General features: G+C 33.3%; 4 protein-coding genes across 4 annotated transcripts; 1 reads left to right on the top strand and 3 right to left on the bottom strand.

Annotated features, from left to right (window-relative positions):
- Positions 1-21,261: 21,261 nt before the first annotated feature.
- Positions 21,262-22,960, bottom strand: LOC108566235 (cytosolic non-specific dipeptidase-like). Its single transcript, XM_017926031.1, has 5 exons — positions 22,577-22,960; positions 22,176-22,527; positions 21,922-22,120; positions 21,528-21,858; positions 21,262-21,474 (listed from the first exon to the last, which is right to left on the bottom strand). The coding sequence occupies exons 1-5, from the start codon at positions 22,958-22,960 to the stop codon at positions 21,262-21,264; spliced, it is 1,479 nt and encodes a 492-aa protein (XP_017781520.1).
- Positions 22,961-26,106: 3,146 nt separating this feature from the next.
- Positions 26,107-27,458, bottom strand: LOC108566238 (peroxiredoxin-2-like). Its single transcript, XM_017926035.1, has 7 exons — positions 27,409-27,458; positions 27,275-27,334; positions 27,115-27,208; positions 26,905-27,046; positions 26,618-26,753; positions 26,321-26,555; positions 26,107-26,267 (listed from the first exon to the last, which is right to left on the bottom strand). The coding sequence occupies exons 2-7, from the start codon at positions 27,305-27,307 to the stop codon at positions 26,179-26,181; spliced, it is 729 nt and encodes a 242-aa protein (XP_017781524.1). The 5' UTR covers positions 27,308-27,334; positions 27,409-27,458; the 3' UTR covers positions 26,107-26,178.
- A 669-nt stretch (positions 27,459-28,127) lies between these two features.
- On the top strand, positions 28,128-41,583 carry LOC108566237 (vacuolar protein sorting-associated protein 13B). The gene is made up of 34 exons (XM_017926034.1): positions 28,128-28,290; positions 28,355-28,469; positions 28,522-28,699; positions 28,759-28,843; positions 28,898-29,290; positions 29,340-29,479; positions 29,531-29,697; positions 29,749-30,218; positions 30,275-30,590; positions 30,645-30,984; positions 31,041-31,753; positions 31,806-31,935; positions 31,988-32,152; positions 32,213-32,472; positions 32,527-32,957; positions 33,017-33,191; positions 33,245-33,870; positions 33,923-34,250; positions 34,301-34,468; positions 34,527-35,885; positions 35,937-37,017; positions 37,072-37,333; positions 37,391-37,598; positions 37,658-37,822; positions 37,880-38,041; positions 38,100-38,299; positions 38,358-38,535; positions 38,593-38,884; positions 38,937-39,085; positions 39,140-39,241; positions 39,291-39,629; positions 39,684-39,921; positions 39,977-40,701; positions 40,756-41,583. Exons 2-34 carry the CDS (start codon positions 28,383-28,385, stop codon positions 41,560-41,562), a joined length of 11,439 nt encoding a protein of 3,812 aa, XP_017781523.1. The 5' UTR covers positions 28,128-28,290; positions 28,355-28,382; the 3' UTR covers positions 41,563-41,583.
- Positions 41,584-41,656: 73 nt separating this feature from the next.
- On the bottom strand, positions 41,657-51,745 carry LOC108566239 (huntingtin). Its single transcript, XM_017926036.1, has 27 exons — positions 51,544-51,745; positions 51,300-51,483; positions 50,970-51,248; positions 50,770-50,914; positions 50,527-50,708; positions 50,275-50,461; positions 49,825-50,216; positions 49,352-49,762; positions 49,135-49,290; positions 48,919-49,079; positions 48,589-48,853; positions 48,251-48,533; positions 47,798-48,195; positions 47,454-47,732; positions 47,178-47,402; positions 46,963-47,123; positions 46,384-46,912; positions 45,982-46,327; positions 45,622-45,932; positions 45,393-45,569; positions 45,083-45,336; positions 44,658-45,024; positions 43,100-44,602; positions 42,828-43,042; positions 42,597-42,774; positions 42,393-42,537; positions 41,657-42,341 (listed from the first exon to the last, which is right to left on the bottom strand). Exons 1-27 carry the CDS (start codon positions 51,624-51,626, stop codon positions 41,725-41,727), a joined length of 8,433 nt encoding a protein of 2,810 aa, XP_017781525.1. The 5' UTR covers positions 51,627-51,745; the 3' UTR covers positions 41,657-41,724.
- Between the last annotated feature and the right edge of the window lie 20,344 nt (positions 51,746-72,089).

The following is a 72,089-nucleotide window of genomic DNA, read 5'->3' as shown; positions in this document are numbered from 1 at the left end:
CCCTGCAGCCCCCGGCGTTTTGCGGGGGCGGCAATCGTCCGTCTTTCTCTGGTCCACACTGAACCGTTCGTAATCCTTCTCCATCCTCGGTATACGTGTCTGCACCATCATCATCATCGTCCTCTCCGCATCCAGTGAACTAATGAGTGTGTTAAAATCACATCAATCAATGGTCACATAGCAACGGTTACTTTGAGCCGCAATCTCCTGCGGCAATGGCCTCACAAATACATACACACAAACTTGTACATACAGACACACACACATCATCATCCCTTATTAAGCAATCCCCAAAAATCATTCCAATCACAGAACCCGACCATCATTCATACACATTCCCTAATTCTCTAATATGTACAGAAAATGTAAAGCCGAAGCTTCAATATACACATGGACACGTTAATATTTAAAGGTATAATATGAAATTGTTGATTCTACAAATAATTATTGCCTAAATTTTTTGAAAACTATTATGAAATAGTCGAATAACATGTACGGATACTATAATCATAAGCATTTGCATTTATTTTCTATATAAGTTTTTTTTGTTGTTTGAAGGGTTGTGATAATATAAAGAAATCACATTGTGAGTGTGGAACCGCCCCACGGTCGAGATGTGTGATTAAGGGATGTTTACGGTTGTGATTTGCGTCCCGCTGCAATAATTCGCACGTCGAGGAATCAATTGAAGTGGGGCGAGATGTAATTAACACCTTCGGGGCCCTTTCAGAACGGAAGGTGCGAATGTGCGTAAACGGGGCAGGTTTTAGCCTAAATATATTGAACACTACACATCGCATGAAAGAGGACCGTCGAAATAATAGAAGATTTAGCAATGAGTGTGTTGGAGAGAGTAAGAATGAGACCATTGTGTCGGGGTGTTTTTAAGGGCGTGCGCGCCCTTTGTGGGCTTTGGCAGTAAATAAACTTTAATCCGATAAGTACAGGGAAAGTGTATACACTAAGGGGTTCCCCTTTCTCTCTCTCTTTCACTCACTCTTCTCCGAGCTGCCGCCCCCCGTCTACTTTTTTTCTCCAATTCGCAGGGAATTCAAAGATTTCAAATGGGATAATTGGTCGGCTCCAATTACCGGCCTTTTCTCACTCCACTTAAATTCACTACATTAGCCCCAAACCTCAAAACCAACAAAAAAAGAAGATATATCATCATATTTTTATTATTCATATTCAAACACAAAATTACCTATACAATTCTACGAGAAAATTTCAAAAGAATTATATTATAACGACAATAAGTTTAATATTTATCATCATTTTGTATAATTCTAATCCATCATTTTTTAACGTTACGTAATTTGATTAATAAATTTGTTTCATGTATATTAAAATTGTGAAAAGTACTACAATAAAATAATCTATTATCACATATTTCACTTAAAATCTCATTTAATTTTTACTTTTTTATCTATTAGAATTAGTATAAGATTAGTAAAACGTAATCCATCATATTTTAACGTTACGTAATTTTATTAATAAATTTGTTTCATGTATATTAAAATTGTGAAAAAGTACTACAATAAAATAATCTAGTTTGAAATATCTTCTATAACGGAAACAAAAACTATTATATAATATTCGAAATAATTTTAACTATTAATGTAATTCAGTATCGGTACTAAATGTCCGTTAATATATCGATAATTATGTTACGTCATGTATGTAATACTGTATAAAATCAAGTCGAATGTGCGTTGTACCGTAATCAATTGTCACGTAACAGATGTCGAGCAACGTGTTGCACAATGTACACGTATGTAATGCAAACTTTTTTTTCTCTCTCTCTTTCCTTTCTTCTTATTGAAGCAGCAACAGCAACAACACCTGCAGCTGGAAAGGTCTTTAAATTACAGCTTCGTAATTTATTTTCGCCTCGAGGATTCACACTTAATTAGCTATAAAAATCGAACGATTTATTGAACCAATCTCTTATAACACGTGCACTACAAAAATCATGTGCATAATTTTTTAAGTAAATTATTTATTTCGGTTATTAAGTTATTAAATCATTTTTTTTAATGTACTCACAATATTTATTCAAGATTTCAAAGATTACTTATTAATATTTATAAAGTTAAAATTTTGTGTAATTTTTCATTCAGTTTTTTTTTTAAATAATTTATTTTATTATCATTTTAATCAAATTGATATTCATTTTTAATAGAATTTGTGAAATTGTAAAAAAATGTATTTAATTTAATCCTATATAATATTTACATAAATTATGCATTAATGGCTATAATTCGCGTTCAAAGTTGAAAAAATAATACAGATTTTAATAATTTATAATAGATCCAAAATATGCATATGAAAGCTGAATGTTTGGGGAATGTAGCAAGTATCCATGCATTGCTGTGTTTTCATCCGTTTGGTTGGAATACGCGTTTAAAGTTGAAGTTAACAATCGAAAAAGCAGTGTTTTCACATTTAAGTGATTTTATCAGGAACTATAATAGATTGAATGGATCCGAAAGATGCATATGAAAGCTGAATGTTTGGGGAATGTAACAAGTATCCATGCATTGCTGTGGTTTCATCAGTTTGGCTGTAATACGCGTTTAAAATTGAAGGTAACACTCAAAAAAGCAGTGTTTTCACATTTTAGTAATTTTATCAGGAACTATAATAGATTGAATGGATCCGAAAGATGCATATGAAAGCTGAATGTTTGGGGAATGTAGCAAGTATTCATACATTGCTGTGTTTTCATCCGTTTTGTTGTAACTCGCGTTCAAAGTTGAGAAAATGAAAAAATAACGTTCGAAAAAGCAGTGTTTTCACATATTAGTTAATATCTCATAAGATGCTTATGAAAGCTGGATATTTGAAGTAATAAGTATTGTACTTGTCAAGTTTTTCAAGAAGTGTAGCATAGTAAAGTGTGGTTTTAATCAACATGCGTTGCTTTATACTTAATGTTATATTAATAGTAGACAGAAATTACCATTTAAGTATTCAATTAAACGGCTCGTAAAAATAAATTGAAAGCCGAAGGAAGAACGATCGGAAGTCGAAAAGGGACGGTCTGCAAGTTCCGGTTCGTTGTCTACCTTCATTACAAGTATATTATACGTAATTTTCGTTTAATTAAATGACCGATTTCTGTTTGCTCAGAGAATCATGCAATAATGCGTACTTGCTCACCCCAATCAAACCAGATAAACATCTTATACGAGCGCGCGCGCGTGTATACCCACAGAAGAATGAAACTAATAATTTTCGGGGGGCGGTTTTATGGTCGAGATGTTATCTCTCTGCTGCAGCACGCGCAACCCCCTTAACCGAAAAACTCTTTCATGTCTAACTATTAGCTCTTACCAAACTAATAATAATATTATTACCGTAATTGGTTTTTTTTTTGTGTGTGCTTTGGGGTTGTTCGGTTTCCTCCTCTTTCGAATTCAATTTTAATATCGCGATCTCTTCGATTAGTTTCACTTTAAAAAGCAGATGCGCTCAACTTGGATGGATTTGATCAACCGCTAAACACATCTCTGCTCGGTATTGACCGGAACTAAATGGATTTAAATATATTATGTTACACCGTGAATGATGATGATAATAATAATAATCATCATACACGCAACTGCGGTTTTGCTATGATGTTGCATTATTATTGGGATTAGACGGAAGGCGAAAAACAATTTGTAATACCCTACATCCATCCATCCATCTCTCATCATGTATACTGCATGCAAATAGAGTGTATTCTCTCCCTTCCACCCTTCACGTGATGTTAATTAATATTACACAATAGGCCGCATTCGTTCGAACTGATAAATTGTAAATTATACGTTAAACTTCATCTATTTCTATGATGCGCTCTCCTATCCTGCGCCGCCTACCGACTCCATATAACATTAGCTATTTACATCGGCACAGCATCGTATTTATTTAAGGCCAAATGGATGTTACATCGAATCTGCTACAGTCGACGTTTTAGAAATTAATCATTAAAATCCCATTGTTATATGGTACAAACCATAATGGTAACTGGACACGTTCATCCACGTAATATAAACACTATATAATTGGTAATTAGTGGTTGAGAATATCATCAAAATAATTTATTTGATCACATTTTTTACTCTTGAAATTAGGAACATTTCTACACAACTTAAATAGATATCAATATTAAAGTACTTCTATAAGTACTTTACAAAATACGTTTAAACTTCGAAAAAGGTACACTTATTTAAGAGTATGTCAATGATTCTTAATAGTAAAGCTATGAAAAGAAGTAAAGTACTTAGAATCAGGTACTTTATCTAAATGTTCAATAACAAAATTGGACATTTTTCACTCGTGAAATTAGGAACTTTTATACACAACTTAAATAGATTTCAATGTTAAAGTATTTCTGCAAGTACTCAATAAAATACGTTTGTTATTTCTTTAAGTAAACTTAAAACCTCGAAATAACGTATTTAAGCGTATGCCAATTATTGTTAACAGTATAGCTATGAGTAGAAACCAACTAAATTGAAGAGTTTATAGATTATTTAAATGATTTAAACTTAACTTTATAATTTAGAATCAGGTACTTTATGAAGTTTTGAACACTATATAAATGGTAATTAGTGGTTGTGAAACCAAATATTATCTAAATTTTCAATAACAAAATTTGATATTTTTTGCTCTTGAAATTAGAAACTTCTATACACAACTTAAATAGATTTCAATATTAAAGTATTTCTGCAAATACTCAATAAAATACGTTTGTTATTTCTTTAAGTAAATTTGAAACCTCGAAATAACGTATTTATGTGTATGTCAATGATTCTTAACAGTAAAGCTATGAGTAGAAACAAATCAAATGGAAGAGTTTATAGATTATTTAATTGATTTAAACTTAACTTTATAATTTAAAATCAGGTACTTTATGAAGTTTTGAACACTATATAAATGGTTATTATTGGTTGTGAAACAAAATATTATCTAAATTTTCAATAACAAAATTTGACATTTTTTGCTTTTGAAATTAGAAACATTTATACACAACTTAAATAGATTTCAATGTTAAAGTATTTCTGCAAGTACTCAATAAAATACGTTTGTTATTTCTTTAAGTAAATTTGAAACCTCGAAATAACGTATTTATGTGTATGCCAATGATTCTCAACAGTAAAGCAATGAGTAGAAACAAACCAAATTGAAGAGTTTATAGATTATTTAAATGATTTAAACTTAACTTTATAATTTAAAATCAGGTACTTTATGAAGTTTTAAACACTATATAAATGGTAATTAGTGGTTGAGAAACCAAATATTATCTAAATTTTCAATAACATAATTTGACATTTTTCACTCTTGAAATTAGGAACTTTTATACACAGCTTAAATAGATTTCAATGTTAAAGTATTTCTGCAAGTACTCAATAAAATACGTTTGTTATTTCTTTAAGTAAACTTGAAACTTCGAAATAACGTAGTTAAGTATATGCCAATGATTCTTAACAGTAAAGCTATGAGTAGAAACAACCCAAATTCAAGAGTTTATAGATTATTTAATTGATTTAAACTTAACTTTATAATTTAAAATCAGGTACTTTAAGAAGTTTTGAACACTTTGGTTGAGAAACCAAATATTATCTAAATTTTCAATAAGAAAATTCGACATTTTTCACTCTTGAAATTAGAAACTTTTATACACAACTTAAATAGATTTCAATGTTAAAGAATTTCTGCAAGTACTCAATAAAATACATTTGTTATTTCTTTAAGTATACTTGAAACCTCGAAATAACGTAGTTAAGTGTATGCCAATGATTCTTAACTGTAAAGCTATGAGTATAAACAAACCAAATTCAAGAGTTTATAGATTATTTAATTGATTTAAACTTAACTTTATAATTTAAAATCAGGTACTTTAAGAAGTTTTCAACACTATATAAATGGTAATTAGTGGTTGAGAAACCAAATATTATCTAAATTTTCAATAACAAAATTTGATATTTTTTGCTCTTGAAATTAGGAACTTTTATACACAACAAGTACTCAATAAAATACGTTTGTTATTTCTTTAATTAAACTTGAAACCACGAAATAACGTATTTAAGTGTATGTCAATGATTCTTAACAGTAAATCTATGAGTAGAAACAAATCAAATTTGATATTTTTTGCTCTTGAAATTAGAAACTTTTATACACAACTTAAATAGATTTCAATATTAAAGTATTTCTGCAAGTACTCAATAAAATACGTTTGTTATTTCTTTAAGTAAACTTGAAACCTCGAAATAACGTATTTAAGTGTATGTAAATGATTCTTAACAGTAAATCTATGAGTAGAAACAAACCAAATTGAAGAGTTTATAGATTATTTAAATGATTTAAACTTAACTTTATAATTTAAAATCAGGTACTTTATGAAGTTTTAATCACTATATAAATAGTAATTAGTAGTTGAGAAACCAAATATTATCAAAATGTTCAATTGAATTTAAATTAGGAACTTTTTTACACAACTTAAATAGATTTCAATATTAAAGTATTTCTGCAAGTACTCAATAAAATACGTTTGTTATTTCTTTTAGTAAACTTAAAACCTCGAAATAACGAACAAAAATTTTAACAGATTATTTAAATGATTTAAACTTAAATTTATAATTTAGACTCAGATACTTTACGAAGATGTGATAATAATAATAAAACGAATCTATTAACACGTACTCGACTTAATCAACATTTTCTCTCTTTCCTCTAGTTCTTCAACCGTAATTTGTAGGTTGAACCAATAATTGAATGTTCACCCCCTAAAAAAAAACAAAAAAAAAACTCTCCATAATCAAGAGTGTGCTCAGCCCGAGGCCGTTGTTTACATTATTTACCTTTCCGTATTCCGAACGCATTTATCTTTCGACTTTCGTGTTTCTTCTTTCCTTGTTCCTCATACACCAAAAAAAATAAGCCCATAATACCTACAGAAAAGGGAGGGTTACTTAAAATTAATGTGCTTAAATTCGGACCGGTCCTAATTATCTATATATCTGATACGTGTGGCCAAATGTTGGATGAAAACACACAGCACACTCTAATGAAATAAAAAAAGAGAGAGAAAGAGAAACACGTCAAACCATATGCTGGACAAGTCTACCTTTATGTTGTTTTATTTTTTGGTACGTGCTTCCACATTTTATTTTTATTTTTATATATATATATATTTCACTGAGAGGTGTAACTTTTACGGGGTGTACATTTATTATACAGCTGACCATTAATTCGATTATTAAAACGGCTAAAATTTAACAGAATCTATCGTTTAATAAATTAATTAATTGTAGAACTATAAAAACAAACGTATAGTGAAACATATTCAAAAATACTCATAATATTTGTGCACAAGTTTTAAAAATGATTCGGGACTTCTCTTCTCATCGTCACTCGTTATGCGAAACGTTGTTCGTTAAACAAGTCAGTTTCCTTACAATTCATTTTACTCGTTAAGCGAGGTTCCACTGTATATTAATAGTGATTCCAATAATCCTAATCGAACTGTGTATTTTGGATTATGCTCATCATTACTTATTCATTCACGTATTCATGGCTCGTAAAACTTTCAAATTGAAATGCGGCTTTGTCTAATCTCATAAATTAGATCATAATCTATATCTGATTAGTGTTTTTTTAGAGATGCGCCTCCTAGATACATGTTAATTAAATTCCGATACAATTACAATATTTTTAAACCTACAATTATTTCAACTTTAGAAATTATTTTATGAGCCGTAACCTTAACGTTATTTCCAAAACAAAAATTTAATTTGATAATTTACATAATGAAATGATAGCATTATTATTTTTTATAAAATCTAAATTTTCTATTTAAAAATCAAATATTTCTTGTAATTATTGACTATTTCAAATTGTTTTAATTGCAATTAATTGACGCAAATACTCATAATTAGCAGTTAAAATATTATAACTTAATTATTTAATTGCGCTACGTAAATGAAATGAATAGGAAAGGAATTCAATGAAAGTGTTAAATAAAAAATTGGCTAGACATAGAAATAATATATACAGTTTTTGTTATTGTTCCTCGAAGTTATTTGGAATAAATTACTTTTATTACCTACTAGGCGCCAGAAAGAATTTTGTATACAACTTTTTTTGTATGTTTTTACTACGTTTCATTCAACTTGTTCATTGATGGCGCAAATTTCCGAGAATCGTCTACGTTTTTTTTGCCGCATTTCTTTGCACTCGACGAATATAGTATTTTTTTGTCAGCTTTAGTTTACAATAATGAATTCATTCATAATTTTCTGCAAATTCCAATCATACCTTAATGGTAGGTACTTTAAGATCAGGTACAATGATGAGGTAACCTTCCTAAGACCTGTAGTGTCTACAGTTCTTCAGGGAAGCGTGGCTCTTATACCCAATCTTCACAGCAGACCACCGTAGCCACGTTCGCGGATGACTTGTACTTGTTTATATTTTATCAGTGTAGTTTGGGTATTGGATTAATCTACAATATTGTTTATTTCATTTATATTTAGATTATTATTATTTTTCTTTTTATATTAGTAGATTGCTTATTGTAAATTAAAAAAAGAACATAATTTCACTATTGTACTTGCAGAATACTACTACATTTTCAAATGAATGTAACAAAAATTAAGAGTTACAGTTCTAATTAGATACAATAATTTTATTAATTCCCAGTTTTCAAATATAAATTGTTCTTAAAGGCTGTAAAGAAAACATAGAATAATTATTAAAATCTAATCATTATTTCATAGGCTTTTCATGAAAAAATGACAAGTTAATTGAAATGTTTCCATATTATTAATAATTCATCCTTTCCTTATAATAATTCCCTTAAGATAATTACATGACCACACAATTGAAATTAGAATTTCTCACCTTTCCAACTAGCCTACTGGCATCTTCATGCTGTCGCGGAGTCGGCTGCTAAGAGCTGGAGAAAATGAAAAAAAAAACGGATTTTCTTTAATAACTCTAAAAGCCCATGAATTTCTCGATAACCCCTTAAGATAATTATATGACCGACCACACAATTGAAAGCTGAATATTTCACCTTTCCAACGAGTCTATTAGCATCTTTGTGCTGTCGTGGAGTCACCTACTATGAGCTGTAGAAATTCGATAGAAAGTGAATAAGATTTACTTAAAAATCGTTTTGATGAAAAAAAGGATTTTCTTTAATACAATCATTTTATTAATACCAAATATAATTTGTTCTTAAAGGCTTTAAAGAAAACATAGAATAATTATTAAAATCTAATCATTATTTCATACCAAAAAATCGAAACCTAATATGATAAATTTATAACAAAAAAAAAACATAATTTAATGAAAATTTGTAATAGAATTTTTACAAGTATAAAGAAAATATAGGCTTTTCATGAAAAAAATGATAAGTTAATTGAAATGTTTCCATATTATTAATAATTCATCATTCATAGCCGTATTCATTTTCTCTCGATGTGTCGGCGTTTTCAATTACGCCAATAAATCATTACATCACGTGTGCGTGCATGCAAAAGTTTCAAATTTACAAACAAAGCACATACGCACACACCTATATATATATTTGCATATAGTATATAAATATATATATATATACATTTCCATTAAATTGCTTTCAGCTTTTATTAACCTGCCCTTCGCCAACAATAAAAAAAACTGAGTCCAAACAAAAACTGTTATGTATAATTTGGGTTTGCGCTATTATTATTATTTATATATATATATATATATCAAAAACCATTTAATTAAAATTGACTGTGGATAATAAAGAGTGACGCTCAATAATTGAAGAAAAAAAACAACAACAATTAATAAAATATATGTGACATGAATAATTTTTTTTTATAAAAAAAGTTTTCTCGTTTTTTTTATTTTTTAAATTGAGAATACACAATGCGAGTGCATTCGATTACGTAAACTCGGGTGAAATTGTATGCGGGATGCGATACGCAATATATTTACTTCGAGGTATGGAAGCAGGAAGCAGGAAGCATTCACGTGCAGAATGGTAGAAAAATGAAAGTTGCACGAACAAAATCCAATTCAATCTTTTCAATATTCGAAACGTTCATCGATTCGGATTAAATATTTCAATTATTATTTATTGTGAATAAGTTTTTTTTTATTTCAATTTTTTAATATCTTCGATTTTTAGGAAAATATTAATCATTTCATTGGTTAATAAATGTAAATTAAAACGTAAACTTCTCTGAAAGAGAAAATAATTACAAATAACTATCCTATTCCATATTTACTTAACAATCATCGTGGTTAAGAATGAATATAATATTAAAAATTGTTACATATAATAATTGATTACATAAATTAGTTAAAATGTAATTTATTTATTAGATTCTAAAATTATCTTTTAATATTAGTAATTATTACTTATCATTCGTTTGTATATCAAAAGTTTAGATAGTTAGCAATTGCTAATGTACGGTTTCTGCGCTAATTAGAATGATTAATAGTAGTTGTAAAATGTAATTACCTAAACTTCCGATCTAAATTAGCAATCTATGCAAATCGATCTGCATTCCATGTCCGTTCTCAACTTCTTTTGTTTTTTTTTCTCCTCGATACTCATTCCGTTTGTTTCTCTCTTCACGTTTTTTTTTTTTGGGCGAAGGGGAAGTTAAAGCTGTCCAACAACGACATTTATTGCTTAAATTAGTTCGACCTCAGCCGGCGAACCCACAATTAGGTAACCGTTAATTCGCCATTCGAGATGGAACTTTTTTTTGTGTTTTCAGAATATCTCAAGCACCTGCACACCTCAACCCCATACTAAATTTTCACAACCCTTGAAGAAGAACGAATTTCTTCAAAACCTCGTTGACAATTATTAATGTGATTTCGTGATTGGTTTGCGGTAAATAGGGGATGAATAAATAATTGTTAATTTGATCTATACGCATTAATCTGACATTTCGGAGCAAAATAGATTATAATGAATATAGTAGCAACATGTGTGTTCGATTCGGGGGGATGCACTAATTGTCTGGGCTAAAATTTTTGCGCGGCGCAACGCGCGAGGTTCTAAATCAATTAAATCCCTAAATTAATGCATTGATACGTCAAAACGTTACGCAACGGCGGCTCGCCAACATCAGCGTTATGTTTAGGCATTAGATTTAGAGTCAATACACATGCAGAAGACTCAATTTAACTACTGAAGAATATATTTAATTAAACAAATGATGTGAACAACTTTATACTTTCAATTATATAACGAAATGATCTATTGATAAAAAAAAGTATAAAGCCTATTGGCATCTTCGTGCTGCTAAGATCTGGAGAAATTGGAAAAAAAGGATTTTTTTAATAACTTGAAAAACCAGTAAAATTTTTGATAACCCCTCAAGATAATTACATGATCGACCATACAATTAAAAGCTGAATATTTCACCTTTCCGACAAGCCTATTGGCATCTTTGTGCTATTGCGGAATCGGCTGCTAAGAGCTGGAGAAATTGAAAAAATATATTTTTTTAAATAACTGTAAAACCCCGTGAATTTCTCGACAATTCCTTAAGATAATTACATGATCGACCACGCAATTAAAAGCTGAATATTTCACCTTTCCGACAAGCCTATTGGCATCTTCGTGCTGTCGCGGAGTCACATGCTATTAGCTGTTGAAATTGGATACAAAGTGAATAGGATTTACTTAAAAATCGCTTTGATCGAAAAAGTTTTTCATGAATTTCTCAATAACCCCTTAATATAAGGCCACATAATTAAAAGCAGAATATGTCACCTTTCACTCAATAAATTTCATCAATCTTAAATTATCAATAAATTGAATTAATTCATATTTCATTCACAATACTTTTTGGATATTTTCCAATGGGTAAAATAGAGAAAAAAATAATATCTTTATTCAATAAATAAAAGTAATAAACAACAATGTTTCAATCAAATCATTAAAATATAACATATTTCAAATACATACATTGATTTCCAGCATACAAAATTTGAAGATTGAGGAATTTTCCAAATTTATTTTGAATCATTTTTTTTTTTACATAAAAATATTCACATTATAAACTGAAGAAATTATGTAAAAATTAACAACTTTATACTTTTCATTATAAAGACAAAAAATTAAAGTTCACTAAATAAATTTAAATCATTTTAATTTATTTGAATAATTCATTGTGAATCAATTTGCTACAATTTTTTGCTTATTTTACATAACATTATACAAATTATAGAAAATTTGAAGAAAAAAATCGACAGTAAACATAAAATTATTAAATAAATTAAAATATAAACTGAATCATTCGTTTTACTAATTAATTTTAATAAATTGAAGAATCTCATCGAATAATTCATTATGGATTTGTTTAATATATAAAATGAAAGAAAATATGCAAAAAAAATAACAACTTTATATAACAAAATTTTCTACTAACTAATTTTATTATTAATATAAAAACCTACATCATTCTATCATTAATTACTAATTAATTTACTACAAATTTGTTCACATTTAGATACAATAGTAACAAATTATTTGAACAGTTGCGAAAGTGAATGATTTATAGTTGCACCACTTTAATACACAAAATGTAACGAATCTTGCATAATCCAATAAGATTAAACAATTTTAACTTTCTTAACTTTTTGTGTGTTATTATTGATATTATTTTGGTAGATAAATCAAAAAAAAAAAACTTATTTACTATTACACCTGATGCCCGTGGCTGTCCATCGGTCGAAGGGTTTGGAGACAGGATGGGAAAGGATGACAAAGAGGTTTGGCTCGGTCGTGCGTGTTCCAGATCGAAAAGGATAATGGAACCATCAGATAATATAAATGAGTGTTAAACGCGGCCACGTGTTGTCCCGGAAATTACTCCAAACCTCTCTCTCACTTTTACACACACGAGACAACCCCAAAACACGACCCCGTGTTTCCGTATTTTAGGGATTACCGCGCTTAAATAATTCATGGCATCTGTTGGTCAGCCACGTGAATAATAGTTCACTGTAATTGTTTTAATTGGAAGAGGGATCACCCTTTTCACCCTGCAACTCGAAGCTCTCCTTTCCATTTAAATCCTCGCAGATTTCGATCTACCTTCAATTAATTATATCGGAATTTATATATATAAATGAAGTCAAAGTCATAACGACTAATTTGAAATGTTTAGAAAAGGAAATTAATTAGAATAATGAAATACTTGAATAATAAAAACAAACAAATTAAATGAAATTATAAAGTAATTAAAATTGTCGTAATTGGATTTTTCGGTGAGAAAAGTAACAAAAAGTTGATGTGATAATGAATGAGAAAGGAGAACTCGTATTGGTTTTTCTTTTTTTTTTTGAGGAAGGAAGAGGATGAATTAAAACTGGGAAGAAATCGAATTTAAATCTCGATTCAGGCAACAAAGCGAGCCCAAATTGATTTCCACGTAATCCCCCTTTCACGCCATATTACATCGCTTCCACAGAATTACCAACACCCGTCCGCAGCCTCCGTCAATACCCTCCATCGACTCTCCACTTCTTCGTCGAAGAATGAACGAAATCATTTTATCATTCGCACCCATGTACACGCACAAAAGATAGACACAAAAAAACGAGATGATTGAAAATGGAAAATACGAACATTTTTAAAATTATTAAACAAATTAAAAACTATTCAACTTTAATGAAAATCAATAAAAAGAAAGGATAAATGAATATTTATAAACAAATCAGCTTAATTTTTCAAACTGACAAAAATCTATACTATATTGAGATGGAAATTCTATAAAATTTAATACTTTATAAACTCGAAATTGAAGTGTTTTTATAATTCTTATAATTGAATAATGAAACCAATTAGAGTAACAATATTCGAATCGAGAATTTTATTATCTTTATAACTATCACCTATAAAATTAACAGGTTCTGGTTAATTCTGTTGAAGACTAGTCGTATTTTACTCAGTAGCTTCAAATGCTAGGATATTTTCAAATAAGAAACGAACATCTTAAAAACTCTACTAGTGATTACTTGAAATACATGTAATCATTAATATTTGAAATAAACGTTACAGTTACAAAATTATCTTTATAATTCTTTTTCCATATAAAATTAACATATTCTGGTTAACTTATAAAAAAACTGTTAAAGATTAGTTGTGTTTTATTCATTTGCTTGAAATTAAAGGATATTTCAAAATAAGAAACGAATATCTTAAAAACTCTATACTCTCTATACAAACTAAAGAAAGTCTAAACTTTTGAAATTGATTGGAGAATGAAACTACATACATTAAACAGTTACAAAATTATCTTTATAATTCTTTTTCCATATAAAATTAACATCTTCTGGTTAACTTATAAAAAAAACTTTTAAAGATTAGTTGTCTTTTATTCATTTGCGTAAAATAAAAGGATATTTCCAAATAAGAAGCAAATATCTTAAAAACTCTATACTTTTACAAACTAAAGAAAGTCTAAACTTTTGAAATTGATTGGAGAATGAAACTACATACATTAAACAGTTACAAAATTATCTTTATAATTCTTTTTGCATATAAAATTAACATCTTCTGGTTAACTTATAAAAAAAAACTGTTAAAGATTAGTTGTGTTTTATTCATCTGCTTGAAATGAAAGGAATTTTCCAAATAAGAAACAAATATCTTAAAAACTATGCTTTTACAAACTAAAGAAAGTCTAAACTTTTGAAATTGTTTGGAAAATGAAACTACATACATTAAACAGTTACAAAATTATCTTTATAATTCTTTTTGCATATAAAATTAACATCTTCTGGTTAACTTATAAAAAAAAACTGTTAAAGGTTAGTTGTGTTTTATTAATTTGCTTGAAATGAAAGGATATTTCCAAATAAGAAACGAATATCTTAAAAACTCTATACTATTACAAACTAAACAAAGTCTAAACTTTTGAAATTGATTGGAGAATGAAACTACATACATTAAACAGTTACAAAATTATCTTTATAATTCTTTTTGCATATAAAATTAACATCTTCTGGTTAACTTATAAAAAAAAACTGTTAAAGATTAGTTGTGTTTTATACATTTGCTTAAAATGAAAGGATATTTCCAAATAAGAAGCGAATATCTAAAAACTTTATACTTCTACAAACTAAAGAAAATCTAAATAACATATAAGAGATATTTTTTTACCTGTTAAAAGTTTCATGTGTAATTAACTTTTGAAATTGATTGGAAAGTGAAACTACATACATTGAACAGTTACAAAATTATCTTTATAATTCTTGCATATAAAATTAGCAGGTTCTGGTTAATTATATAAGACTGGTCTTACATAATGAAATGCGAAATGTGTATTACTTCTGCTAATATTACCGTCGCAACGTTAATGAAAAGGGGCATCCACTATGTGCACAAAATGTGTTACATGAAACCGATTATGCAAATGATTCGCACTTTTCGACGTTGTGCAAGGGTCCTACACTTAATTAGTTTGTACGCATTGTACATAAGGCGAAGCACATAAAACGTGCATTTATATGTATAATATCGTTTTACGAGTTTGTGCGTTGAGCGTGCGACAAACAGGCGTTGTTGTTGTTGTTATTGTTATTATTAATGTTGTTGCTGCTGTTGTTATGTTGTTGTTTACGTGGAGAACGAAGGTAGGGATAATTTATGAACAGGGCTATAAAATTTAATTAATTCCTAGATACTAAAACCACGACACAGGGAAGAGTAACAAAAAAAACACATTCAACAGCAACAAGAACAAAAAAAAAGGAGAGAGAGAAGAGAAATGCTGTTAAGTTAATTAATCGTCCCCGAATGGAGAAAATGGAAGGCGATAGCGTATTTCCATTTTTATTTCGTCGCGTTTAATAATCCACTCGAGACACACCAAGGACTAAATCATTTAGATTAAGTAATTGCGTTATATTAGTTAGGAAATTGGATTTGTTTTAACTCATTCTCACAATTTTTAATTACTTCAATCAAATGAATTTGTTTAAAACATAATAATTAACTGAATTTGTATTTTATCATTAATCTTTCAAATTGTTACTGAATCAACAAATCTTAAGATAAAATTAATGTTTTTCTTTTTTAAAAGTTCACAACTTTGGATAAATTTTGACTTTTTCTATTTAATTTGTTGATTTAATTCTTTCATCTTACATCTTACAAAACTCACCTTACAAAAGGTAAAGCTTCTTTATATAAAATTTAATCTGTTTTCAATTTGGTATTAGCTCTTTCCATTATATGTATTACATATTTTTTTCTTCTCTTGGTCCTTTTTTGATGGTTAATGAATGACACGCGTCTGCGTTTTTCGGCTCAGCCGAACGTAACGAAAGTGATCAATCAACGAAAAATTTTCGGACAGCTAACGTACACACGCGTACTCGATCCTTATCTGAGCTAAAGGGACGAAAAGTCCTCGTGTTTTTTTTGTTTTGTTTGTTGGTGGTTGCGGAAGGGGTAGTGTTTGGGGTTGCTTTTTTTGGGGGAGAATACCACCAGACCAGACCACACATGCGGCTCATTAATTTAACGGATGCAAATCTTCACACTTCCAATGACACGACTTTCGGGTCTTCAGCATTAATCACCCACCTATCCACGAATGCTCAGACACATTAACCTTAGGGCTTTACGTCACTTTGACTAATGACACTTACGTCACCGATTGAGAAATTAGCGCCCTAAATGACTACAACTCGAAATTAATGAAGCATTAGCATTACTTTAACGGAAATTTTAACATTCACAAACTTAAGAAATTTGGTACAAATCTTCTAGACTTATTATATATTAGATACTATAAATAAATTTATAAACTTTGGTCAGCCTATTAGTATATACATTTTTATTGTATGTTAAAATTTATTTATGTATAAATTGTACTTTTTTTTTCTCTTCTTCTTATGTATCGATGTTTGGCCAATAAATTATTATTATTATTTATAAAAAAAATGACGAATTTAAGGGAAATGTACATGTTAATTGAAAATGCTTTCAAGTATTCAAATCACTTATGGTATATGAGCACTTTATTAAATCATTGCGTTGTCCTTCACCTAAATGAACGGTAACGTTTGCAATTCCCATAAGTGAGTTGCAAAAACAAATTAGAAAAAAAAAGAATGGTATGAATAATGACCATCAGCTATCATTCACGTGCAATTAATTAACATTAAAATATTACAAAAGCGCACGCAAATTGAAAAAAATACTCGCGGTTTTGCTCATATCCACACAGAAGGATAAATGATGCTATGATATATGCATCCACAAATATACGAAGAGCGTTTTTTTGCATTTTTATTAATTCATTTTCATATGCGTTTCTCTCTTCGTTATATTTTTGTATATGTAATATAACAAAGTAATAGAGTATTTATACGGTCCCCTGGGGTGGCAGTAATAAACCATAGTGTGTGTCCCATATGCACTTAGTAATCCATAACAATACCGCACCGCACCCCAAAAAATAATCAAAGCGTTTTTCTAAATACTACAAAGGGCAGCCTCTCGAGCGCTGCAAGTGATCAAGGGGGCTCTTCCTACTACCAACAATGAACGGACCTCTCCTTCTCTCCATTTCCCTCCTCCACCCAAACTCCCACCCACCCACTCTCGCAGTCAATCCCTGTGACCTTTTGGGAAAATGAAAGGGCCACCATTAAATGCAATCCGTCGTCCCCACAATGCGACGATTAATTAAAAAAAAAAAGAGAGAGTCTACTGCATGTGGAAAGGCAGGATGAGGCAAAATTTCGTAATTAATAAGTCCGAAAAAAAATGCTACTCCTAGTTTTAGTTTTTACTTTTGCACACACGGTTCTCTATTAAACATATAAAAGCCAGTATTACGTTTCGTTACCAAAGAGAACAGAGATTAAACACTGTTGATTTCTCTCTCTCTTTCTCTCCCATCAACACACATAGCTTGGAAAAAGTTTCGTAACCAAAGTTTAATTAAAAAATCATAATAATAATAATAGGTAATATTTTTATATATTCTATATTTATATGCTTAAATACTCATTATTCAATGTATTCCAACAAATAATATGGAAAATAAATGTTATATTATTAATTTTCAATTTGCTAAAGTATATAGATCAAATATGGGTTGAATCGAAATGAAAAATATTAATTAGTAAATCCATTTAGAAGAAAAAAAGGTAGAAGAAATTCTATAAACTCAGGGAATATCACATTCGATCTTCTTTTTCCCTTCAACATCATTTTTTTTGTGTGTTTTTTTTTTCATTCACTTCTCTTCTTCTGCTCATCGCGCATATAAAAGCCGCAATCGGGCTGCATTTCGAGAGAGCGCCGAGATTAAACGTGTCAAAGACGGTTTAATTTCCAGGGGAAAATTTCAACTACTGCCATCCCGTTTTCCATCCATATCTCTCCTCTATATCCGTCGCATTCCAATGCACGACTTCTGCACGCGCTCTCTTCTTTTCTTTACTCCTCTCGTTTTGTTCACATTCTTCTTTTTCTCTTCTTCACCCAGGACTCCAGCTATATTTTTTTTTGTGCGGGATTTCGCTCCGTACTTTGTACAGATTAGAGTACGTACACAAGGATAGTTTTGTTTCTGTGATGTTCCACTGTGCGTTGTTAAAATGAGTGTAAAGAGCGCAACCCCCTCAGGATTATTACGAAGATTGCTTCAGACACACCACTCAAAAGAAGGCCAAAACAAACGAAATACATGTGTATACACGTATATTTATACAAATAGAGAGCAAATGAAAGAGAGGGAAATGGAAAATGCGATACGTGAAAATTAATTAAAGCGAAACCCGTTCGTCTGACTAATTTACGTGTTTTGTGTTAGCGTAGTCCTCGTTCATAAATAAGTGCAAGAGGAAGAAAATGTAAGTTGGGAGAGGGATAAAAAAAATAATAATAAAGAAGCCGAGAGGTTGAAATAATCGATTTGAGCGAGCAGATTGCAAGGAAAGAAGTGCTTATTGAGTGTACTCGAGTATACAGGGTGAAACTATCAATGTAACTCAAATAAAAGTAATTCGGATTTCTACAATTATTTGCACAAGTACTATGTAAATTGACAGGTACTTAGCAAATAATTGGACAAGTATTTCAATTTTGGCTTCTTCATGTAATTTGATGCATTGATTCAGGTGTATTGTCGTGTCCCAGGGATGGTTTTCTGGATACTAACACTTCTTCTGTTGTCTTCTGTTTGATAAATAATGAATCCAACGAGTTTTAATTGTAGTTTATTATTAAAATATGCTTTAATGTGTGATAGGTCTAAGACTAATTACAAATTACTTATTCTACTTATAAAATTAACTAATCAGGAGGGATTAGGACACAGTTTTGATAAGATGCTTCAGGTCACTGCTCCTATGCGGATTCTGCGTCTGATTTCTCAGTTGAAAATAGGAAGAAATGTTACAATCGGTCTCACGGTGAAGATTCCTTTATGCTTATGTATATGTTTATATAATAAGACGACTAAGAGATATCTCTAATTCGTTATATTAACAATAATAATTGTAATAATAACGGTTGGACACAGCAGTGTGTAATGTAGATAAGCAACTACTAACATAATATCTTAAATTATGTAGTGCATTACAGATACATGTTTTATGATGCATGTGGAATGGTAGTAGCAAAAGTGAAGATTCACCCTGTATATAATAGGAGTGCAGGAGAATGGAAGGTCCCCGGTGTGTTAATGTAGTCTTGTTTAATGGAAAGGCCTGGTGGCATTAAAAGAAAGATCACCGAAGGTCTGCCGGATTAATCTGTGCTCCTCTATTAAAGACTTCAATGGGCGCCAACCCCACCGGTTTTCCGATTAACTCCCCCATCGGGGGCTTAAATATACGCAGGGTGGTCGCATCACTCTCATTACTCTCCACTAGACAGCCAACGGATTACGATACCATACATGTCACTCCTAATACACTCTCCTTCTTTTCCATACCGCAATTATTATTACACTCCTTGCAGACGACCGACTCCATCCACAAAGGACGAAGCGAAATTAAATACAGTTTTAAAACTGCCCCGTTAATAATGCATTAATTCCGTCCATCTCTCTCTCAAACATCCACTTGATGTTAAATGAAATAAAATAATTACAGACATTCGCAAAATGAGGAAATCGTTTTAATGCTTAACTGTTAATAATTAAACAAATTGTTTAATATTTTCATTGACACTTAATTTAGTTAAATACAAATATTAATCAGTCAATTATCTCAATTAATAATTGAAAGCTTTTCATTATAAAAATGTATTTAAAAAAAAACATGTAAATTTTATTTGTAAACAAGGCAATCATAATATTGCTAAAAAATATTAGTAAATATGATTATTTTGTTAACATTTTAAAATTGAATTTTCATACAAAATTTTTGATTTAACATTGAAATCTTCATGAGATTACAGAGTGATTTATTTTCTGTGTGTTTTCACAGGATGGAGCAATAAATTATGATGAATTGGGGGAAATAAAAATTATGGAAAATAAAATTTAGAAAAATCCGAGAGGCGACGAAATTTCCCGTTTGTTTTTGGGCGCGGCACACGTGAAAAGAGAGCTTCGGGGGTGGCGAATTTCGTGTATGTGTATATGTATAAAAAAAAATGTGGCCAAACGACGTGTGTGTGTGTTTGTTTGTGCTGGAGTGTGTTTGTAACATCAGTTAAGTAAATATTATTATGGTCATTTATTTTAGCAGCGCATTTATTCGGACCATTAGCGTTAAAAATGGACTAAAAATTAATAAAAATATAGCCGCGGTCGTCCCGTTCGCATATATTTTTCCTCCCGGCTTTTATTATTATGATGGAGCATTATCCGGGCTTTAATACAACCGGAGTAAAAATGTATGTACGCCATTATATACGTGCGTATATATTTCATATGTATACGCAATTCGGTTATCCAACCAACTACCGCTGCTTTCCAACTTAATCCTAAGAAATACATAGAAATTTATACACATCTTTTTGACGTGACTTTAACGTTTCATATCTTTCAAGAAATTATAATAAATTAAGTTAACTCTACACCTTGAAGTTCAAAGATGACCATAAAAAGAAAATGTGGTACTTAAACTTCACTATAAACGAGCTCTTCGATAATTAATAGTAGCGTTTCTACTAATCGTATTACATAATTAATCATTGGTCAGTTAGGACAGATAATTAACAGAGATCGTTTTAGTTAATATAATAGTATAATTAAAATCCAGTATATAAAATAAGTATTATCACTTTGTGAGCATCGCCAACTGAAAGAGATAAGCCCCAATGAGTTTGGTGCCTTCGTAGAAGTTTCTTGCTAAGATGCATTCGTTGTCCGGTCCGTTTCCACCCTTCTGCACGAGCGGCAGCAAAAGTATACTCTTCCCAATCATCTCCAAGATGTTAATGCTAGTGCTGTCCCTGTCTTCCCTGATCATACTAGGATCTTCCTTGTAAATCTAATTGAAAAAATAATTAATTATAAAATGTAATTATTAAATTGAAGTAAAACCTGGATAGTAGCCCTTCTTGCAGCTTCGTAATTAACTGTAGCGCAATCCTCCAACCACGGACGACTCGACGAAATCAAATCTACTTCGACGGTGTTCGTAATATCCAAATCTTTGGCAACTGACTTAATGTAATCCACAACTTGCTCGTGGCAGTTATCGTACGTCTGTCGTGGAACAATCTTAAGCACAAACTTCCTCTTCATCTTGCTGAAATCCTTCTTCTCGCAGATGCACTGTTCAATATCGTCGACGAAGATCGTGGGCATACGCCAATAGTGCATCAAGAGTTTGATTTTATCCCAATTCTGCCAATCCGGCGGCAGCAAGTGTCTAATTAAGATTTAAAAAAAAACGTATCAATAGAAACAATGATATAAATCAGCTTTTAAAAACCTGACGTCCTCCACGTGGAAGTGGATTTTCTCAAACATCTGCTCTTCGTCGGGCGTAATTTGAATCACGTGCTTGTCGAGATCAGGTATCAAAACTTTGTCACCCTTGGCGATCTTCTCGAAAATTCTCACCAAATCATCTTTAGGCTCCGATTTCGACCCTTCCACCTTGGTCACAGTCACGTCGTAATGTATAAATCCTTGAAGAATTAAATAAATCGAATTCGCAATATTGTTAATTGTGTAACTGCATACCGACGCAACCGTAAGATACGCAAGGATATTTGTCGCCCAACCATTCGGAATCGCATACCACCACATAATCTATATCGCTCAAGAATTCTTGCTTTTGAGTCATCAGGAAATCCTTCATGCCTTCGCTGTTCTGATGATACATTGATTCAATGATGAACTTAATGTTTACAGGCAATTGAAGTTCTTGATGTTTGATGGCCATTATAGTATGGAACCAGCTAATCAAAGGTCCTTTTCCTTGAGCCACTCCGCATCCGTAGATGGTCTTGTTGTTATGATCGACCTTCCAAGGATCCGTGCGCCAGTTAACAACATTCGGATTCTTTATATCTATATTCCCGTAGACGCAAATCTAAAACAAGGATAAACAGTGATTGATTTATGGATTAAATATTACTTACAGTTTTCTTTTTAGTTCCTGGGGCTTTAACAGTGCCCAAGATGATTGGCGGTAGCCTGACTTTTTTACCTCCCAAATTATGATAACCTACGTAGAAGCACTCGTATTTAGCGCCCATCTTAACCATCCATCCCTCGATGAACTTTACCATTTTGATTAAGTCGTCTCTGTATTTGATGTCTCCTGAGATCGACTTGATCTCGATGGCTTCTTGGAGATCATCGAGGAAGGATAAATGGTTCGAGTCCACGTATTGCAAGACTTTGCGCAGATCCGGTTGAATCTTGATCTTCTTGCTGGACTTGATGGCAAAGTATTCCCCGTAATTTTGGTTGGTGGTTTGCGTTTCGGTGTGCTCCGTGCGATACGAATGCGGAGTTACCATGATTAACCCTTGTGTAAGTACGGGAAACGGATTAGGTAATCGGTGTAAAAATAAGCGAAAATGTATAAGCTGCCAATCAGGATGTACTCGAACATTTCAACATTTGTAAAGCAAACAAAAATAAACAACAGCACAACTGACGTTCGATCAGGGTTTGCTTCGATTATTATTATTATTATTTTTTTCTTCAGGAAAGCAAGAGAGAAAAGTTGCGAGGCTTTCTATTATCTTCGATAGACTTTTATTTGACGTTTAGTGTTGATTCGAGACCGGCCCCAAAGCGAACTTTCCGAAGACATTTACTCCTGCTTACTTACTTTACCTTCTCCATCCTCGCCTTTCGGAAAAATCGATGCTCGAGAAATATTTTATAATAGAATAAAGTGATATATAAAAGTCTCCAGTTTTCAACTCTTGTGTGGTTTTCCTGCAGAGGAGGTTTATTTTTCTCTTCCGTTATTTTTTTTTCTCTTTCCCCGTTCGCCTCTGTTTAATCCGCTGATATATGGCATCGGTTTTAACAGGGATGTCAATGTTTTAGCCGGGCCGAGTGTTGTCTGTGACAGGAGGATAATCCATCACGATTTACGGCACATCGGCGCACGATTTACAGCTTGCCATCGACATGTCCTGCCGCTCTCCGGGCGCACCAAAACCATCGACGACGAGGGTGTAAAGAGAGCAAGGACTCGCTCATACTCCGCGCGACATCCGCCAATAAACAATACCATTAAATACACTTGAATCTCACACCCAGATTTATACCTTTTCCCACCTGCATAACCAGAGTTCATTGGAATGCGCCGCCCTTAATGCAATTTTAGTAGACACCATGAAAGAGTTATTACTTAATCCTAATCATACCATAAGTATAGCATAACTACAGTAAAATGTCTATTTGAAATTAAACATTGCAAGGAATTACCAAGCAATTGAAAATCCTTTGGAATTGTAATAAATAACAATTAATTATTCTAAGAATCTTCTATAAAAGTTTGTAAGATTAACTACAGCCATCATTGAAAAAAGACTGTAATACATTATTCAATGATAAATATTCAACAATGAAGTCATAAAATTGATATAAACCATTGGAACATTCAATGATTGTATAACAGACAAACCTCGGCATGGATTTGAAATTATAATTATTAACATTTACTTATTTATGTTAGTATTATTTGTATTTGTAAATATAGTAAATTAAAAGGTTTTTCGTGAAAAAATAAGGAAAAACAAATATAAACTGCAGAATTTATTTTCATGGACGGTTATGCTGTGTGTTTAGAGTTTAGAAACTTAAGTTTTGAAAGCTGTTGTAACGAAAAGTAAGTTAGGAGAGGTGGGAAGAATATAGCTTCTTTTTTTTGATGGACAAATGGAACTAAATGATTTATTTGGCAATATTCGGTGGGTTGTGTTCGAAGTCTATGTATATGTGTGTGAGCTTTGGCGTTTTGCAGGATCGGAAACGATGGCTGTATTGAGATATAGAGAGAAGTATATATAAATGGGGTGGTTACCACCCCAGTAGAGATACGAACTGGCATCACTGATTAATTTATTGGCCACTGGGGTACGATGCGGTCGCTCACACTTTACGCCGCCGCCGCTGCCTCCACCGCAACCATGGTTTCCGGAAAACCGGAAATCGCCATTTAATCGATTTTTACCTTACACAGAACGAAACATACACATTTTTATTTAACGTTATATTTTATTTACAATATAAAACATAGATTAGATTTTATAAATAAATGATCAGATTTAATGACTATAAATGTTTGTAATTATCTGGATACTGGATAAGGGTTGGATTTATTGGAGAATATAACATCTAAAGTTAAGGATTAAAAGATTGAACAAGCTGATGTCCGTCTCGAGTGGCAAATTGATAAATGAGGATGATAATAATTGGTTGTCACAAAAGAAGTAAAAAAAAAGCAATGTTAAGAGGAACAGTGGAAAAATGGATGGTGGAAGGATGGAGGACGATGATGGAATGGAAAATAAATAAAAAAAAGTGTGCGGATGGCGCTGGCGCGGACCGGTATTTTACGAGGCGTTTTATACCGGCTCCGGCCTCCCTTACGTACAATATTCGAGATTGTCGCCCTTTTCCCTTTACCAATGTGAAACCGGCGCGCGATAGAAGATAATAAAAAGCACTGTATATAAGGAAAATGCATTACGATTTCGCGGGACGGAATGGGCCCCTCGAGATTGGCCGGATAAACTCTCAGGCCATATTATTTCGCGGTTCGTTCAGTTTGCACACCGGCCGTTTTACCTTTAATAACTTCCCTTCTACCGTTCCCTACGCTCTTTCCATCCATCCACCAACACCACAACCACCCCCAGGCGGAGCGAGGGCGCAGACGAAAAGGGAAACGAGAAATGGAAGCAGCTTCTGCAGCGGCAGGGGCCAAAAACAATTACTTGATATGATCCCTCCTTTCAGCATTGAACTTCTTCCGCGTGCATTAAACTTCCGACGAAGTGCAATCACCGTTTCGCCGGTGTAAGAGAAGCAGTTTGTTTTCTTAATGATTCTTCTTGTTAAAATTTAACGGTGGCTCGTCGCGCTGTAATGAATATGTTGCGCTTAAAAAGTACCGCCTCCGGTTAAAACTAGCTCAACTTCTAAAACCTCCAATTTTACTCTATTCAAACTTATATTTACTAAATTCATATTCAACATTCGCAATTGTTATATAACATTTAAAAATTTCATCAATTAAATTAATAAAAACTTTATAACATCATTTTTTTAATTATTAACTGTTAAAAAAAAGTAGGCTTCACGATTTCCTCTATATTATTTAAATTAGTATTATTAAGAACTTTAGTCAATTAAAAAAAGTTAACTTAATTAATGATAAAATCGTTTTGATGAATCGTTAAAATTGTTGAATACCCGAAAAACTGTCTGTTTAAACACGAACAACATGAAATAAACTCAAACAAATATGAATATAAATAGATTAATAAAAATGGATTTCATTAGTTTCGTGTCAGCAATAAAATAAACATAATTTTTATTAATTGTGCGCGGAGCTGCGGGAAAAAATTGGTATGGGAGGGTTGAGGTACCGAATTTGTCATGGTTAAATGGCAATAATCAGTACAAATGAATGCGCTGCGAAACTGCATCAATATGCTTTATTCGAACAAATTACACCATTAATAATACACCCATTCATGCGACCGGTATCACTTCAATTCTTCGGGCTGGAAAAGTATTCCTTGGAACCCTTTGGATCTGGTTTGATGGTCTTGCTTCCCTTATGCCAATTAGCTGGGCAAACTGCAATTAACAGGATGATTAATAAATGTTATTTGAATGTTGAGTTAAACAACCTTCTCCATGTTTCTCCACGAATTGGAACGCTTCGATCAACCTGAGGGTCTCATCCACAGACCTTCCAACCGGTAAATCGTTTACAGTCATCTGTCTCAAGATACCTTTACCATCGATGATGAACAAACCGCGCAGCGCTATGCCTTCTTCTTCAATCAGAACCTCGTAGTCCCTGGCAATATTCTTCTTCAAATCGGAAAGCAGTGGATAACTGATTGGACCCAAACCTCCATCCTAAATCATTATACAAAATACACAATTTCAATACGTATTTGTATGAAAACAACAGAATTTACCTCTTTCTTGGTATTTTTCCATCCCAAATGGGTGTAATGAGAATCGACGGAAATTCCAATTACTTCGGCGTTCATTTTCTTAAAATCTTCAATCCTATCGTGAAATGCGATCAATTCCGTTGGACAAACAAATGTGCTAAAAATATAACAAAAATAAAAATCAATTTTAAACAAGTATGGATTATTTTAAGAACAGAATGATTACTTTAACATGACATTGACTATTAGTGTTATCAGTTATGCTTCCTTATATGTTACATAACAAGATCAATATTAAAAATACTTACAAATCCAATGGATAGAAAACCAAAACAAGATATTTGCCTTTGTAATCGGAGAGCTTGATCTCTTTGAATTCATCACCGATGACAGCCATACCTTTGAAGTCAGGAGCTGGGCATTGTACCCTTGGACCACCCAAGACAGAGCCTAAACACACAGAAACAAATCATTGTAAAACCTCTATTAATTTGTTAACATTTCCCAAAATCACTTGCCAGTCTGGAAGTTCCTCAAGAGCACTCCATTGGTAAAGGATTGAAGAACATTGGTATTTTTCAAAGCTGAAGTAGCTCTGATCACTTTAGGAGTCTACAAGATCAATTTAAGTTTAATGTAATACTGTAGTTGGTTTTGTTTTAAAGCCATGACACTTACGTTTCTTAAAAGGTTTCCAATCAGACTTGCCATGATCGAGCTGATGAGTTTGCTTAATTACTAAAACGATAAAATTACTTAAAAATATATCAAAGTAATTTTGCTGTAAATTTTAAATAGGTTATCTCACTTACGTGAAGTTAGTTAACAGCTGCAATAACTTCAACTTACTTAATTTAAAAAATAATGATGATGAGATCAACAATTATGTAACTATGCACATAAAGTTGACGATAATTGAATAATGTACTATCACATTTTATAACTAAAATATTAAAAATATTATTTAAATTTACTCATAGATAAATTAATCAATCATAATATTTTATATTCAATAAAATCGTAGCTATAAGTAATTAAAAGTTTAATAGTAAAGTTTACAATTAAAGCTTTATATAAAATTTCAAATTTTATCAGCGCAACATTGCCTGAACTATAGGCTTGAAAATGGATACAAGAGATGGTGCTGAAAATAATCTTTCAGTTAGGAAAACAAACCAAAATTTTTCTATAGCAATAGTTTGAGTTTTTAATGTAGATACAATAAGAAAACAATATGTTAAAGTTTTATAAATTCCAATTAGTTTATTTTAACAGGAGAAATTCTTTAAATTCCGAATGAGCAGTCGTACAGGCCACTTCTTTGTCTTCATGACCTCCTGGTATACCATTTTAGGTTGCTATTTAAGAAATGTATTTTAAAATATTAAATAAAGGACATTCCATTCTTAATTGGAATTTAAAATTCTACACACACATAATTTTGTTAATAATTTAAATCTTCATTTAAATACCATCCAAGCAACTGAAGTTGGCTACACTCTACAAATCTCCAAATGCTCCAAAGTTGGTAGTCCGACTGCCAAGTGGTTTCAAATCAGGTGTTTTCGTCCCTGTGTATTTATTATTTTTATTTACAATTAATTTATAATCCGGAATCGCTTGGAGAGAGAAACATGGCTAAATTAGATCTCTAGTTGCAAGGATTATCTGCATCAGCATACATAATCTGCTTGGTAAATAAAATGACTGCAACAAGAACAAAGAAACAACAAATAATGTAAATACCATTAATTTCAGTTGATTACGAACATGCTATGGTCTTAATATGTTTAAAATCGAATCCTACATCACACCAATACTACTAAGCTATGTTGACAAGTATATTAAAAATTTCAGGCCTGAGGATTCTCAGGTAAGTGCTTGATTTGTCATCACAACATGCACTGCATATTGTAATGCTTTAGGTCTCTTTGTGGGGTGGAGATGCATCGTTCCACAACCTAGACTTAAGACTGGAGGTTCTCGAGCAGGAACTTCAATTGCCATTTAGCTTTGTCTCTGGACACATCCATGAACTGTTGATCCATGTGCCATGGACAAAATTGGCATCAGAACCAATTACAATCACAATAAACACTATAGGTATTTATTATTTGATTACTTGTAGTCATTTACAATTAATTGATTTCTTACATTTATAGAATGTATTTTAAAATTAAGAGGCGCAGAAAGTGCAAGGGATAATGGTCAGGCAAAGGATAAGCAGAAGAAAAATCAGAATAAAAGGTTTATTATTTAAACTGTTAGATCTATTTTGGAATTAACTATTGTTATTTGTAGACAAAACATTGAGACACCTCCCAGCTATGTGCAGAATTTGATTAATAAGATAGTCAGTAATATAAGGATTTACTGTAATAATTTGATCTTGAAGTATGTGGAGGAGGATATTGTACTATCCATGAATGTTAAACTCTTAACATTTGAATCAGCCAATGAAAAATGGGAACCAGCTTATACAGATGTATCGCAATCGCATGTTGTTATAAGGAAGGTGATTGCTGTGAACGATTTAACTGTTTGTTTGGACAAGAGGAATGCCTCGGGGAAGATCGATGTCTACCAAGAACCTATGCTCTATCGCTGCTCTATGGTTATCCATTTACTAAGAACTTACTATGTAGCTTCACTTAAGAAGGCTTCGACGACGCGTTTGGATATCTATTGCAATTCGTAAGATTACGCAACGGATTTATATTTGATTTATAATTATCATTTGCAGGATGGAATTTAGCATGACGGAACAGCAAATTCCGATGCTGCTGCGGCTTATACATCTGTTACAAGCTTTGCATCAGAAGGAGCTAAAATCCGAAATTGAAGTAAATAAAGATACTGCAGATAACGTCACAGAACCAAATGGTATAAATTTGAATTTTTCTTAAAGAACATTTAAACAGGATTTCTTTGCAGCTGAATACACGCAAGATAAACAGTCGTTGGCTGGATGGGCATGGTCTTTCTTACCATCGGTATTACCTACCAATTGGGATGATTGGGATATCACGCAACAAATCGCTACTATCGGTCACGTAACACAAATCAGCTTCTACGTTGATAATGCTTCACTAACATTTAAGGTGATTTAATTAAATTATCATTAAAATGTTGTAATTTAATTGGTGTTGTAGGTGTCTGAATCTAGTAACGAAAAAGGAAATTACTATACGCAAAAGAAACTGAAACATTGGCCTTTGCTGACATTGCGTTTGCAAGGAATTTTCATGGAATCTATTACGGTGGGAAGGGTTTGGGTGCACGTTGGTATGGGCGTTAGTCAAATGGTGTTGCTGCCCATTGGTCACTGCAGTTGTTCGGTGCAAGATGTTTTCGATGGGACTGCGACAACTGAATATCTGAAGGCTGGTTGGGTGTCGGATGTGCACAAAAGCGATTCCCTTTTCGACGCAGAGGCTGTTGAAAATAAGGGACAGAATAAAATATATAATATGGATTGGGATACACATCTGGAGACGCATACTGAGACCTCGCTCTTGGGTAGATCGGCAGCTTTTGCCGTGGATTACATTTATAAATTGGATGTTCCCGATGATACGGCCAGCGAGAATCTTTCCGAATTGGGGAGCGACTTAGAATATAGGTTTGATTGTTTAAATATCGACGGCGATGGATTAATTATATTTTGAATGATTTTAGTAATTATTCGGAAAAGGCTATGCTTCGATTCATGGTTGGGCCTTTGAAGCTGCGAATCTGTTCGGGTTTGCTGCATAGATTAAGTAGTTTACAAGCGGCGGCTTCCGCCTACGATTACACGCCTTATAGTATTCCCAAGCCGGAACCAGTACTGACTGAGTTGCAGCCACCAGCTGCTGATGATTATGACGCGTTGAATGAGAATATACCAACTAGGGTTGTCCGTTATACTATGCTGGCTCCGGTTATAGAATTCCAATTGATGGATCATCCGTACTTCCAGGCAACTAAAGGATATCTATTCAAAAAGAGAAAAGTAATATTTTGCATCAAACTTCTAATTAGTAATTTAATCAATTTGTTCTTTTAGAAAACGTCTGTGATAAATCCAACTCCTTCTCAACAAGTCGACCTGCCAAAAATCACTTTACAATGCCAATGCATCGATTTACGTATATCCAATCCCATGTACATCAAGCGTTTGCTGCGTACAACTTGCCAATTACCTGAACCTCCTCAGCAAATGTTCGACGCTTGCCACACGGATTTAACATTGAAAATAAGCGCATTCAGCAGTCGTTTGATCGTTTCCAATATGCAATTTACCATCATGACTCCAAGCTACGCGTCTTTCCAAAGCAGGACTATTCTAATGCCTCAGTATTGGATCAACCCAGATATTCCACATCAACAATTTAGCTTCGAATCTGGTAATTTATCAAATATCTTTAAATTGAAATATATTATTATTTTTTAATTTGAGCAGAAGGTATAACTATAACGGGGACCAATCCGAAAATAGCGTTGGTCGCGCAAATCATCGATAAACTGATGAAAATGGACTGCGAGGATTCCCAAACCACTATTATCCATAGCTCAATAATGCAAGATGCCGTCAAAGATTCCGGATTCGTTTATTTGGAGTTTTGCGTGGAAGCCATCAACTTTAAGAAAGTCAAAACTAATACGACAATTACTTGGGATGGTAGCTTAGGATCCATCAAGGCATTCGTCTTTGAACCAATGTCACGTCGAGATTCCAACGATACTATGATAAACTCAAATTATTATTTATCCAGCGAGATTCAACAAGTATTGGTTTTCTCCGGGCCCGAGTATAAGGATGATTACAATAACGATCAACCTTTATTGAATGCAACAATTCAATTTCCTATTGATGCCGAGAAACAGTGTCATCCTCCAGTGTTGATGTTTAACTTGCGCGAAATCAAAATCTGTTTGGATCCTTTGATGTGCAAGTGGCTACTGTATACACCTAGGATTGTGCACACCAAAACAGAAGTGATTTTCGATTCGAGTCAGAGAAAATTGAGTCGAAGTTTTTCTGATGCTAGTGCTTATGAGACTCCTAGAAGAGCCAGGACACCTTATGAATCCATTCACAGTAGTCTCGACCAAGTCACTATACCTCAAAAAATGCAAGCTACAACTAGTAAAGACGACGAGAGCGTCATTGATGTAATCTATTAATTTGTATAAAGTTTAATATGGTTTTAACATTTAAAAACAGTTTCAGGAGAAGACCTACGACTTTCTTAAAAAGTGGTTCGATGTTTGGAAAGGTCTGCTGTTGTATGGCGATATATCGCAATGCACGATTTATTTTCCAGTCAAATCGTTGTCCGCTGTAGGATCTCAAGGTAAGTTTTTTTTTTAAAACTAAACCAAAATTTAAATTATATATATTTTTAGGAATTCAACAAGCAATCGATGAAGCAATGAGGAAGGAATATCCCTCAGATATTTTCGTAGTGACTTTACCATCTGCTGTTATTCGAAGTTCATCCTGCAAAGAAAATCTTATTCGATACATGAACGCTATGCCTGTGATAATGCCGGAAACTGTTTGGACTAAAAGTAATTACATTTAAATTCATACTTAATTGATTATGTAATGTAAACATGTTATGATCCTAGGTAGATCTAGCTTTCCATGGAACATAATAATTTCCGATTTTTGTTGCTACACGTGGCAAAATGGTGAAAAGGTAGTGTGTCTTTCGCCTGTGGTGATAACAGCAACGGTGGGTTTATCCACGAAGCACCATAGACCCGAAAACGAATCCCAAAGTCTTCCTATGTTGAATCTTAATACCAGTAAGCACGACATCGATAGTTTAGGTGTTTGCATTCACATCGATATGACTCCAATTGTGATATCAATATCGGAATTACAAGTAATTTATATACTTTTCTTTTGTTTGCTATATTACATTGATTTATCCTTTTAGGTGTGTTTAATTGCAAGTATTGCACATGGATTATTTGAAGTATTATATAATGTAATGCCTGAACAGCAGGAGAGTGCTAGAAGCGAACCAGCAATGCAAATATCAGCTAGTAATAACTCGAACCTATCGCCGACATTGATGAAGGAAAGTACAGTGGAAACAATGAGCGAAAAGACAGCTCGAGTGAACACAGATAAATTGGACAATGAGAACATCAAATTAACAGCTTGGATTCAATGCACCATCGCCAAGTTTAGCCTGGAGCTGTTGGCTCATGACTCAAAGGATATTAAAGAGAACGTTTACAAGAAGAGGCCTAATTTGAAGTTTGTTCTTGATGCTGAAGATATTGTTAGCTCCCTCGACTTTCAAAGCGTCTATCTCAAAGTTAAAAGCAAAATTGGATCTGCTAGTATAATGCATTATGTCAAGTAAATATTAAGTAAATAACTAAACTGTAAATTTTATAATATTTTTGATTTGTTAAAAGGGAAAACCAAAAATGGAAACCAGGTGAATTTTTGGGTTTTGTGATGCAAGCGAACGATGAACATCTGAAGTCTGAAAGACAAGAAGACACGAGTTTTGCTAACATCACCATAACGAGAGCGAGTTGTCAGCACACCCATAATTTGTGGGGAACTGCAAAAAAGAACAAACAAACTGTACGTGCTAAATTTGTTAATTAAATTCAAATCTAATAATGTTATTTTTGCAGGAAGATAAAGAAGAAACGCGTAAAGTTCATTCACGATTTATAACTGAAATTGTGTTGAGTCTACAACCAATAGATATACTTATTTCACCAGCTACTCTGAAAAATTACTTCTTGGTTTTAGAGCCTCTACTGCAAATCCCAACTTTGCCATCCAAACCCAAAAAAGTGGTTAAATCTAATTCCAATTGGAGCAACCGCTCATTACCTTTGACATACTTGGAATTCCACGATTTTCGTGTAATCATGCCTTCTGTTGAACTTGGCAACCAGAATGCACGGCAGAATGCAACAATATTTGATATCAAAGCGATTAATCTGACCCCAACTGCCGTTAATCCCATTTGCAGAACACCTTGCAGACCGGATATTTACCAGCAAGCAGCACAAGCTAGAATCTTAAACGTTCCAGGAAGTGATGTTGAGGATCGTCAATACCAATTGGATATATTAGGTATATCGATGCATACTGGAGCATGGTCGGAAATCAAGCAGAACTTTAAATCCTTTGGAAAAACTGTCACTGTTTTACGAACGATGAGCGAAAATCCAGCTTTGGAATGGAACAATATGGGTAGAGCTAAATTAAAGAATAGCCCAGATGGCCATTTGTATCCCATTATAAGGAAGTAAGTCTTTTAAACTATTACAATCCATTTGTAACTAACACGTTTTTTTTAGTTTCGATGTTTCTGTAGTTGCTGCACCAGCAATGATCTACAAACGCGATGTGATTTGTGGACATTCCATGGAGATTAATTTTACTTCTGATATAATGTTAACTATATCCTTGAGTCAAATTAAGTTGTTGGACGCTCTCATAAATGAAGCGTCTTATGCGGTTGAATTAACCAATTCAAATAAGTGCACGAAAAAGAGACCTAAAGTGTTTTTCCCTTATATACAATTGGAGAAAAGCGAAGAAGTGCTGGAAACGCATGATTACATGAGAGATTCAGGCATAGAAACGTCCGATATTCGTAGTACAAATTATTCTATCAAAACTAAGGTAATGCGAAAATTTAGTTTTCTAGAGAGATTTATATGTTCGGATTTCAGGAAAGTTCTTTTTTGAGAAAGATGAGCGATGTTAGCGAAAAATCGGCGAGTATAAAGGCTGAACAGACGCAACAGTATATTCCTTTAGATGTTTTGGTAGCTGGCGGAAAATTTTCGTTTGTTCTCTACGAAATCGAGAAGAAAAACGCTGTTAGAACTGCGTACGAAGTGAGTTTAATTATTTTATTTTTTGACTTATATTTATGATTTTTTTTTAAATTTGCAGTCTGAAACTGAGCATGGATATGAGGCTTCAGATGAAGGAAGTATAGATGAAAGACCGAACGTTGAAATGTTCACTCCTCTAATATTCTTAAATATTATACAACCAAATGCATTTTTATCCGATACCCAGATTGGGAAGAAGGTACAAGTTACATGTTATGATCTAGGTATAAAAATTGGTGGTCCGGATCATCGCATCATGAAAGGTACCATAACCGAAGAAGATTTTCCTATAAAACTTCTGGAAACCAAATCGGGAACACCAAACCCGGATACAGGAATCCTACCAGCTTTCTTTACTCTAAAATGGACGAAAAGTATGGGTAAAACAGCAACTCTAGAAATTGATTTAGCGAAACCCACGAAGATACTTTGCTCAATTCCGCGATGGATGTATCTCTTACACATCCAAGAGAGAATCATAGAGAACTTCAAGAATAACCGAAGCATAATCCGGCGTGAGATAAAGATTAAGAAACCCGAACCGCAAAGATCCATGGAGCATTACTCAAAATTCAAAGAAATTAAGGATAAATTTTTCGGCATTACCCAATTCACGATCAATATGTCTCAAATGATTTTAGCTGTTCAAACAGCCAAGCATTTTGAAGTACGACTGAGCTTCCAAAAACTGTACAACCATTTAACTTTATCGAATCGTCCCGAGAAGCTTCTGGACTTTCTGAGCTTGGATTGCGTCACACTTGGCGTGTGCAGAGATGGTGAAACAAAATTGCTGTTAAACCCTTGGAATGTAGTTTTTGAGTTTTCCATGTTTTGGGAGAGCTGGCAGAGTGTGAACTCTAATCCTCAACTGCAAGTCTCCATAGAAAGCGATTGTATAATGTTGGATGTGAGTCCGGATAAGATTCAATCTTTGGATGAGATGCAAAGAGAGTTGACGGAGTTTTGTAGCAATTTCACTAAAACAACATCGGTGCCAATAAAAATTGAGAGTAAAAAGGTGCCGGTCGGGGAGAAAGAGCAGCATTACAAAGATGATTTGAGAGCCGGTGCTTTCCAGTTCGTCGATTCCACTAGTAATAATGTGGATGAATTACCGTTGCCTTATCAAGTGATGTTTTGGAATCGAAATATATCTGCGATGGCTTGGAGGTATCCTCAGCCAAGAGCTTTGACTAAAGTGCGCGTATTTCCAGTTCCGTTTAAAATAACAACTGGAAGCGAAGAGGACCAACAAATTCTCTGTCATTTAGAGTATTGGTCAGACTGCCATGGTTGTTATCAACCATACACGCAGTTCTATCTTTCGGAAACAGACATGTGCCATTTGGAGTTGCCAAAGAATTACCCACAACCAGCTGTGGCCTGTACCTGGCGAGTAGTCTTAACACCTTCGGTAATATTATTATCTGAAAATAGCAGATTTCATCAAATATTTAAATTGCAGATTAAAGATTATTCTTCGAGGGTCTTAGTATCACCTAGAGCTTTGGCTGGGTGCATCCGCGTCGATTCCTACTTCAACAAAAACTTAATACCGGAATTAACAGTAGCTGTACACGTTACTTCTTTAAGCATCAACTTGTACAACTACTTCAACAAGCATCTGAATTACACTCTTCACGATGATCTAAAGAATTTCACTCCAGACTTTGTGGTTCCAGAATACCAATCGTTCTTAACTTTAACCATCGATAATGCTAATGCCTTCTTGGCGACGTGGGCGTTTGAAACGGCCGTATTCGATGTTAGTGCGTCTATAAAATGTCTTATTTTGGATTACGGATTCCTCACGCAGCAGATTTTTGTTGAACCATTCACGTCTAAACTGGAGATCAGCTTAAGTAAAACGATGGGCATCAATTTTATATCGAAACCTATCCACGTGCATTTCGGTGCTTCTGCAGCGCACACCCTTGGAGTCAGCGCTCAAAACTGGGCGGATTGCTTCAGTGGAGAAGACAACCGCGAGTTGATAATCATGACCCATTACGTGATTTGCAACGATACCAATGTTAACTTACGTTTCGGACAGGTGGGTCTTGAAGATATATTTTTACCATCCAGGTATTGCCATCTGTACGCTTGGAGATCGCAGAAATGCAAGCAGATGATCCGCGTCGCTCTGGAGGAGAATCATTGGGCTTGGTCTGAGCCGTTCAGGATTGATCAGGACGGCATCTTCATGTGCAAGATAGCTAACAGAAATTCGATGATCGTGGTTACAGTGAAATCTTTGTCGGCCACTCAGAAAATGGTAGCCTTCGGAGGTCAACTTATTGTTTGCAACACTTTAATTGAGCATTTGGAGATGAAAATTCTGGAAGCCGAAGAAAAAGATAAGGACAAAGATTTCAGACACGCCCCAAGTTACATAATCCGCGGTAAGAGTACACCGCCTTCGATGCTCGTCGATGCCAACAAGGCATACTTCTTGCGCTTGAGGTTTTTCGGACTGGAATCTGCTTGGTCTGGTGATATACCTTTGATGGAGAATACCAAATGCGCGCAACCTTGGCTTGTTAAAGGTATTCATTTTTAATTATACTCAATTTAATTATTATATTTTTAATTATTTGCAGTGCCGTTACAAGAAAGAGGGCAGTTTCTGAGCGTTTGGTGTAGAATCGTCGTTCAGAATTTCGCGAAAGGTACGAAAATCATGGCAATGCTGTGGCCTCTCTTCATGATTCGCTCAAATATGCCCATCAATGCAAAAGTTCGAATCGAAACTCCTACTCTTAATGTGCACATAGAATCCACAGTTAGCGGCTTAGGAGAGTACCAGCAGCTGTATTGTCCCGGCACCATAGACCATTCTCATCAACTGACCTTCCAATTGGAGTAAAATGATTTAACTTTTCTTCTTGAAATTATCCAATTAATTCAATTTATTTTTAGTACTACAACTTCATCGTCGAATCCTTACGTTCCCTTGAACTATAGCTTAGTGGACCAGAAGAACTTCTTCCGCAAATCAGAGAAGGAAGATATCAACGAGATTCTGGCTGTAATTAATAAGTATGATAAATCGCAATGGCCTTATTTTAAGGAAGAATTGGAAGATGTCGAGTTTACAATTGAGGAGCAACCTTTGGCTCATGTCCAGGTAATTTGTGCAGTTAATCCTTTTCAAAAATCTATTTTCAATTTACTTTTTATTTCAAGGTTCGATACCAAAACGCGTGCCAATATTCCAGCGCTTTATTGGTAGAGTTAATACCTTGGTCTCTGTTAATTAACACTCTGGGCTGTTCCATTGCTATAATAGTGAATGAAAAAGAACTTTGCCGCATTGGGCATTACGGAATTGTAACACCACCCAAATTAGAGGTACTTCTTAAGAATGTGTATTAATTATATATATTACAACGATATTATTGGGTTTAGGAAACATTTTATATAGGTGTAGGCATAGGTGGAACGTGGAATTTATCGCCGCCTTTACAATTGGCCAAATCCAATTGGACGCAAACATTTTACATGCCTCAAATCACCGGAACGATTCCTTTGGAAGGTTGCATCAAATCCGTAGTCAAATGTGAACCTTACGTAAGTGAAAAAAACTATATATAAAATGCGTTTGAAAATGGATAAATATTTTTTTTAGATATGCGTAATTTCCATAGCAAGTTCTATGTCCAACGAGATCCGATTGTTGCGAGTCAGTTCTTCGCACGTGATTACTAGTCATTTGAATTTCCAAGTTCAAGTCATGTGCTTTGCAGTGCCCGAACATCAAGTCAATATGCATATGCCTAGGCATCTGGAAAAACATGCTTTCACGCTTTCGCCACACCTAAATAAAAAGTAATTTAATCTTAAACATACCGATTTTCCAAAACATAATTAATACTGATATTTTTAGTAATACGGGAATCTCTGTAATCCAATGGTACTCTTTGGGAAACAATACTGAAGACCAATCAGAATATGCGCTTTACGTTTCCTTTGCTTCAAACGGTTCCCACAATTGGTCTTGTCCAATTCGCGTGGATAAAATGCTTGTTCGCCGTAGTGTTTCCATACAAACCGAAGAAATGAGCGTGAGTTATTTACTTAACATTTCTTAATATTATAAAATTAATGTTCATGTATTAAAGGTGCCTGTGGTGTTAATTTCGCAAGAACATAAAGGACAAACCTTTATTTCTTTACACCAAGACTTCAATCCACAATTGTTAGTCGAAAATCAGAGCGGTACAAAAATCTACTGCGCTCAATCTGGTGCTGAACAGGGCACAATTTTTTCAGATTGTGAGCACTTCAGTTGGATATGTTCTGTGGATGATGGTAAATCTTGTTACTACACGATGCCTGTGATTGCTGAAAAATTCCCGGATTTACCGCAACAAAACTACTATGAAACTTTAGTTTTCGCATCAGATCCAGAAAGTAAGTTGCTGTAATCTTTGAATCAGGAAAAGATTAATTCTGTTATTTTTAGGTGATCCACAGGGATTTTTGTGGTCTACACCCATAAACGTGACGAATTTCAATGATCAATTTGTGAGAATACCATTTTACGGAGATGTTAGAATTTCGGTTAAATATTCTGTGCACACTATACATGTTACCATAGAGTCAGTCAGTCAGGTAAGCAGCAATCATTTATTTGTTTATCATTTATTATTTGGGAGTATATTTTAGGTTGAGATTAGCGCTAGAGATATAAGAGTTCGTTTGTCCATGCACGAAATGGAGACCACTCAAAATTTGTTCAATAAAAAAGAATCTCCAACTGAGATTGATGTAATTAGCTTTTATATTTATTAGACCACAACTAATATTATTATTTTAGGCATCTGAGAGTTGCACCACGTTGGCTAGCACCACATATTTCAGCGCGGAAGACAGTAACTCTTCCTTGAGTTCCGTTAACACTGGAGGTAAGCATCATCCGAAGTATATAGAGGTGATGCCTGTGGTTATGGAGAAGAACCCGAGTCAGTCGTTGAATGAAATCGAGGATGTTAATGCGAAGAGCAATCTGAAGGAATGGACAGCCCTGAGGGTGTTGGTATTCATCAAAGGGATAACCTTCACTTTGACCTCTGATATAGAAAACGGAGGCGTAGAAAAGACTGAAGTCGCTAGTTTAACCTGCGACGATATTTCCTTGACCGTCACGAGATCAGAGGTAGTAGTATTAAAGATTTATCCGAATATAAAAATTAAATTATTTGTTTTCCAGATTTCGCAAATTTGTTTGAGCATATCCGATGTGCAGGTCGACAATCAATTGTATTCGCGTGGTTCATATGATTTTCCGGTTTTATTGGTAGGACAAGAAGCGAAGATTAATAATTGCTTGAAGAGTCTGAACGTGCCTATAATTCAATTAGTTCATACCGCTCAAAACGATTGTTTGATCAAGGTGGATCTGAATGTTGAGACTTGGAAGGATCCTGTGCAACAGTGTAACGTTACAGGTATTTATAATACAATTAGGTTTTAATGTAAAATATAAATTTAATGGGTTTGTAGGTGTTAGAGATATAAAAATTAAAATAGAACCAATTTCGGCTTTCATCGAAGATACGTACATGTACAAACTCTTCGAGTACGTGTCTGTGCTGCAGCCAAGTAAATTGTTGGTGTGGCCCAAAGCGCGAACGAAAGGCTACGGAAAGATGAATTCCATGTCTGTAATCATTCCGGAGCACTTGATATGGGGTTCGAGACTTTTGTCCAAGCCATTAAGCTTACGCACTTTTACTATTGAACCTCTGTCAGTGCTCCTCTCCATACATTGTTCTGTAAAGATTTACATAGCCTTGGACCAATCGCCTCTGCAATTCGGGAAATTCGATAAGAAGCGTTTGTTCACAACGAATTATAGACTGGGTCACGCGTTGACTATGCATTACTTAAGTGGAGCCATTTTTGGAGCCGGCTGGGTAGTTGGGTCTTTGGAACTTTTAGGTAGTCCAGGAGGTTTGGCGCGCGCCATGGGCACTGGGTTGAGGGATTTCGTTAGTCTTCCATATTACGGCTTGATACAAGGGCCTTGGGCTTTCTTGCGCGGCGTTTCGTACGGATCCGCCAGTCTCATGAAACACGTAACAGCAGGAACTTTACAATCGGTTACGAAATTGGCATCTAGTGTAGCTAGGAATTTGGATCGCTTGACTTTGGATGAGGAGCATTTAAAGAGAACCGAAGAATCGCGCAGGCAGAGGCCACAAGGTGTAACGCAAGGTTTTATGCAGGTAAATACGAAGAAGATATTTTAGAGTTTTTACTTAATGGGGTTTATTTTTAAGGGTTTGACTGGATTAGGAATTAGTCTTTTGGGTGCTGTGGGCGGAATCGCCCATCATCCTTTGCAATCTGTGATGATCGAAGGTGCTTCCCCTAGAAGCTTGGTGGCTGGGGTTGGGAAAGGAATTGTTGGTGTCTTCACGAAACCGTTGAGCGGAGCTGCCGAGTTGATAGCCTTAACTGGTCAAGGTTTGCTGCAAGGAGCAGGATGGAATAAAATGCCTGAACCAAGGATGAATCCCGTACTGAATCACGTCTACTCATCTCCGAATTCCTTGTTGAAGTATAAATACAAATTTTTATCCGATGGACACATCTTGTTCGTGACAGAAGCAACTGCGATCACGAACATAAGTCAATACGATGCTGTTGCTCTGATCCTGACCACAGAATCTTTGGTGATCATCGACGTGGATGAAGACATGACGCAGAGGGTGCTGAGTTTATCCGAATTGTCCGGAGTAAACAACAACGACCCAACGTTGCTATGCTTGAAGTTGGATCCACCTAAAGTGAGTTTGAAGACGGAAGATGATGAGATCGTCGAAATGGATCCAGTCTCGAGAGCCAGAGTAGCGGATTATGTGCGTAGCACTGTAGGTTTAATGCAATTACCGGATAGTCAAAGTCCGGAACATTCCGAGATGAGCATCTCCCCAGATTCCAGTCCCAGCGGAAGCCCCAACGGCGGTAACGTCGAAGAAACTTTGCTCACCTTCTACGTGAATCCTCAAAGTCGGAATTACTTCTTGTGCGTGCTCACTTTGGCCAAACAGCAATGGCAGGAGTTCAATTTCCCAATTTTATGAAGAAAAATTTTAATAAATCACAACGATTCAAATCGAAAGATTTTATTATTTTATATATATTAATTATATTCTTTTATTTAAAACACGTTAATCATATTTACATTTATTACACATTCATACTTAGTCAATATTTTAATAATAATAATAATGTTTAGACAAACTTTATAAACAACCCAACAGTTCGTTGAAAGGCATGTCGACCTGATCTTTGACTTTCATCAGACTATCCACGAACGTTTTTCTCTGACCGTCGTTACTTAAGTTATTGTAGAAATCTGATCCTGCAATGCAGAGGATCTTCCTATCCTCGTACTCGTATCTGCCGATGCGTTTCTGCACGTACGGAAAGATGTTCCGAAGCCAGACATTCGTGCTTGCAGAGATGAAGAAGCAAGTCAAACACCAAGTCGCCATTCCGATCGAAAACGACTGCGTAAAGTTCGTCAAACTAAACACAACCCAATCTTGGAGGAGTGACAGCTGTGACTGTTCAATAGCGTACTCGAAGATCTTGAAAACGACTTTGCTCATTTGCATCGGATGCCTTTGCTGGGGCGACAGAAACTCGCTGATCACTTTAGTCAAGATGTCGGCCGGCGAGAAGAAATCGTTCAGGAGTGTCGACAACGATTCGCTCAAGATTTCAACTTCAAACGGAAAACCCTTCTTAATTCTATCGAAGACCACGGAAATCTTTTCGATTGTTTGTACTAAATGATCAGGGTTACTCTGAACCAATCCATTGGAGACATCAGAGTTCTCCAAATGATCAGAATATTCTAAAGCAAAAGAAATAGGTAATTGAATTCATAATAATCAACTATTCTTACCTATATACATGGAAGTAAACAGAAGTTGAGCAGCCGGAAGAGCCACCACAGGATTAGCATTCTTTAACTTGTCAAGAGCCAACTGCATTATCATTCCCGTGTTTTTCTTTGGAAGCCTCTTACTTATTATCAACCTTTCCAAACCCTAAAACAAACACATTTTTATACAAAACAATAACACAAATTAAATTTGTTAAATAATACTTTTAACAATGGAATGTATATATTTTTAACGGTCTTCGCATCGTACAGCAAAGCCAAGACGTTGGACAGAACGTTATTCACAAATTCCGCATCCAAAAGCGGAAAGTCAATATTCTCTATCAAGTAAAACGCTAAACTCCAAACCAGCAGAGTGTGGTTTTGCGATTGATTCAAAATACTGAAACAAAATTATTATTGTAAATAAATAGCAATAGTTGGATTTTTACTAACTTATTGTTTGTATTTATATGGCACTGGATATACTCGATGGCTATTGGAAGAAAGATCTGCATTTCCTCGGAAATGGCACCGGTGGTTGTTTTTGGAGATGTACCCATTTGCAAGATGTAGAGTAAACCGTGGATACTGGAAATCCTAGCCGAGATAAACGCACTTTTCAAAGACTGCGTGATGATTTTTTTGGCCAACTCGAAATATTCCATGTCCTTAAAAATAATTACACAATTTTTATAACATATTAATATATGTTGAATGTTAGTTACCGGTGATAAAACCGATACAGCCTTGCAGATTCCTACAACCAAATATTGATGAATGATTTCATCTTCTACGGCGTGGTTTCTCGATAATTCAGAGAATATATCCAGCATCCAAACGAACTCTGATCTTTCACTGAAAAGATCCGATATCGCGAGAATTGATTTAACAACTTCTTGGAGTAGCCTCAAAGGCAGAACCTCTTCGGATTTGATCCATTGAGAGTAGAGGTCAAGGAGGAATTGTAAGCACGAATTCAGATCCAAACCGATTTCCGAGAGCACCTTTTCTCGTTGCAGATAAACTTTGGCGGCTTCGCTATCCTCTTTAAGCTCTATGATCTTAATGGATAACTGCAAATATTCCACAGAAACTTGCCCGTACGAGTAGCCAAATGTCTGCTTCTCCAGGTTCGGCTTGGAGAACACGTCAGGTATGTAAATGTCTCCATTCATTTTCTCAATCATTTTCGCTTGGAATCTTGCTTGCAGCTCCTTCAGTTTCAATACACTCGTAGAATGATCCAGCAATTCGCGATCGCGGGAGACGTGTATGAATTTGGAGACGTTACTGTTGCCTGGACGGGGATAGTATAGAGTTTGCAGGAGGAGAGATGTTATAGCTTGAACTACTAAACTAGTGGAATGTGTAATAGCGTTGATCTCTTCAATTGAACTGTCGCTATTGGGATTGGCACTGAGGACGCTGAGGAGACACATCCATGTTTCTTCGAACTGTTGCCGCGAAGACCAACCTAGCAACGTGATCCTAAATATAAATTCTTCTAAAATCTCGATTTCCTGGAGGTAGTCGATGGGAAGCGGCGGGACCTGAGTACGGTACAAACCGGTCATTTTCACGGAGAGCCCGCACTTCCACGCCGTGGGCGGAGTAAGTACAAACGAGTTCACCAATGGCAATCTGCCCAAAGATATCACAATACTTCTTAAGCTAATGAAGAGATACCTAGGTATATCTACTTCCAGGTTGCGAACCTTTTGCAACCATGTGACAAGAACGGACATCCGGTGCACGCATTCACCTGCTGCACGGGTTTCCGGATCGTCGAGTGTCTCCTCCAAGCTTTCAGAGAAGACCGTAGGCAGAGGCTCGGAATTAACTAGAAGTTCATGAATTAACTTATATAGACAGTTCACCGCGGAACACAGCCGCGAAAGATGCGTATCTTGGCCTAAAATCGCGCACATAATATTATTCTTCAGAATACCGTCGCAGCATCTTATGCAAGCGTTCAAAAACCCGACGTCGATCCCCGTTTCATTCTCGTAAGAAAACGCGGCTAGCTCAAGACATACAACACTGAAAATCGCGAAATCTTCGTGACTCGATTCTGGTATTCCCGAGTCTTTACACCTCACGAACACATCAACTGCCAAAACAATATCCTTTAAAGAAGACAAAAATGTTTCATCCGCGAGCAATTCGCACAGATTAGATTTATACTTAGTTTCATTGGCACTAGAAGTCCGTCCTTCCACTAAGAAAACCTAAACAAATCATGACAATGAGATCATCCACATCGTAATAAAAAATAATAATTACTTGATGAGGCGTCGGCATTGCTTCCCTGATCCTCTTTATTTCTGCAAATAGATAATCGCTGCAGACCTTCAGCAACTCCTCGCCTCCAAAGTTGAAACAATCTTTTAACACAGATTTCGGAAATCCCTTCGAACGTAAAATATTACTAACATCTTCATAAGAAAGTTTACTTAGAAGTTCTGCAGTTTCCACTCCTTTATTAGCAGTTTCGCATCGACCTTGGATTATCGATATATACCAGTCCTTGTGAATATTGAGTTTCTTGATGCAATTAAGATTGATTGCTCGCCTCTCGTCTAAACATAAAGGAGGGGAATCGTAGTAAAGTGTTGCTAACTTATTCAAAAGACCCACAAGCATTTCGTGTCTACAATACAAAAAAAAAAATGATAACAATAGCTACGAATTAATTATATAAAAATTACTTTTTTGTCAAGTTCAAAGAAACCAAAACATCCATCAATCCATTTAAATTAGTTTTCGACAATTGTCCTACAATCTCGTTCTTATTCATTGTTAACAGAAGTTCGACCCTTCTGCACAACAAATTGCTAACGTTTCTAGAAACTGCCAGCTGCCTGCATTCCAGTAATCTTGGTATTAACATCATCAGTAGATTTCCAGTTTGAGCTTTGTGTGCACCCTCCACGCATTGCAAAAGGTTCATCTTGAACTGAGGCTGAGAACAGTAGAAGTATTAATGTTGATTCACAAAAAAGCAATGATGAAGGTTACTTCTTCAATATCGAGGCATTTTGTGGAGATTGAGTGAATCAACAAGCCACTCGAGGTGGAATTGCGATGCATAGAATTGATCAGCTCGGCAATCGGAGGCTCCGAGCACAAATTTACCAACAGTATTATATTGTTTCTAAAGAACCAAGACAATTTGTCCTCCTGTAAATGTTCGCTCTAAAATATAATAACTTAAAAGAAATTTATGATTGACAATATATAAGATTACCATAAAATCTGCATAAACTATAGTGGAACCGATTCGAACGATATCATCATTAACACTTGATGGTTTCTTGAGAAGCCGCGCATCTTTAATTTCAGCAAATCTCAAAGTGGAGGACCAAAACTTTTTGTCGTCGTAATTCACCAACGCCAAGATGTGGCACCATTGAAAAGTAAGCAATGGATAGAAAAATCTTAATTTCAGAAATCCCTTATTGATTTCCTCCAACGGAATCTTCTCGGAAGACCCCTGCAAAGGATCAAATTTATCGTTGAAAATTCCAATCGCGACTTTCGTAATTTTAGTATAATTCCCTAAAATCAATAGAATTATTGATAGTTTGCACCAAATATATATGTATACCTGATTGGAATATGTACAAACAATACATCAAAAAGAAACTGAATTGTTTCACGACGAAATCGTGCTCTTGATTTTGCGCGATTTCAACGCACTTATTCAAAGATATGTGCACGATGCGAAACAGGAAACGCAACAAAACAACTTCCGGTTGCACGTGAGAAAGAACGTCGCAGATTTTGGTAACGTTTAGAGGATCGGGTTCTACGATGTGCACATAAACGCTTTCCGGTGCAAACTCCATTTGATTATCGGCGATCCTCAAGAGCAATTTGTCTTCTTTCATTCGGGAGAGTATCAACAACAATATAGAAACCTTTCCTAAATAACGGACTAAATGTTTATCCTCCTAAAAAAAAATCCATTACTTAAAGTATTTATAAGAAACTCGCGAGTCGAAATTACTTGGACAGGAGGTTCTCCAAATAAGTTGATGAGTATCTTATCGACGTCTTTGTAGGCGCTCGGATGCAGTGCGAATATCAGTTTGATGATTTCCTCAAAGCAATTGCCTTCATCCACTTTGATTTTATTCTGCTCAAGCATTGATAGAAAGACGTCGAAGACTTGACGCGATAATCTGATCCATCGTTCCGAATTATCGCAATACTTGCTTTCGTTCAAGACAAGCACGAACAGATCGATGATTTCGCCGTACTCCAATAAACGTAAAAGCATAGAAACCAAAAATTCCCTGGCGGTTTCCAAATCTTTAAAATTCGGTGTATTCGATTTGTTCCTTAACAGGAAGACATCTTCAACGATCGGCTTCAGAGCAGGAATGCAATGAGTCAAAGGTGATTGTCCGCTCGCCATTAAACCATCGCATAGTTGAATGATCTTCGGAATATCTATGATACTCTTCGAATGTTGTTTGCCGTAGGATAAATGAACCAAAAATTGGAAAATTTTCGGTATCAATTCTTCAGATAAACTGAAACGAAAATAAATCGATTAACCTGTTATCAACAGATTATTACGTACCTAATTTGACCCTCTTCGATGAATTCGAATTGCTTCAAAACGAAACCTATGAAAATCTGCTCGGAATCAAGCAAACAATAATTCACCCTCAACTGCACCAATTGCCCCAACAACTGAAGAACTTGGCATTGCAATTGAACATTACTGGTAATCGTGTAATGCTAAAACATAATCGAAAATTTAATAAACATTCACTAATAAATTGATTTAGAAACCTTTAAAGATTCGATAACCATCGGTTCGAAAATCCTTATGTAATTGGCAAGTATTCTATCCGAACCTTTGTTCGCTCCAATCTTATTCTCTTTTCGATGCAAGTAACCCATTACTGTGCTATCACCATCACAGTCCACTTTTCCAACAGTATTTAAAGCGCTTACGCAATTTCCAATCGATTCAAATGGTATTTGTGCGGCACGATAGTAAAATCCGAAATTGCCCTATAGCGATGAAACGATTAGTAAATGTTTGAAGAGTATGGTAATAATTACTTCTTTCTCTCCGCTTTGAGAATTTTGATTCAAGTACGTCAAAATTACATCGGAATCCGAGCTCAAATTTGTGCCAAATAGGCTTTTCAGTAATTGCTGCACGCATAATACAGTTGATGCCGAATCCAGGTGGAAAATGGATTTTAAATACAGCAAAATCTCTTCAGCGATTCTTCCTATTTCTGTTAAGGTTGCCACCTCCAGGATTTGCGAGAAAGTGTTTAGAGTACTCTTCAGTAAACTTAGGAAGTTTTCCGATGCCTCAGACTCCAATGTGATCTATGTAAGTATTAATTTTATAAGTAATACAAAAATATGTTCAATTTAAAAATTAATATCTGCACCTTGTAATTATTGTAAGCGACTTTCAAAATATCGTAGAACTTCATGTAATGCGGAGAATTGGCGAAATATCCCATTGCATTAACTTTAGAATCGACCTTTTTATCTTCCTTGTCAGGCGTTTTGCTCGGCGAAAGTATCTTCTTTTCGCCCAAGTCGCTCTTCTTTCTCTTGATGGGAGACAAGTTGCTGGTCGATGGTAAATTGGGAAGCTTATTCTGAGGTAAATTTGGCACAGATTCGTCGATTATATGGGAAAATATATTCAGCATTTTGATCACATGCACCAAGAATACTTCGGACATTTGCGCCAAAGTCTTGTCAGCAAATAAATCCCATTGTTCCCTGGCTCCTTCCAAACCCAAATCGGCCGGAGCTTTCATATTCTCCAGCCATTTACCTAAATCAAATAGTGTATAACCAATCTATTTTCAATATTTGCATTAAAAAACAACCTGCAAAGAGATTTCCAGCCAAAGTGATCAAGTTCAAATGGCAATTAAGATCATAGCAAACGATTCCGTTCGTCAAAAGATGAACTGTAACGTTTAGTAGATCCGCGGAACTGCTTATGAAGTATTCCTCTATTGGAGATGCGATTCCTCCAATGGAGTTGCTTCGCTGGAATATCTGCCGCTGCTTCGTTACCGAAATCGTCTTAAAACAGCTCCAAGCCTTTTTATACACACTCGTTGGAAATTTGAAGCTCAAAGCATTCAAAGTCTCTATACAGCCGTACTACAAGAATTACTAGTTATAACAAGACGTTCGTTTCATATAAGACGAAACTCACAATATAATATTTCGAAGTTGTTGTTAATAAGTATTGAAACAATTTGGTGATGATTTTTCCTAACGATATTTCGATGATATTCAATTTTTTGGAAGCCGTATTATATGGAAATGGCATACTTTCGACGAAGTGTTTCTTGTTGATGTTACCATCTATCTCTCCACTAAATAATCGTGGGATATACGTATTTCGGTAAGAGACAGCCTTGAACGTAACCGTAGAGTCATTAGGATAATGATGTTTGAAATACAATTTTGGTATAACCCTATAAAATGATGTACATTTAGAATAAATCTATATAGTTTGAAATTTATAATAAAAAAAACTCACGAGACTATAGCATTTGATGCTGCTAAACGAACACGCTGATCTTCGTCCTTGATGAGCTCAAATAGAATATTAAAAACCACTTTGTTTTGATACTGCGAAGTGGGAAATGCGTGTGCTATGGTTACGTACTCCAATTCGGAAATGACCTCTACTAATTTCACCTGAATATGCTCTTATTAGATAACCAGATTTATATTGAAATACGATGTTATTTACCTTAACCAACCAATATGGATCCTGCGCTAAAATTGGAAGGTAATTCAAAATGGGCCAGGCCTCAACACATAACTCTGAATCCAATAGCAATCGCAGAAAATTGTTCAAACAAACTAAAGATTGCCGACTGCAAGTTGATGATTCGTCTTTCAATCCCTGCAATGATTATGAATCTTCAATAGTTAAAGCTTAAATAAAAATTAAGTAATTGAATTACTTTTAAAAGCATTTCCATCAAATTCGATAATTTGAAGCAATCCAGACTGCAAATATCGTCGATCCAACATTGATAATCGCCGTTGCTCAATACTAAAACGGCTCTGATGAAATTGGAAATGAGGATACGCACTTGGCCCCTCAGCTGAGGATCTCCGTGATTTGCAAAAATCAATACATCGCTTATCCTCTGGGTCGTGACTTTCCGATCCAAATGGACAACAACTATTTGCGGGTATATTTGTACGATGCTCGAAAGGCATGTTAATGCAAGATTCTTTGTGGAAACTCGCACTTTCTTATCGGGAATTAATTTTCCAGGCACACCGTTCAACAAGAATTGCTTCGTTAATAAACGACCACAATAAATCAAAGGCACTGCTTTATCCAAAAAATCCCCAACGTCGATATCCTAATTAATTATAAAAAAAAACTATTATATGAGGGCGTATTATTAATTGGATTAAAACTCACTAAAGGTACATCTTCTAATAAACTTGTTGATTTATCGTCGGCCTTCAAAGAGCTACTTTTTTCAGAAGATCCCTCACTCAAGACTAGTTTGTCCATGTGCTCAACAATACTCTCGCTCTTCAAGCTATCCGCGTACAAATCATTAAGAGTACCGATGGTAATATTGGAATAATCAAAACACTTGCTCTTATCGTTGGCACTGTTGATGGTACCATCTATCGAGTCGCAGAAATTTCCCGCTTTATCATCTTTAACGTAATTCACATTGATGACGGACAATTTGGATTCGTCTATCCACTTCTCAATATCTTCCGATTTGAAGTTATCAAACAGCTCCACATCCAAAGGTAAATTGTCTTCCGAAACTAGCGTGGTAGCTACGCTCAATTGACCTATAATCATAACCAAATTAGTATTGCAATAGTAAGCATATGTAGTCATATTGCTTACTAGGCGATCGCATTTTAATTTTGGCACTTTCCGCAACGATTTTGCTACATTTGAGGCCATCTTGATTAACTAAAGCCGCCTTAAATTGCTTTGTACAATTTTGAAAAAGCGTGTTCAACGTCTCTAGCGAAGCGTTCACAATGTTGTGATCACCGTGCGAGGAATAATGCAAAGACAGTTCGTATATCTAAATCAGAGTTTTTTTTTTGTTTTGTTCTTTAGTTAACACGTGGATTATTTAATAGATGTTACCTGTAGAAATCGATCGACTGTCACTGATTTATCGATGGCGTCTTTTCTGCTTGAGAAATTGTAATTATTCATTCTCGACTCCTTCTCGAAACTCTTCAGCTTTGGCAATATTGCTTTCAGACAACCGAAAACGCCTATTATCATGAAAGTGGCGTGGCTTTCCTGGACGGGTATTAAATAATCTGGAAAATTAAATCGAGATTTGTATAGCGAAAGATCGCAGTGATTGCCAATTGGATTTACCAACTAAATTATTTAGAACATAGGAAAGGTAGATGTATGGTTTTCTACAATTCAGGCACACACTTAATATACAACTTGAGGACGTCCTTCGAATTACCGCAGACTGAGAATTTTTCACATTCTTCAAACATGCATCCAGTATACACTAAAACAGGCAAAGTAAGTTGTAAAAGAACTATATTTATTGACACTGTTGGAACCTTGATATCTCTATCCATAGTGAAACATCCAAGTGTCTTCATTATATTTCCCATACTGTTAGCTAAAGTCTCATGGACTAGTTCTTCAGTTCTCTCCAAAATCTTCACTATGCAAGGGACCAAATTAATGACATATGGTTTTCCCTTGTGTGGCCTTATGTGATGAGCCAGCAGTGCAAATCTCCATAGAGCAGCTCTCAAAGACCTAGCTGATCCATTAGATTTAATTTCCTTGTGCAATTCTATTTGGATCTTGGTAATACTGCTATTACCCATTGCCTTAAATATCAAAATAAGTATGTATCTTTAAAAGTAAGTTAATCTATTTACTCTGATGATCTTATTCAGGCACTCATCAGCTGTCATCCTGACATCAGACTCAGGATCATCACACAACTGTAAGAGAACATCCATGGCAAAACTCAGGAAAGTGTTGAAGTTCTTAGCAATCTTTATAGTGGGATTCATCATAGCCTCAACAATGATATTACAGTGCTGAATCTTCTCCTTCTTTCTGAAATTTTCGAAATGATTTAAAATCTACTTCCAGATATTCAAATAAAAAAATATTTACTTCACTGGATCTAAAGCTTGGTTAGAGTTCAGTAGCAGTCTCAGAGCCTCCAAGGACTTTAGTAGTTTCTCCTGCGTCGCCATGTCACTGCACTTATTTGCAAATTAATTAAAAAAATATTCCAATTAGAGTAAAATCACATTCACATTTATCTTAAACTTATGTTTACTCGTGTTTACATTTTTGACGTTTACTTGACACATTTGACATTTGAACTATTGGTAATGTCACAACAACATACTAATCCTATTACAGGAAACTGTATAATATATTAATAAAAGGCATGCATCTTTGGTTACAGCAATTAGGGGGCAACTAGATTAGAGCAGTTGTCGACAATTATTTTTGAATCTTACATTTGTCGATCTCCATAACTAAACAGCCCCAGAAGACTAACAGATCATTGAATATGCAAATTAAAGCTTAAAGGATCACCTTTCCAATGAGCCTACTGTCATCTTCGTGGTATCATCGAGTCGCCTGCTTGGAGCTGGAGAATGTGTACTTGCTCAAAATTCAATATGTTTACTTTTGGATTGATTTCAAGATAACCACTTAGGATAATTGTATAATTCAACAAGAATCGTAACTTAGAGATAGCCACCTTTCGAATGAGTACTCTAAAATGCTTAACGTTTAGAATTTCTTCTGGGAACAAGTTTTTTTTATGAAACTACAGTACATTTTCGAAGACGTTATTTTGCCAGCTGTTATTTGTGAAATACCAAAGTTTGTTAATTAATTTTGAAAACGCTATAACAGCTACAATTAAATATTTATGCTCATTTGAATCTACGTATATTCAAGATCAACATTAATGTCCAAATTTTTTCTGAGAGTTGGTGTATACGAAAATAAAGGCCATTTTCGAAGACGTTATTTTCCCAACTCATTTGTGAAATACCAAAGTTTGTTAATTAATTTTAAAGACGCTATAGCAGCTACAATCCAATATTTATGCTCATTTTAATCTACGTATATTCAAGATCAATATTCATTTTTAACATTCTTCTGGGAGCTTATGTATACGTAAATACAGGCCATTATCTAAGACTTTGTTTTCCTACTTGTTAATCAAAGTTTATATGTATGTTTGGTTGCAGACTGTTTCCTGAATATTCCGAAAGATGACACTGCTTGTAATAATTAAAATGCATATAACTCTAAATCTAATTTGCATTATATTTATTAGACTAAAGTAATAACATAAGATTAATTCAGGCATAATTATTAAACATTTGTTTATTTAAATTAGAACGGTTTTTAAGAAGTGGGTTTTGTGCAGCGCTAAAATGCCTGAACTACAACCTTTGAAATATTGTTAATAGATGGTGCCAGCTGTCATTCAAATTGGAAAAAATATTTTGCGCCTAAAGTACAGGCAACCGAACATACATATACTTTTTGAAGAACGATTAGGAAAACAACGACTTAGATAATCGCCTGTATTTAGGTATACATAAGCTCCCAGAAGAATGTTAGAAGTGAATGTTGATCTTGAATATACGTAGATTCAAATGAGCATAAATATTTGATTGTAGCTGCTATAGCGTCTTCAAAATTAATTAACAAACTTTAGTATTTCACAAATTATATCTAGGAAAATAACGTCTTCGAAAATGGCCTGTATTTTCGTATACACCAACTCTCAGAAAAAATTTGGACATTCATGTTGATCTTAAATATACAGAAATTAAAATAAGTGTAAATACAGGCTTGTAGCTACCATAGCTAGGTCACAATTAATTATCAAACTTTGGTATTAGACAGTTTGTAGAATAAAATTTTCGAAAATGTGTCATTTGTAAAATACCAAAGTTTGTTAATTAATTATGAAGACACTATAGCAGCTATAAACCAACATTAATGCTCATTTGAATCTACGTATATTCAAGAACAACTTCAATGTCTAACATTCTTGTGGGAGCAATTTTTTACGAAAATACAGGCCATTTTCGAAGACGTTATTTTGCCAGCTGTCATTTGTGAAATACCAAAGTTTGTTAATTAATTATGAAGACGCTATTGCAGCTATAATCCAATATTTATGCTCATTTGAATCTACGTATATTCAAGATCAATATCCATATCTAACATTCTTGTGGGAGCTATTTTTTACGAAAATACAAGCAATTTTCGAAGACGTTATTTTGCCAGCTTTCATTTATGAAATACCAAAGTTTGTTAATTAATTAAAAAGACGCTATAGCAACTATAATCCAATATTTATGCTCATTTGAATCTACGTATATTCAAGATCAACATTCATTTCTAACATTCTTCTGGGAGCTTATGTATACCTAAATACAGTCCATTATCTAAGTCGTTGTTTTCTTAATTGTTATTCAAAAACTATATGTATGTGCGGTTGCCTGTAGTTTAGGCGCAAAATATATTTTCCAATTTGAATGACAGCTGGTACCATCTGTTAGCAATATTTCAAAGGCTGTAGTTCAAGCATTTTGGCGCTGCACAAAACCCACTTCTTAATAACTGTTCTTATTTAAATAAGCAAACATATAATAATTATGTCTGAATTAATCTTATATTATTACTTTAGTCTAATAAATAAAATGCTAATTAGATTTAGAGTTATATGCATTTTAATTATGAGAAGCAGAGTCATCTTTCGGTATATTCAGGAAACACTCTGCAACCAAACATACATATAAACTTTAATGAACAAGTAGGAAAACAGAGACTTAGATAATGGCCTGTATTTTCGTAAACATGAGATCCCAGAAGAATTATATATATGGATGTTGATCTTGAATATACGCAAATTAAAATTACCCTAAATATTAGTTTCTAACTTCAATGGTGTCTTCATAATTGTCTAACAAACTTTGGTATTTCACAAATGAGTTGGGAAAATAACGTCTTCGAAAATGGTCTGTAATTTCGTATACAATAACTCTCAGAAGAATTTTGGACATTAATGTTGATCTTAAATATACAGAGAATAAAATGAGTATAAATACAGGCTTGTAGCTACCATAGCTTGGCCACAATTAATTATCAAACTTTGGTATTAGACAATTTGTAGAATAACATTTTCGAAAATGTGTCATTTGTGAAATGCCAAAGTTTGTTAATTAATTAAGAAGACGCTATAGCAACTATAATCCAATATTTATGCTCATTTGAATCTACGTATATTCAAGATCAACATCATTATCTAACATTCTTGTGGGAGCTATTTCTTACGAAAATACAGGCCATTTTCGAAGGCGTTGTTTTGCTAGCTATCATTTGTGAAATATCAATGTTTGTTAATTAATTTTGAAGACGCTACTGAAGCTATGATCCAATATTTATGCTCATTTGAATCTACGTATATTCAAGATCAACATCTATGTTTAACATTCTTGTGGGAGCTATTTTTTACGAAAATACAGGCCATTTTCGAAGACGTTATTTTGCCAGCTGTCATTTGTGAAATACCAAAGTTTGTTAATTAATTATGAAGACGCTATTGCAGCTATAATCCAATATTTATGCTCAATTGAATCTACGTATATTCAAGATCAACATTCATGTCTAAGATTATTGTGGGAACTAATATTTACGAAAATTCAGGCCATTTTCGAAGACGTTATTTTGCTAGATATAATTTGTGAAATACCAAAGTTTGTTAATTAATTTTGAAGACGCTATAGCAGCTATAATCCAATATTTATGCTCATTTGAATCTACGTATATTCAAGATCAACATTCATTTCTAACATTCTTCTGGTAGCTTATGTATACCTAAATACAGGCCATTATCTAAGTCGTTGTTTTCCTAATAGTACTTCAAAAAACTATATGTATGTTCGGTTGCCTGTAGTTTAGGCGCAAAATATATTTTCCAATTTGAGTGACAGCTGGCACCATCTGTTAGCAATATTCCAAAGGTTGTAGTTCAGGCATTTTGGCGCTGCACAAAACCCACTTCTTAAAAACCGTTCTAATTTAAATAAACAAATATATAATAATTATGCCTGAATTAATTTTATTTTATTACTTTAGTCTAATAAATAAAATGCTAATTAGATTTAGAGTTATATGCATTTTAATTATGACGATTAGAGTCATCTTTCGGAATATTCAGGCAACAGTCTGCAACCAAACATACATATAAACTTTGATGAACAAGTAGGAAAACAAAGACTTAGATAATGGCCTGTATTTTCGTAAACATGAGCTCCCAGAAGAATTATATGTATGGATGTTGATCTTGAATATACGCAGATTAAAATTAGCGTAAATATTAGTTTGTAAGCTTCAATGGTGTCTTCATAATTGTTTAACAAACTTTGGTAATTTGGCACAATAGTGGAGAAATTATCTTGGAAAATCTTATTCCAACCAAAGTCCTAGGATTGGATGTTCTTTCAACTTGAAATAACATGAGTTAACAACTTTGTATTTTCGTATACACCAACTCTCAGAAGAATTTGGACATTAATGTTGATCTTAAATATACGGATATTAAAATGAGTATAAATAAGGCTTGTAGCTATCATAGCTTGGTCACAATTAATTATCAAACTTTGGTATTAGACAGTTTGGAGAATAACATTTTCGAAAATGGCCTGTATTTTTCTATACACCAACTCTAAGAAGGTTTTAGGACATTAGTGTTGATCTTGAATATACAGAGATTAAAATGAGTGTAAATACAAGTTTGTAGCTACCATAGCTTCGTCACAATTAATTATCAAACTTTGGTATTAGATAAAACAACGTTTTCCAAAATGTCCTGTATTTTCGTAAGCACTTGCTCCAAGATGATTGTTGAACTAAAATATAGAGAGATTAAAATATGTGAAATTATAGATTGATAGTTATCAAAATACTTTTAGTCTCTTTCTGGAGATTTGATGAAAATAAACATTTTTGTTTTTCCAGTATTTCATTCAGAAATGTTTTTCCAATCTCTAAGGATCATGTACGAAGCAACAATAGAATCATGGGTGCTACAGTCTTCGTAGTTGTTATCCATCTTCTTAATGAAGTAATATTTTTGCTCACTTTCAGCAGTCAAGGTTTCCACTATATGCAAATGAAAACTACCAATAAAGAATGCCTTCCACTTTCTTGCGAACTTAAGGTCATCAACTATACATTACAGGCATGTTACTATCAGCTCCACCTAAAATAATAACAATTGTACTGATTATTGTTGACTTACCTTATGACTATTAACAATTAATGCACATTCACACAGTATGTCTTATGTAAAAGATTTTAAGAATTGTCCCTAGTTAGCTGCAGTTTCTGTTGTATGTTTTCTGAAGACAAAGAACTTTAGTGATCGATGGTTGTTTACTTGTTCCATTGGTACTTGCCCGAAGTGAGTTGTGAAGCTCAGAGAAAGGTTTACCATACAAGGAAATAGAAGAAGGAAGCAATGTAGCATGTTGTTCTTTAAATTTGCATTAAGAATAATGTAGAATAAAGAGGAAATTCAATAAATTTAACTTGCAACAGTAGCTGTCAGTGTGACAGCTGTAACAATAACAGTTCGCTCACTCACACAAACGTAAAATTCAAAAATTCAAATTTCAACCAATCAGGAACGACCGATGCTAGGAGCTCAGATACCTCCTCGCACTCCTAGTCTCCTGGTGCAAATCCCAATTTTCTCCCATTTTCGAGAATCATATTCAGGGGGGGAATTGCGTTTTGATTCGCGAAAACCGCCAACTCATTAAAGCTTAATAACTTTCTTATTAATTGACCAAAACTAACGTGTTTTACAGCAAACGAAAGCGAAAGAATTATTCTATAGAACAGTAAATTAAAATTTTCAAATATATATGAATATAACCATTTATTTAACCATTTTTTTCATTTTTTATAATTCGTTGTTAAATATATTTTATTTATATTCTATCATAGCAACTACAGCTATCTCTTGAACATAAATCAAAGGCAGATGGTGGTACCAATTTACACACACACAACTCTGATTAGGCATCGCATTATCTAAAGCGTTACTCTTCACTAACGGCCCAACAAACGCACGCATGTACACAATCCCACTGTGAAATCATGAGCCAACATGCAATTTATTGTCAGTTGAAATTAATTCATAACATTACATTTCAGCTGCAGTGCTCACTTGCGTAACAAGTTAATTAGTAGCCAGGCTCATTCTTCATATATTTTTTAAAAGAATCATTGATTTAATTAAAGCACAATAAAAATAATTTAGCCCGGACGAATTATATTGAAATAAACTATTTTCATGTTTCGAGGAGACGAGGATTAACGAAAAGTAAAGAATGAGAAAAACAAAAGAGAAAAATAAAAAAACGAACGCAAGTCCTGCGTCGCTATTCCGAATGCAGACGGAATTAATTTTAACGCTCTCATGTAAATACTCGAAATATATTTTAATTAAATTTAATTTAATTGCATCAAGCCCTATGGAGTGTTCGCTAATAAACAATGCAATTAAACGTCTATTAAAGTGAGTTTAATTCATTGTCCTGTGCAAATATTAGTTTAGTTAGTTTAAAACCGGGACTCCGCAAATACATCGCTCTTGTTTATGACAGCCCATTTTGTGTTGCAGCAAAGTTGAAGAAGTAATTGAAATCAATTAAATACATACAAATCAATAATTAATGCATTGTTTATATTGCATTCATTAATTACAGTTTCGTATGCAATATAATCACAAAAATATTAATTAAAAGTTAATAAATGTATTCCTTTTTAATTAAATCAATAGTAAATTATGTTGAGTTCTTATTCTCAAATCTTCGTTCTGTATTATTTTCTCATTAGCGCGACCGAAGCTGTTTCATGCTAATAATAATCGTTACACGTACGCATACGAATTTGCGCTTTAATAAGGACATGATGTCATTAATGTAACTTCATTACAAGACCGGTGACCCGAATATGCATTGAGGCATCAGCATTCCAATTACATTAAAATAATTAACCAGAAGAAGAAAACCGAAATAATTACACTGTTTGTTCAAACATACGCAGCTTCATTATCAAGGTGATTCATAATGATGTGAAAATCTATTATATTATGTAACATCAGCAAAAAAGTTCTGTGATTTAAGTAAAAGCTTCTAATTATTACATTGCTTTGCATTCATCGACTTGGCTGTAATGAGAGTTAAAAAATGAATTAACGAAAAATTAACTATACTATATAGAATTGATCCAAAAAATGAATATGAAATTTAGATATTTGCTGTGGTTTCATGCCTTTAGCTGTATTGAGAATTAAAAAAATGAAGTAAGGAAACATTAACGCTCGAAATACTACAAAAAAATTGCAGCAATAATTTCCAGAGATTATTTTTTCTTGTTCTTTTACTCATTTTTGCCTAATTAAAACCTCCACCTTCTCCTTTGCATGAAGCATTCAGCTAAGATTTATTATAATGCAATGCTTCCATCTTCCATTCTTTTTATTAAAAAAGCCTTTTAAAGCTATCTGAGAAGGAAGAAGGAGCAACAAAACCGGTCATGGAGATGGAGTGTGAGTTTTTTTTTGTACGTGTTACACCCAGAAACAAATTGAGTTTATAGCAGACAGAAATTCAATTAAACATCTACTGTATACGCATTCATTCGACGCCCGATCTGCCGTTATTGGAAATCCGAATTCAATATAGGTATGCATGCATCAATATATATATATATATATACCGTATTTTGTTTTGTATTTTTATATAAATTTAGTTTCGTTTCATCTACAATGTCAATTACTTTTTTTCAGTGTCAAACTTGAAAATCCATAGCAGCAGGGATTTATTAGCATTCCTCGAAGCGTTTTTCTTTTTTGGGTTCTGTTTGCTGCGACGATCGTAAATGATGTAATTTGGATTCAGCATGTATGAAACAAAATTCTATGCAAATATTTACAGAAGACGAGTTTCTTCCTTCGATCCTAAGCGAAGGCGCAAGGATATTTATGCTGGGACATAATAAATTGGTTTTCCAGAATTAATAGTCAACATCCTGCGGTCACTAAACTATTCCTTTTATTATCATAACAATAATGAAAAGAATACATTTATTTTAACATATTTATCGATTATTTTTAAGTGTGGATGAATAACTAAAAATTTGTATTATTTAATAAATTTGTTTAAGTAAAAAGTTCTGAGCCTTTTTTGTAAGATGGCTTTAGAGAGGCCATATCTCACGATGTATACGTTGCATCTAATCATTCTATACTGCCACTTAAAGGCGATATAACGCTTTAAAAAAAGTTCTTTGAGAGTTTTGTGTTTAGTGAATCCAGTTTTGCGTTAGAGCGTTCGAAATGGAGGTAAAAAAAGAGAAAATTTTATACATTCTTCTGTGTCGTTTGTGGATCTAATACAGTATCGAATGCAATAGCTGGTCCAGGAACTGAAGATTAGCCAGAAAACCGTGTTTTATAGTTAATGTTAGAAATAATAATGGAATAAATTGTGAAAGAAAACACGATAAATTTGTGAAAAATTGCGAATAGCTTGTACATCGCATTTTGTCCCACAAAATGCGACGTTCCGCAAGAGCGAAGGCTTTTACGTACTCATTTTTTTTTGTAACTGGAGCTCACCAACAAAAATTGGTACAAAAAAAGTTTCGTACTCTACAGTTTTGTTGTTGTTTTCAAGCTGGGCTCCAATCAATATTTGTTTCTTGCAGCTTATTATTAAGCCCCCGGGGGGACTTTTGTCGGGTAAAAGTTTTCGTACAATGGGCGTCCAGTGTGCATGTGTATTCGACAACGATTCCGACGTCGAAAAATAAAAGACCAATCCCATTGAAGTGCTCAGCCGTATAAACGAAACAAAAAATAAATATTATGAAGAAAAAGTCTGCAACGTAAAAATATAAATTGAAATGAAGTGAAACAAAGAGTTTAGGATGAGAAAATAATAATAAATGAAGGTGATTGTTGGGCTTAAATTCAGTGTTAATGTATGAAAATTGCGTGTGCGTGAGCGGGATTTACTGGGAATCTTCCATTTATTAGCATTAAATAATTCAGCCAGGTCAGCGCGAATTAAGCCGCCGCGGTAATCCTTTCTCACCCTATTAATCCCAGATCTAATTCATCAAGAAGCCTTCCTTCCACTCAATAAATTTTACTTATTCCCACAAGTGTGTCTGACGAAAAGAGGAATCTTGCTGTTAAAAAAATGATAAAACCTGTTATAAAATTAAATTCGTAATTAAAACAAATATTTTATTAGCATTAGTTTATTTTTTCATCTTTTTTTTATACATTTAATGAATTTATAATTGCGTAATTCACGTAAATCTATATTAAATTGTATTGATTTTTCAACAAATTTTATATTATTATTATTATTTTTAATAATTTCTGTCTTTCAAATCTTTAAAAAATACTTTTAAAGTTAAGAAATATCTAAAATATACGTGATCATTACTCAATAAATTATATTTTTTCTGCTGTGACTAATTTTTGATTTGAATTTAATGATGAGAAACTGCGATTGATAACATTTCTCTTGAAATTCAAAGCACGATTTTAATGGATTTGCAGATGAATTAAAAAAAACATATATATTGAAGATATCATTAAAAATTTAATGGTAACCCCAGTACATTTTTTTTTCTCTCAATTACGTTTTATAATTGAAAGGTTTCCGTTCGGTTCAGTTTTATTTTCTTACTTTCTCCCATTCCGACATTAATGAATACGATATTAGGTAATAAAAATATCCATTATCCATTATCCATTATCCATTAATAATAAAAAAAAATCATTAATTTCATGAAATCATAAAATTTATTAGATTTTTTGGTACATCTGTTTGATGGATTTAAATATACAAATATGCAAATGGACGAAGAGTGCTAATCCTGTACATATTTAATTTTAGGATTAGTAAATGAGTGTTTTCTACAGCACGAAGATTATTCAACGGTAGTTTCTAAAAGGGTGGACTTTTAGCATCAAAACCATGAAATTTGGAAGAGCAAATTGATTAATTATAACTGAGTCTGATGGATTTGATTATAGTTTGTAAAAAAGAGCAAAAGAATAATTTTATAGGAGTAAATTGAATAATTAAATAACTTTTTCTTATTTCTTAGAATTATTATTAATAAAAAAGTAACAATTGAATTTGTACTTCAAAGTATATTTAGTAAACTTATTACATGTGTCTTTATGTAGCCAAAAAATGTGTATTATTACTGTATTTTATACTAAAATAAAAGTAGAATCAATACCAGGTGGATGCGCCAGGTAACATATTTCGATTAAATCTACCCGGTTTCGTTTAAATTCGTCCTTGCTGTGTGCAATCTCTTCTACAACTACTCTTTATCAAAGTTCCAGTTTGCCATCACAAATGCATCACTTTTTCTATGATGTGTGGAAATCGAAGTACGAGCGCGTGATGAGAATACCGACACTTGCGAACATTGTAAAATCACGAGTGTATTCGATTCCGGTTTACGTAATTTATACTATTTCTGTATAACTCTAAATCCAATTTAAAATCTATTTTTAACTATTTTCTAAACTTGGGTTAACTGCAAATTCGATATTTTCTTTTCGTTGAGTTCTCAATCGTAATTAATAAAAGCGATTTCTAATTGGAAAACTCGTGATGGGTTAAAACGGAATACGAAAGCGACGTGTAAATAGGTATTAAACGCGATTCGCGGAAATCGAGTGGAAGTGTTGGAGATCACCAGTTTGGGTTTGTAATTAGCGCTGAGCGGATTCCTTTCCGAGAGTTTGGTTTTTCATAGCAGTTCTCGCAGCCGGTGGAAAATTAGCAGAGTGGCGGCGAGAGGAACGTTTTTGAGGGATCCGTCTTTGAGTTCATGGAGTGCAGTTGAAACAAACACCTTTTAAGCGTCGTAATTGGAGAAGTTTTGGATTTATGGAAGTTACACTCGAACCACCGACGTTCGCCATTCGCAATGAAAGACCCAGGAGAATTAGTTCTTAAACTCAATTCAGAAATTGAACTGTTTTTTTCCTCTTTACATTCTTTTCATAACATTGTAATTGGTTATTTTATACACTTCAAAGACTTTAAAAGATTTACTCAAAATACAAAGTTGTTTATTTTTTAGTAAATTATAAAACATGTTTAAGGTATAAAAACTGGATTTTATTGAATTGTCCGGAGGTTAGACTGAATCCAATCGGACGTATAAATGATTTCTCAAAGCTTTGTGTTTGGGATCACAATGAGGACGAAAAGGGCGCGAGATAATTTATTTTATAGACGTCCTCCAGACAAATAAATTAAACCGATTCCCACCTTCTCACTTATTTCACTCCCTTTTTTTTTATTTCCACTTCTCCACTTCATATATTTTTTCTTCCTTTCCCATCGAATTATTTGCTGTCCACCTCCCAAATCCCACCAACGGTCGTAATGCAAATTCATCAAATCCAAATGCTAATTGGCTTTCCTGTAAAACCCCACTTTCTTTTAATTGCCTCCGCAAACAAAGCCGAACAAGAATTAGCAAATCGCATTTGAAAGCAGACTACACAGATTTAGACCGAAAAGAAAAATACGATTTGTTTTCTCAACTAAAATCAATTAATTTATTGTTTCACGGTGTGTCTGTTTCGTGTTACATGATTAAATGGTTTGTAGTTTTTTATTTAACCAGGGTTCGAATATTCTCGTTGGATTTGGGTCAATTTCGTCGAAGATGTTTCCGCCCTTAAAGCCGTAAACTCGTTGGCTTCCGGCGATATTCAAAACCCCACAAGTTTATCCAAAACATATCAAATACTTGCCTCGGCCACCAAACTCATCGCACTAAACTATTTTAGCAAATCGAACTTACTTGCATCCTTTCATAAAATAAACATTACCGAGTTTCTTCGAATAACAACAGTATACTCAGGTTAATCAGTTTCAGTTATATAAGTTTATTTGGAAATACTCAACCTATTTATTTGTTAACTCATACAAAATGTTATTTATATAAAATAAACTGATTTTCTTAATTGTTATTAAGTAATTTTTTTTTCTCTCTTAATTTCAAATTAGTATAAATTGCGGTGAAACTATGCGAGCAGACACATTATTCCTCATAAAATCTAGAACTTGGTGTAATGGAAGCTGTGTTCATTGTTTTTTTTGGCGCGAATGGTTAATTACAAATGGGGAGCGGGAGATTTGAAAATGTGCTGGCTGTCTCCCTGTTCAAGTAGTGGTTGGAGCGCCCGGATTATACGTTGCGAATTTACATTCGCCGGAATTAATTAGCTTAAAATGTTGGCCGAAACAAAGCGAGAAATTAATCGATTGAGCAAAACACATACACGTTCTCCTGCCGCCACATTAACTGAGCAACCGACGTCTCCAAAGCCTATACAAAATCACACACAACGTACACACTCAATGCCTTCATACAGTTTGTAGCAATTACTATACGCGAATGTAGGGCATCAGTATATACACATATTATATAAATAAACAATTTCTATTAATAAACAAATTTAAATTTGTTTCAGTAAAAAATTGTAGATTTTAGTAAATAAATTTTGCAAGTAAAATAGGAATATTTGTGCAAATTATTTACTATACAATTTCAAAAACTTTATTTTGAGTATCTAAATAATTCATGTTGTTTTTTTTTTAAATCGAATTTTGGAAGCGTTTTGCATAGAAACGTTCGAATTTTTTTCCTATTTCGCCCATTTAATTTGTTTTGTATTATTTTAAATTCTGCACATCCATATACGTATTACACATTTATTTTTCCATTCCAACTACGTGCATTGTACAAAAAACCTACAGTTACAATTTTTTTATGTTGGATCTATTTTGGATGAGCATACATGTGGTGGTGCAGCGCAATGTTTGCATACAATTGATGCAATAACGCTCCGTTTTTGGAATTTAATTTAGATATACACGTGAATGCGAAAATGTCGACTCTAAACGTGAATACAGCTGCACCTACAACAACAACAACAAAAAATGCCAATAATCAATTTCCCAGCTCAAAAGTTGCTTCATTTTCTATATTAATTAGACGTGGAAATTAAAGAAGCCATGCAAATGCGGAAATATTCATGTATGGTAATTTTATTCAAATGAATTATTCTCTTTTCACCTCGGTTTTATGTGTTTAACATCTTTTTTTTTCATCCTTTTTGCCTCACCTCGAGTGTTTCGTATTTTTGTTCGGCCGTATGCAAATTCAATTAAAATTAACCCCAATTGATTTCTAAATATAATTCGCGTGACACTTTTTCACGTTTCCTTGAACATTTCATTCTTCATTTGAGCTCTTAATGTTCGATTTATTTTTAGCTCCTTCAACTCCTTCATTTTTAGCCCACACCTCAACAAATGCAATATTTTAATTATAGTAAATTACAAAATTTATTTAATTAAAAAAAACATAAAATACAGGTGTTTATTAATTATTAATGAGTAAATTTACAATTATTATTTTCAATTTTATATTGATTTTTTTTTTAAATATAAAATGATTTATTCGAAATGAGAAAACTTAATTAAATCCCTCCTAGACAACAGTGACCCTTTAGAAACTAAAGTTCGTTTTATTCGTGCATTACAGTGAATATCTTTTAGGTAATTATGTAGTGTTGTCAAAATTAATTTTCATTTAGGTTGTTTTCTTATCACATTAATTTTTAGTTAAATTTGAGTTTGTTTTTTGGAAGGTTTCCAATGGGAAATTTTTGTGTCTTATGACCAAAACACATTCTACTTATTGTCTTAATAGGCAGCTTGTGAATAAGAAATAAAAGATTTAAAAAAAACTAAGAAAATCATAGTTTCAACCAGACATTAAAGTATTTTCACTGTTTTTTTTAATAAACTAAATTCATTTTCGGTGGATGCGCCGGGTTTTTTTTAAAGCTAGAATAATGAAAATATCTATACATATGCATATCTATTACATATTTCATTTAATTGTCAATTATATAAAAAATATTTAATTATTTTTTGAAAGCTAAAATAGGAAGAAAACAGAAATTTGTTAAATTCTCTATCTAGTTGCATTATTTAATATAACTTTGATGCATTTTATGAAGTGGCCACGTTTTTTGTCGTTTGCGTATATATTCGTCATTATATTTATTATAGACAAGTTAAAACAATGTGTACATTCCTCCTCTATTACTAGGAACAATTACGCAAATATATTTGTCATAACGCAATACAATAGATCATGACGAATATATACGACATAACCACTTAAGAGGTTAAAGTAAACATAGTCCAATTGTAACATTTTCTTTAAATTACGAACTGCGTCTTTCCTTTGTGCAATATCGAAGTTGGATGAAAGTTTTCAGGATGTAATCAACAATCAATTATTGTCACGTCCTTGCTGCTACTGCTGATGCGTCTCAGGATAAGACAGAGTGCAGGTTGTTGTTGTGCGTTGTTCTGGGAAACGGGGGAAAATTAGAGTGTTTTGTTTTAATGATGATGATGTTGTTGGCGGGGGTGGCGGATTGTATGGGAGAAGGACCAGAGCAGAGACATCCTTGGACCTGGATAACAGTCGTACCTTGTGTACATGCTACAGGATGTAGGACCAGCGGATTCTTCGACGGTAAGAGCGAGCGAGATATGCAGAGTCCTGCGCCTAGTCCTGTCGCTTCAGTTGTGCTGCGGACGCGTTTCAGTTCGCTTCGGGCTCTCTCATCTCGCACCGCCCCCGACAATTCGAAAAAAAAAACAAAGAGTAAACAACAGCAACAGCAAAATAAAAAGAAAGCACAAAAGGAAAGTGACTGAAAGTTTCTGAAAGTTGACGCAGGACACGAATTAATCATTTTTGTTTGTTTGTTAAACTGTACGTTAACTGTCCAACTGATGTCTTAAGAACACAAACATTATAAATAGGTAATAACATTTTTTTTGCTACTATTTTTAGAAAAACATTAAAATAATTTTATTTATAAATAAATTAATAAAAATATTTAAAAAAAAATCATTTTATTTTTTATCCCTTTCTGTATTTTTTTTAAATTAATAAAAAACACAATGTTTGCGCATTAAAATATCAAATTTATTTTGAAAAAACACTGAAAATAACAGCATTTAATTGCATAAATGGAAATTATTGGATCCATATCCATTGCACACCAAGTTTCGTCTAATTGAAAGCATTTAGTTTACAAATAAACAAAACTGAAAGCAAACATTTTTGTAGTAATAAATTTGAAAAAAAAAATCTTTGAAATTTTATACGAATTTTCCAAAACACCAACGATAAATGTTGCTTGATTATTTGTACGCTAATTGATTTAAATTTATTGTACGATTCACAAAATACGCGTACGTGTTTCATTAATTTAAAATGTTGCTGCGATCAACAAATAATTGGAATAAATCAAGCGGAAAAAGCGCAATTTAACTGAATTGAATTTATTGTTGTTGTTGTTGTTGCATATAAATGTTTGCTATGTGTTTTATTTAATTGAGAAACAAAAAATAATTTCAATCAGCTTTCATAAATTATATTTTAATTATTTATAAAATATGTGAACGGAACTGATTTAAAAGCAAACAAATCATATTTTTTTTTTGATGTGAGTGACGGTTTTATGTATGAAATATATTAATTAAAATTGACAATTAAAAATGTTTTCAAATAATTCTTGCACAATGAAAATCATTTATATTGAAATATATTAAAATTATTTTATTTTAATAAAAGTTTTTTAACTGGATTTGTTTTTTTATTTTGTATACACAATACTTTATTAAACTTTTCATGTTTGTATCGAAGAAAAATATTGAAAGCAAAGTGAAAAAAAAAATGATTTGTTTGGGTAAGAAAATGAAGCTTGAGCCATCAAAACAGAAGACTAGAAACATTATTATAAAACTAACAAAAAAAAAATATATATAAACTTCTCGTGAAAGCAGATGTTAATATTTTATTCAACTGAAGAAAATTATTCAGGTCTCAAGTTTTGGGCGAGAAAAGGGAATCAAATATGTCTAAAAGTTTATGAAATATTTATTGCTTCTCAAAATAAAGACACGTTGTGTTATCATTGATTAAATTGCGTTCATTTGATGTTTGAACGGTAATAATATTAACTGTACTTAGTGGGGCAAATCTTCCAAGTTTCTGTTGAACTGCTCAGACATTAACTTTAGTTGAAAGCGGTGTTGGCGTAAGTCTATGAATTAAAGGCTCTTGAAACATCAAACTTGGACGAAATTTAATAACACAAAGGATGTGCTTAAACTGCGCTTTATACATGCAATAAACTCGTATGAAATAAAATCAATAATTAATATAATTTCTACTTATTAATATTTATTAAGTAAACTTTTTTTATATATTGATTTGAAAAGAGTTTCAGCAAGTTTTATTTTGTAATTACTTTTCTTAAACTATTTCAAAGTTTTCTACCAAAGTGTTTGCTTGAAAACTGGACCAAGGCTTCAAAGTTATTTCATTCACTTAACAAACTTACATTTTTCCAATAATATTATTTTATATAATAATTCATACTTGTACTTCTTATAAAAAAAAGAAATGACGTAATTCCATAAATATGAATTACAGGTTGGCCCAATTGAACTGCAACTTTTCAGAACGCTGTATTTTTTTTATTTGAACTTGGATTTTATTGAACCACAAGCAAAAAATTTTGGAAAACATTTAAATTTTTCGAATTCGTTTAAAATGTTCTATATAGCCGCCTATATAGCCGATAACTATTTTTCCAAAAAAACTGAGATGCAAATGCTTCTGCAGGCTTGTAAAACATAAAATCAGCTATCATTAGACGAAATATGGATATAGAATTTCCAGCGGTTCGAAAGTTATAGCAGATTTAAGTTGGTTGCAGTTCAATTGGGCCACCCTGTATATATTTGATTTATAATCAAATTACAAAATTTATTCCTTTTGTTGCAATTGATATTTTCGGATAATTTAGTAATTATTTATGAATCTAATATTAGTTATGACACTTTTTTACTTTATTTTCAATATTTTCGGAAAATATAGGTTTATTAAAAATTTTCATTTTTTTTTCAAATTAAATGTAAATTTACATAACTTTCTATATATTTAATTGTTACTTTTATTACACATGTTATGATATAATTCTCTTTGCGCGATGTTAATTAATAACTAAGAGATGCTAAAATTTAAATATAATAAACTTTAACTTTTCGTTAAAAACTAATTTCCTTTATTCGGTCAACACAATGTTGCATAATTCTCGATTCGAGTTTGACCATCCGCGGCTCTGCGTATTCACCGGAGCGAACGTCCAGGAAACAAAAGGAAACCGGAAATGGGAGCTTCGGAGATTTAATAATTTTTGCTGGACAAAACCTCATCAGCACTAAACTTCATTTCCGCTCTTTTCCTCTTCAAACACTTCAAATTGCGAACTGGACTCGCGACTTGTCTAACCCGGATTTTTCCACACTGAATAATCCTTAGATTAGAATCAAAAGAAATGAAGATTAATTACCTCTGTCTAATCCGAAATCATCAGTTTACACGGCGCCACGTACGCAAGAATCGTAGTTTTTTTAGATATATTCGTGGACATTTGCGTGGGAAAATTAATTAATGCAAAAATTGTCCTAAAAATGGAATTCACGTTGAAGCGTGAAAGGTACGAGAGAACAGAGAAAAAATACACACAGAATGTACGAAAAATTAACAGCTTTATCACCTACATTTTGCGGCCTCAAATTTATATTTATAAATTCTATGCATAAAGCTTAACGAATATTAATTGAAATTATCAAAAGAATTATTCCATTCTTTTTTATTTAATTTTCTAAATTTATAAGTCTAAATAATAAAATTATATTATATAAACAAGTCTTTGTGTATTTCATAAACATTCCGGCATTTCCTATCGAATGCTTCAGCGTTTGTCGCTTCAATCGGCGTTCACATATATAATTTTTCAGGTTTTCCATTTTCATGTTTCGTTTTTTTTTGCTTCTTTCAAATATATTTCATACTTCGATGAAAATAAGAACGCGAAGGGTTTCATGCATCAACGTGCGCATAAATGCTTTACATTTTCATACAGAATATTTCACATTTTGTGCGAATTTTAAATAGGAAAACTTTAACATTCAATTTATATATTCGTTTACAATTATGATGAAATATTTGCAATTTTCTATTCGTTTTATTGGTTTAATAATTATTTATTTAACTCTAATTTCTAAAATTTATCGCGGTACTAGGAATTTTAATGTTTGCATTTGAACTTTGTGTAATTCGGTTATTTTCATGGTATTGGCAATATATTATGTATTGTGCTTGGAGCGACGCAAACTATTATCTAATAAGGTAAATTTAACAAAAACAATGTACAGAAACCTTTGTATGGGGCAGCGTGTTTTCGATCGAGTTAGCCCTATACATATTCATGTAGCAGGTAATAAATATGTAGGTATTATTTAACCGCATTAGCGGAAGGGTGGAATGGAAGGTCCGAAGGTAATAACGTCGGATGTTTTAAATGCTATCAATATCACGTAAACCTTTTATACGTGTTTTTAACACAAGAAAAAAAAAAGGGAAATCGTTCAACCCTTCGTTGAGTTTTCCATCATAATCTCACCCCAAAATATATATGTGTTCCATACAATGAAGGATCAAAAAGGAAAATCGTTGAAGATTGCAAACCTGAACAGATATAACAATTCTTTGCGTAACGCTTTTCTCTTCGGATGAGGGAAAAGAAAAGGAAAACGTCGGGACAAAAGTGAAAAATAATTTAATAAAAGGGAAAACAGGTCGAGAGAGAAAGAGGGAGTGAAAGAGATGGAACCTTATTGCGGATGCAGATTTATTCGGGCACGCGGAAAATTTTAAATGGAGTTTATTCGAATCGGATTATGTTTAATTCACTTTGTGTGTTTCTAACATGTTGATTTTCCCTGCTTTCTTAGCTACAACGAAGTTTTCTTTTTATATTTCGCTTTCCGAATTAATAAATACGATCAGTCTCCCTTTCAACCTATTTATAAGCAATTTGCATAGAATTGGTTCGGTTCTTTACATCAAATAGAAATTATGGTTTAATATTTATTTACTTACCTGAAATTTCATACAAATTTTTCAGAAAGATAAAATATTTAATTGCTAAATGAAGTTTGAATATTGAAGTAATGTGAATTAATCGAGTAAATTACAATTTATATGCTTTGGTTCTTTTTTTTTATTAAATAAAAAAAGTTGTAATTTTTAGAAATTTTTAACTTAAATAATTATAAAAAGAAATAAAGAAAACAGGAAGAATTATGTTATTTTTATCAACTACGTTTTTATTCTATTTCTATGGATATTAATAACTATATAAATCTATCTTTCTGATTATATAATACTTGCTAAAATTGATGTAAAATTACTTGGCAAGTTACAAGTATTATTCATATATGTTTATATAAGTAATTGCATCAAACTACTCATACAAGTACTTATATACGTTACTTGGCAAATATTGGTAACTATGTAATTGTTTAAATTTAAATAGTTTCTAATTCTAACATGTTGATTTTCCCTGCTTTCTTAGCTACAACAAAGTTCTCTTTTTCTTTTCATATTTCGCTTTCGGAATTAATAAATACAATCAGTCTCCCTTTTAGCCTATTTATATGCAATTTATATAGAATTGGTTCGGTTCTTTACATCAAATACAAATTATGGTTTAATATTTATTTTTTTACCTGAAATTTCATATAAACATTTCAGAAAGATAAAAAATTTAATTGCTGAATGAAGTTTGAAGTTTGAATATTGAAGAAGCTTTGGTTCTTTTTTTATTAAATAAAAAAAAATTGTAATTTTCAGAAATTTTTAACTTAAATAATTATAAAAAGAAATAAAGAAAACAGGAAGAATTATGTTATTTTTATCAACTACGTTTTCATCCTATTTCTATGGATTATAACGAAATTTAGTCCTTTTTTTTTCTATTAAATATTGATATTAATAAGTTACCCAATGAATTGTTACTGTGTTTTGTTGAATTAATACCAAATATTTTATATTCTATTCATTTTTGTTAACTGTGTATAAATTTATTTAATATAAATATTTAATTGCAGGTGTGAATAATGGATTAATTGCTGATAAAGGTGAATAGTTTGAAAGCACAGAGGATCAGAGAAGTGCAAAGTTTGTCATGGATCCGACGGTCGAATTGGATCCATCCGATCTGACGGTGAGTTAAATCTGTCTGCCGAAGCCTTTTGTGTTTTGCATCCTGTTTATGTTTACGCAACAAATTATGAACGTATTAATTTGCAACACGGCGATCGATGCGAAACGCGCTTGTTTGCCGATAATTAAATTATCGCGAACGATAGCTGCCGCACAGCAAATCCCAGGAACTAAACGATGAGATGGGAGAATATTATGTGTAAACACGTGAATTTTTTTCATATATCGAAATTAATACACAAATCTGAATGAAAAGTGTTGTTATTATATCAATTTCTCTCAGTTACACATCTCTTATTTATTGATTAAATTTAATGTCGTAATCTTCACAAAGCTTCAATTGCTTGAAAGAAAGTACTTTTACTTTCTAA

Source organism: Nicrophorus vespilloides, unplaced genomic scaffold (assembly GCF_001412225.1).
Source record: "Nicrophorus vespilloides isolate i.1.1-1 unplaced genomic scaffold, Nicve_v1.0, whole genome shotgun sequence".
In the NCBI taxonomy this organism is placed as follows: domain Eukaryota; kingdom Metazoa; phylum Arthropoda; class Insecta; order Coleoptera; family Silphidae; genus Nicrophorus; species Nicrophorus vespilloides.
The sequence above is the reverse complement of the archived record's forward strand: the minus strand, read 5'-3'. Positions and strand labels throughout refer to the sequence as shown.

Bases quoted from the DNA above. Each gene is read 5' to 3' on its own strand.
- LOC108566235 (XM_017926031.1), bottom strand. From the start codon at position 22,960: ATGGTAACTCCGCATTCGTATCGCACGGAGCACACCGAAACGCAAACC. The intron at 22,121-22,175 runs GTATGCAGTTAC...TAATTCTTCAAG, and splicing joins CGTATCTTACGGTTGCGTCG to GATTTATACATTACGACGTG. The intron at 21,475-21,527 runs GTTTTACTTCAA...TTTTTCAATTAG, and splicing joins CAAGAAGGGCTACTATCCAG to ATTTACAAGGAAGATCCTAG.
- LOC108566238 (XM_017926035.1), bottom strand. From the start codon at position 27,307: ATGGCAAGTCTGATTGGAAACCTTTTAAGAAAC. The intron at 26,754-26,904 runs GTAAGTATTTTT...TTATATTTTTAG, and splicing joins GTTTTCTATCCATTGGATTT to CACATTTGTTTGTCCAACGG. The intron at 26,268-26,320 runs GTTGTTTAACTC...TGTTAATTGCAG, and splicing joins CGTGGAGAAACATGGAGAAG to TTTGCCCAGCTAATTGGCAT.
- LOC108566237 (XM_017926034.1), top strand. From the start codon at position 28,383: ATGTTTAAAATCGAATCCTACATCACACCAATACTACTAAGCTATGTT. The intron at 37,018-37,071 runs GTATTCATTTTT...AATTATTTGCAG, and splicing joins GCAACCTTGGCTTGTTAAAG to TGCCGTTACAAGAAAGAGGG. The intron at 38,885-38,936 runs GTAAGTTGCTGT...TGTTATTTTTAG, and splicing joins TTTCGCATCAGATCCAGAAA to GTGATCCACAGGGATTTTTG.
- LOC108566239 (XM_017926036.1), bottom strand. From the start codon at position 51,626: ATGGCGACGCAGGAGAAACTACTAAAGTCCTTGGAGGCTCTGAGACTG. The intron at 48,854-48,918 runs GTGAGTTTTTTT...ATCATTTTATAG, and splicing joins GCATCAAATGCTATAGTCTC to GGTTATACCAAAATTGTATT. The intron at 45,570-45,621 runs GTAATCTTATAT...ATTATATTTTAG, and splicing joins TAGTTTATGCAGATTTTATG to AGCGAACATTTACAGGAGGA.